The sequence below is a fragment of the Hyperolius riggenbachi genome, chromosome 4, assembly GCF_040937935.1.
Source record: "Hyperolius riggenbachi isolate aHypRig1 chromosome 4, aHypRig1.pri, whole genome shotgun sequence".
In the NCBI taxonomy this organism is placed as follows: domain Eukaryota; kingdom Metazoa; phylum Chordata; class Amphibia; order Anura; family Hyperoliidae; genus Hyperolius; species Hyperolius riggenbachi.
Window position 1 is genome coordinate 418,819,019 of NC_090649.1, and position 59,871 is coordinate 418,878,889.

At 45.4% G+C, this 59,871-nt stretch overlaps 1 protein-coding gene across 1 annotated transcript; it reads left to right on the plus strand.

Moving 5' to 3' along the window:
* The first annotated feature begins 379 nt into the window (after window positions 1-379).
* Window positions 380-33,119, plus strand: LOC137504837 (uncharacterized). The gene is made up of 4 exons (XM_068233428.1): window positions 380-427; window positions 29,733-29,919; window positions 30,670-30,873; window positions 32,923-33,119. The coding sequence occupies exons 1-4, from the start codon at window positions 380-382 to the stop codon at window positions 33,117-33,119; spliced, it is 636 nt and encodes a 211-aa protein (XP_068089529.1).
* Window positions 33,120-59,871: the final 26,752 nt, after the last annotated feature.

Genomic DNA, 59,871 nt, shown 5'->3' on the forward strand with positions numbered 1-59,871 from the left:
GCGGTGCGGCTCCGGCACGGCGATTCCGGAGGGCCACCGCAAGTGTGAACCGGGCCTAACACAGCCTAGTTATATGCAGGAATGGCACTGTGCATACACATGTCCATCTAGGTCTGGATTTATATCACAGGAGCCTATAGGCACAGATGTCCTGGCACCCTACACTTTGCCCTCCATGAACCTACAAACACCCGCTGAACCGCACTGCTAGTGTGATAGCTGTCCCAGCTGTCACCCCCCCCCCCCCACACACACACACACATATACACACTTCCTCTGCATGGCATAGGTAACTATAGGTGCCCCTTACTATTGGGTAACAAGAGGTATCGTCAATATTAAGTAGCCAGAGGTTCCTCCAAGCATTAGGTTGCTAGAGATGCCGCCAGATGAAGAGAGATCTCGACGGTGGAATTCAGAGAACTGGGTGAGTAGCCTACCATTTACGTTCTGCTTAGGGCTCCGTATAGGGGAGTATGGAGGGAGGTAGTAGGGAGGGATAATAGTGAGCTGCTTTTCCATCATTTGTCTACTCATTATTTTACATGTCAGTTCAGGTTCTCTTTTAACATGGTCGCTGTTACTAAGCTACTTTTAATTTTTTCAGCTGTGACTAGGCTGTGGCTAGTACGTTTTTGGCTACAACAGAGCTGTGAAACACACAGGTGAGAATGGGGAAGCGATCTGTCACTTCCTATGCCTGCCCAGTTATTCTCCACTTGTTTAAATGTAGTCTCTCTGTTTCTAAGTGGCTAATGAGTCTCTGCTGAATCACCAGTGAGTGAAATTTATTGACACTCTCTGCTGACGGCGGTTGCTGGAAAGAGACATTGGGCCTAATTTACCATGGCGCCTCTAAAGAACTCCAGGCACTTCCTGTGGGGATATCATAAGTGTTCGTTTAAATCTGCACTGGATTTTTTTTTAAGCAATTGTCCGCAGTTAGGTGGGAAAGGATAGCAACCTTATCTGCATCATCTTACAGAGGAATCGTAGTGAAAATAACATAAACGGGGGCAAACCCAGGATTTTCGGTAGCAGGAAAAAAGGGCGCAGGACGAGGGTGGACGAAAAGGGTGCCGCCATAGACTTTGATGCAATTATTGTTAATACGGTGAAAAAAGCAGAAAAAAGGGCGCTGCAAAAAATATCGTTAGCAACATTAGAACATTATAGTTTTTGAAGTAGTTATCGTTTTAGAAGCTTGCAACGTTATAGTTTTTGTCATATTATTTCGTTTATATGTACAGATTTTACATTTTCAAAGGTATTATCGTTATTATGTGCAAAAGGGTGTTTCTCCAGAGGAAGTGGTTAGGGTTTGGCACCACCAGGAGGGTGGTTAGGGTTAGGCACCACCGGGGGGGGGGTTAGGGTTAGGCACCACCCGGGGAGTGGTTAGGGTTAGGTGCCACCAGGGGAGTGGTTGGTTGTAGGCACCACCAGGGGAGGGTTCTGTGTGAGGGTAGGGTTGGTTAAGCTGTATTGTTGAATTACGTAACGATATTTAACGTTAAAATATTTTTGTTATTATTTCTCGTCTATTTTTACAACTGTATTTATCGTTAACCAAGCTTGACAACAATGTTTATCCTTATCAGATTTCATTAACAACTGGCACCATTTCGTTATGAAGTCGGGCCCTTTTTTCACTGCGCCTTTTTTCATGCACGCAGATTTTCAAGTGGGAGGTGGGTTCCAGAAAGGTCTCTCTCAGCCACGCACAACATAATAATATGATCAGACATCAGAGTATGACTATGGTAGGGATTAAGTTGTGAGCTTCTCTGAGGACAGTCAGTGACATGGCTAGGTGATCTGTAAAGTGCTGCAGAAGATGATGAGACAGAGAGAGGAGAGTGGGAGGAATAGATAGAAGAGAGTAGGGGAAAGGTAGAGAGGTTAAAGCAAGGGAGAAGAGACACGAGTGAGTGTCAGTGTGTCTGTGGGGAAGCAGAGAGTGGGGGAAAGAGAGAGAGGGGAAGATTAAGAGACACTAATAGGGGTGTCAAGTTTCCCAGAGCTGCTCCATGCTCTGTACACAAGCTGCGGCTACATTCAAAGTCAGCTGTAGCTGGGAACGAAAGGGGCGGGGCAGCACATAGTGCACACAGCAGCACGGCGCTGTGAGCTGCAGGATGCCTGCAGACATTCTGGTGTCTCAACGTGTGCCTGTCCCCAGACACTGCAACAACCCTGGTCTGAGGGGGGATTCTAGGCGCCAGTAATCCCCCCCTAAACTTGCCAATGATAATGAATAAAATAGTAAATTTTTTTACAATAGTCATTTATAGATTATTTAGTCAGTGTTTGCCCATTGTAAAATCTTTCCTCTCCCTGATTTACTTTCTGAAATTTATCACAGGCAGCAACATCTTTAGTCCTGTCAGGTGATCTCTGTGGAATGTTTGTTTACGGAGGGTTCCAAAGTATACAAAATATACCTGGTCTCCTGGGGAAGGGAGGGGGGGCATATACAGACAGTATGACAATTTATTAAAATAAAGGGAGACTTTGCGTATAGGTCTCCCATTTTCTACCTTCAGTCTTAACCAGCTGTTTATTGGAAGGGCCTGCCCTGTTTCACATACTTTTTATTTTAATCATATGCATCTTACTGCGTGGTACTAGTTATATAGTGCTCTTACATCATTTATTATGCACTTTATATTCTATGCACGGGGTACCTTATAGAACATATGCAAATTTACTGTATATAATTATTTTTAACAAGCAGGCTACACGACTATGGGCTGAAGAGGTAAGTGTAAAGGGGAACTGAAGAGAGAGGTATATTGAGGCTGCCATGTTTATTTCCTTTTAAGCAATACCAGTTGCCTGGCAGCCCTGCTGATCCTCTGCCTCTAATACTATTAGCCATAGCCCCTGAACAAGCATGCAGCAGATCAGGTGTTTCAGACTTTAAAGTCAGATCTGACAAGACTAGCTGCATGCTTGTTTCTGGTGTAAATCAGATACTACTGCAAAGAAATAGACCAGCAGGGCTGCCAGGCAACCGGTATTGATTAAAAGGAAATAAATATGGCAGCCTCCGTATACCTCTTACTTCAGTTCCCCTTTAATAACAATACACCTAATAACAGTACACCTAATACTGTAGGAGGAGAAGTGCATAGAAAAGAGCTACATTTGAGTGTCTGTTTTTAGCTCCAATCGCAATCTAAAGTGTGTCTGTCCGCCTCTGGGATAAAGATGTTGCAATGGGGAGTCCAGTCTGGGCTAGAGGTCCATCACTCCTGCTTCATAGTCCAAAGCAAGAAACGTGCCCAATTAGGACTCAACCCTCCACGGATGTATATCCAATATTTATTGCATGTCAATAGCAGTAGTACAAAAGCATGACAAACAGCATGATGTTTCGGGTGGAGGCCCTTTCTCAAATGCTGCATTTGAGAAAGGGCCTCCACCCGAAACATCATGCTGTTTGTCATGCTTTTGTACTACTGCTATTGACATGCAATAAATATTGGATATACATCCGTGGAGAGTTGAGTCCTAATTGGGCAAGTTTCTTGTTTTTAGCTCCACCCTCTATTAGGCAACCCCTTTAAAAAATTCACATTTTCATTTGGTTTGGCATGAATCTTTGAACCTAGTTTATTGACTATAGCTTCAAAGCTGTACAAGTAGTAGCAATTTGAGCAGTGGCATAGCAATAGGGGTTGCAGAAGTCTTGGTCACACCGGGGCCCTAGGGGCCCCGCAGGGCCTTCCTTCAACTGCAGTTTTAGCTCTTTATTGGTTCTATGTTGGTAATAATTACTTCTATAGATGCTTTGAATGGTAGTTATCATTAACAAGCTGTCCCCCATACCCTTCTTGCATCTCTAACACTGTGGTTGCCCTAGGCAGGTTTTGGTGTGTGCCGTATACATTTTTATGTATGGAGTGCTTGGAGGTGCCCAGTGTAAAACTCACACCGGGGCCCATGTCACCTTAGCTACGCCACTGAATTTGAACATTTTCCCTGTGAAAGTAAATTGGGCAGCAGCTGGATGGAAGAAATTACAAACACACAGTGGCTGGCTTGGAAATTATTTTTATCGAATATATAAGCCATTGATGGGCAGACTGTGGGTCAATACCTGATGAATGTGTGTTGTTATTTGACTTTACAGTCCCATTATTACTGAGTGTACTAATCATGGTCTTATATTACTAATGTAATATCTGCTATTTACTGACTGTTGTCTATTATTTTAACCTATTCCAGTGCATTCCCTTTTTATGTGAATTAGTTCTTTGTGTCGTGGTGGGCACTATAATAATGTTACAAGCGGCATTTTCGCCCCTGCATATGATATACCCGCTGAAGATGTCTGGAGATGAGTCAGGCAAAAAGGGCTCTGGAAATTTGGGCCCACCATGAGCAGCCATAAGCCATAATATGAATTACTATGGCTATAGCGGCGCACATTTTGGTGCCGTCACAAGATGGAGCCCAAAACAGTGCAATTCGGACACCAAAAAAAGCTGACAGCAGCCCAATTATGTCTTATTTACACCAAGCCGCTCACTCCGCTCCTACAATGAATTTCGCCTGACCGTCCCCCGCATACCCAGTCCCATGCATGCCTCCAAGACTTCTCAAGAGCCGCTCTAACACTATGGAACTCCCTACCTCCACCCATTAGGGCAGCCCCCTCCTTTAACACCTTCAAGAAGGCCCTCAAAACTCACCTTTTCACTCTGGCCTACCACCCCTCACAATTGCTCTAAACCCACAGCTGAACTCTGGTCCACTACCGTTCGTGTCCTTACGTCTCCCTCTAGATTGTAAGCCTTTGGGCAGGGTCCTCCTCCTTTTGTGTCCTACCTGATCATGCATTCTCGCAAATCGCGGCAAATTGCACGCGCAAAAGTCCGTGATCGCGCGAATCGCGGCACTTCGCGCGTGCAAAAGTCTGCGAACGGCACTTCACGTGCTAACTGTTTAGCACACCCGTGCTAAACAGTTTGCACGGCTTTGTGAATCAAGCCCGTAGAGTATAATTACAATTCATATCCCTCCCTTAAAGGGACCTGAAGTGATGGCGGAGAATAAGGAAGCTACAGCTTCATTCTGTAATAAAAAAAATGTAATGTGATGATGCTCTGCTGCTGGTACTTTAAAGGGAAGGTTAAGTGATATTTAAAAAAAAGATTTTAATTTATCTGGGGCTTCTTCCAGCCGTCTGGACTCCTACTGTGCCCACAATGTCCTCCTGATCCCCTCCAGCCAGCAGCAGCGACTCCTGCAAAGCTGTCCTGTTGCCACCAGTCATGTGCACCCTGGTCAGGCTCCTGCTGCTGTGAGCGTTCTGCACATGCGCAGTAGTGATTTCCACGTGCTGCGCATGTGCGGAATCCTCCCGGCAGCGGGAGCGTGACCAGAGTGCGTGCGCAGTAGTTGCCTACTGGCAGAGACAGGCCAGCATGCAGCCAGTGTAGTCAAAGCATGCAGATCAGAAGCTTTGACTACACTGACTACATGCTTGCTGCAGGTGTGTGACTAAAAACAGCTAAAATCCAAAAGCTCAGTCAGGCAACTGGCCTAGTTTATAAGGGAATGAAGATGGCAGCCTCCACATTCTTCTCAATTTTAGTTCAATGTCACACTATTCTGAATTACTTGGTCCTTGACTGATGGCCTTGATATAAAGAACATCCTGATTTTTTTCTAAATATATCCTCGTGTGCAAAATGGAAACATTTACACCTCTGTAGCACTAGGTGGCAAACTTCCATTGGGTATTTCTTGTTCTATTTCTGAACATGTGCAAAACTGCTTCAAATTCATTTTTACATTGATTGAACATATTTTTAGAACTCGTTTGTACAGTTGTCACAAGTCACCTATATAATTATGAACAGTGTTGTTTACACAAGCACTACCTAGATACAATATATAATATAACTGGAAAAGTAAAATTAAATTATGCATCTTAATTCAATAAGGTTTGGCCTGTCACACTTTACAAGCAGAAATACACTGAACTTACTATCACAATGAATGACAGATTATGCATCTGAGAAACTGACATAACATATTTGTTTAACAAAAAAGAAAATAGTGAGCAGAGTAAGGCCAGAAACCCACTAGGAGCAATTTTCTGAGCGCTTTGCGATTTAAAAACTCTTGCTAATATAATGCTATGGGTGTGATCCCACTTGAGCGATGTGATTTTATTAAAAAAAAGCCCATAGCATTGCATTAGCAAGAGCTTTTTCAAATCACTAGTGCTTAGAAATTGCTCCTAATGGGTTTCTGGCCTAAGGAGGCTGACGTATTTTCTTTGTAAAAGCTTGTAATTGGACCAATGACCATAGCCGGCCTTTGACCTGTGCGACCAGAGCGGTTGCTCAGGGCGCCGTCTTCCAAGGGGGCGCCTATAGCTGGCTACCTTTACCGAGGGCACCAACACATGGCTACCTATGAGGGCGATGGAGACCTTCAACTGACTTCCAATACTGGGGGCACCTATATTGAGGACACCTACACATGAGATCCTATACTGGGGGCACCTATACTGAGTCTGAAAGCGTCTTTTTGGGGGGGGGGAGGCGCACTGCGGCTATAACGCGTGGTGCAAATTGTCGTTGCTGTGCTATCATTCTAAATGGCGAGGGGGGGGGGGGCTAACTGTCCCACTAATTGTTTTTATTAATATTCCTGAAAGGTTCTAGCCTTCATTTTTAAGCATATTCAGGATAATGCACTCTTTCCATCCATTCATGGCTATTATTAGTATTTTTCTCTATTATACATATGTGATGTGTCACAGAGATCTGAGCACTTGGCGTGATGTTGGGAACCACTGTCCTAGAAGATATCTCAGGAGAAAAGGTGAATTGCATATGGACCTGTGTGTGTGTGTGTGTGTGTGTGTGTGCGCGCGCGCCGGAAGAGGATGAAGGGGGGGCGGGCACAAGAATCAGGTTTTGCTCAGGGCGCTGTGAAACCTAAGGCTGGCCCTGCCAATGACCACCAGTCTATTAGAGCAGAAGGTGCATTACCCAAAAGTATAGTGACCAGACGTTCCAGTTTACCAGGGGTATTAAGGTCCCCCATTCCAGACACAAATATGTCCCAGGTGGGCTGCCGGATGTCACAGCCGTCAGACTCAGTGGACACTCTCCCCGCGTACTAGTGGTAATTATTAACAAACTGTCCCCATCCTCTTCTTGCACCTCTGACACTGTAGTTGCCATTGGCAGGTTTTGGTGCACCATATCAATTGTTATGTATAGAGTGCTTGGGGGGCCTCATTGTCAAACTTGCATCGTGGGCCCACAGCTCCTTAGCTACGCCGTCCGTGTCCCATCTGCCTCCACACACTGCCTCAGGTTCTCCTTAAGCACTGTTTACCCATCAACACAAAATTTAATTAGACAGAATCTCCCTACAAGTAATTAAGCAGTCTGAGCCCCCCCATCAAAAAATGGAAGTATGCTGCCCAGAAACAGCTAAGTGGGGGACTTAAAAGAAAAAAGACTGATATATAGCGTGGCCCCTTGCCCCTCCCAGCTACGTCTCTGATCTGTGGGCGGGCACACAAGTATCTATAGAAGTCATTAAATATATCCGACAAGTGCTTGTCATATTTGTTCTTGTGGCCCCACTCCTGTCTGTGTACAATCACTGATGTACTGCACAGGAGCGAGTACAGTCCTCACCTATGCAGTAGCATCAAGCTGCTTGTGCTTGTGTTGCTTGTGGCACTGTGCTCTAGCATGTATTTGGAAACAAAAATTATTATAAGACACCACTGTCTTGTTTTCAGGGAAACATGGGCAACAGTAGTTTACCATTAGGAGTAGGTAAGGGGGTTTGGATAGTGGTTGGTCAGTGTTAGGACTAGAAAGAGGGTTGGATTGGTGTGAGATTATTTAGCGCCCAATTGTATAATATTGGCTGCATTGCCGATACTCTACTAGCAGCTTCACCCAGCACCCAAATTTCCCCCGACGCCCTTTTTTGATGTACACCACTGACTTTTATTAGAGTTGCAGCAGACAGTACGCATTTCACACTATACAGCAAACGCGTGGGATTTAACAAGTGGACACCCTGCCTAACTGTGCTACTTAGTAGCAAGAAAGTATCATGAATAAGAAATAGAGTCAAATTTTCTAAAATAAATCGGCCTGGAGCACTTGCAAGCCACTAATTAAATTTCCGGTTAAAAGGTTAATTTCACTCCCAGTGGACGATAATGAAAGAACATTATTTGACTAAGCCGGGTAGAGAAATTCCTTCTGAACATACTTTTGATATCACATCCAACACAAAAATGGATTTATTTCACATTTAAAGGGAATCGAAAGTGCAAATAAACTTATGAGATGATGATTTGTATGAGTAGTACAGCTAAGCAATATCAGTAGCACAGATATGAGTCTCATATTGTTTCCAGTACAGGAAGAGTTAAGAAACTTTACTTGTTGTCTATGCAAAAGAGCTTCTCTGAGCTCTCGACCAAGCTTGGTTGGCTACAGAGCTGTTTTCTGAAGCACTTGTCTCATTCTGTCTCTGAGCGTTTCTTGTTTGTTTAAGGTTTTACTGCAGGAAAGTTCAAGGGTCATTAGCCCTGCTCTGTTTCATAGTTAAAATAGAGTGTGGTTTGTAAACTGCAAATATTACAGAATGATGCAATGTTATAAAAATAAAGCTATATAACTGAAAAAAAATATAAGACTCCATTCTTTGCTACTAATGTTCTATGAATTATCCATACTACTCATAGGATTCCTTATATCTTAAAGAGAATCTGTACTGTAAAATTCTTACAATAAAAAGCATACCATTCTCTTCATTATGTTCTCATGGGCCCCTCTGTGCTGTTTCTGCCTCTCCCTGCTGCAATCCTGGCTTGTAATTGCCATTTTTATGCAATGTTTACAAACAAAAGACATAGCAAGTGATAGGCTGAGAGTAGCTCAGTGTGTGAGTCATACAGAGTGTGCAGGGGGCCTGGAGAGGGTGTGCATAGCTTCTATCCAATCACAAGCAGCACAGCACATTGCAGCCTGACTGCCTCAGCCTGACACAGCCGACAGAGGAGAGAAGATTAGATCATATAACAGAGATAATACAGCCACTGTGCAAATAGGAAAGGCTGCACTAAGGCAGAGCACATTAGAACAGCTATAGGAACATATAGGATAGAAGAAATAAGGTTTAAAATTTTGTTACAGTCTCTTTAAGGTTTTTTTTCGCTTCAGTGTCACTTTAAACACAGGGACAAAGCAATGCAAATCATTCCTTTATACCTTTATTCCTCTGTGCATCCAGAAGTGATGCTGTATCGCACATAGAGCTGTGATTTCTCACTTTAAAGGATACCACAACCGAATGGTTGTGGTAAAATTGATTGCTGCACTGTGTAGGGGGTGATGAGTGCATACCTGCATTTCCTCCCGCCCCCTCCGTCTGCCGCCGTTCATGCTCTATACACTCCGGTGTGCGGCGACTTGCTTGACCTCTGCCCCGGACATACTGCGCCCTGTGTGCGCAGTATGTCCTTCCCCCTTCGCTTCTGGCCGGCGCATAGTGCCAGGCTCAGAAGCACGCTGTCCCCTTTTTGCTGCATGTGCGCTCCATTACACCGAGCGTCACATGATTAGCATGTGACGCTCGGGGTAATGGAGAGCACACGCAGCAAAAAGGGGACAGCGTGCTTCTGAGCCTGGCACTATGCGCCGGCCAGAAGCGAAGGGGGAAGGACATACTGCGCACACAGGGCGCAGTATGTCCGGGGCAGAGGTCAAGCAAGTCGCCGCACACCGGAGTGTATAGAGCATGAACGGCGGCAGACGGAGGGGGCGGGAGGAAATGCAGGTATGCACTCATCACCCCCTACACAGTGCAGCAATCAATTTTACCACAACCATTCGGTTGTGGTATCCTTTAAGTGCAGCTCTGTAAAGGATACAGTATGTTTCCTGTAACCTAAGTAGGAGGTCTGCTTCATTTAGCATAATGATCCTGTATTAACTAAAAATATCCAAAATCTGCAGGAGATTATAATACCAAATGCTGTTTCTTGCAGTTCAGAAATATAAGACTCAGCATTATAGATTATTATGGAATTCTCTGTTTAAGGTAAATGTAAATTAAAATCTAATTACTGTGCAGCAAGAATAGTGACTGTGTCATCTTTGGCCTCAGTTCTTACATTTTCAAGGTGTAAAAAAGTTTACAGTATTCCCAAAATGTGCTTGCTTGCCCTGAGATCTACCCCCTCCCCCTGCATATGCTGCGGCTTGCATTCTGTTTAATGAATTCAATGTAATAATAATAATAATGATAATAATAAAGTTAACATAAAAAGGAATTACAGTATGTGACCGTCTGTTCAAGGAAATGTTATGAAATCCCCAAAAAAGGCCAGTAGTAAAAAAACAAAAAAACCACACAAATAAAGTTCCTATCCAGATGTTTTACATGCAATCAGGGATGGTCGTAGTCAGCCAACGTCGCTACGCTGGAAATACGCGTAGTTTTACGCAATTACGCTTCGTCAAACCACGGCTTCGAAATCAAATATTCACTTTGTATGCATTTCGTAGACTATGCGTTAAAATACGCAATTACGTGTAGTGCGAAGCGTAGTGTATGCGGATGCTTATGGCCGTACTCAGAAAATTTTACGCATTAATTCCTCTGTAAATGCTTATACCAGTAACTCTTCTATGCATACATTCCCTTTTTCAATATGTAAATGTGTAAGCATACAATCGCACGCGGAAAATTAGACGCGAGTAACACATTCATAGTTCACTACGCAATACACATGTTAACTACGTATAGTGGGCGTAAGCTACGCGTAGCGGTGCTTCGCTACGCGTAAATTTGTAAGCGTAGTTTTGAAACTTCACCTACGAACTACGATGTGTAGATGCGAACTACGATGCGTAAATTCTCACTGGCGTAGTTTCTGCTCATCCCTGCATGCAATAAATAGAACATCATATATTAATTATACTTTAAAAAATGCACAATAAAAAACCTCTGCTCTAGCAGTCCAGAGATTCTCATGGATTGGCAGTTGAAAACCAGTCAATCTGAAACACTTCCCCTTCAGTCACTTGGGCATAAACGGAGAGTGATTGGTCTGTCAGTTGAAGCCACGCCCCTCTTCGAACTAATCACTAATCGTGGCTTCAGAGTGACTAGAGGGTGGAGGGAGAACATGAGCAGGCAGCGGGAAGTTGCTGAGGCTGAAATGAAAAGTTCATGTAGCAGGTATTGTCCTATTTTATTTTGTAAAAGCTGTCATTTTCTTTTACAGTTTTAAGGCATAATTTATACAGAGCAATGTTCTATTAAATGCTTATTTTATAAAATGGTGACTGAATTTAGGTTATGCATTATAATGCATAATAATAATAATGCATATTGCATTAATATTCAAACTACTGCCAACTATGACATTCTGAACTGCCTTCATGCAATCATAGTAGCAGCCCACTATTTTGTGAACTAAAGAGCTCCACATTGCTATCAATGCTTCACCATTTTCTCTGTTGAGTGATCCAGTTATATAGGGCCAGATTAACGAATGTGCTCTGACTATTGTGCATTGCGCATGTAGTGCCACCCTAGGTACATGGGTGATACAAGCACTGCTACCGTGACACGTGTTAAGTAAGTGACATAACACGCATTACTATAGAAATGCTCACGTTACGCATGTACCATGAGTCGCCCTAAAGGGGAACATAAACCCAGGGTTAACCTTCATCCCAATCAGTAGCAATACCCCCTCTCCCATGAGAAATCATTATCTTTTCTGTAATAGATCACCAAGGACATCTGTATGGCTGCTAGTTTGGTGAAACCCCTTCCACAGTGTGAAGTCAGGGACATGGCCCTGACAGTTTCCTGTCTGTGAACCTCATTGCATTGTGGGAAATAACTGCTGTTTCCAACATTCCAAGCAAGCAGTAGCTCCCTCTGTGCATATAAATATGTAAATCTCGAACCCTTTGGTCTATAATATTATTAGTGGGTGTGTTTATAGATAATATCAGTTGGTGTTGTCTGTTGTTGTTTTTTATTTTCTTTTTCTTGTCTGCCAACAAATATGATTACTCACAAGCTCAAGATGGATCAAACAACGTAAACAAATTACACAGCGGATATCAATCAATAATTTCTTGATCTATTTTCTATTAGTTAGTTTCTCGCTTTGAAATGTATTGATTTTTTTCATCCTACTTCTGCACATGTGACACCCTGCCAGCGTTAGTACCAGTGCTATGTAAACGAGGCCCATAAATAGAACCATTCTTATTTAGACGTATATTGTAATCCCATATGCCTGTTCAGGGCCCAGGTGCAAACACTTGCTCCAGTTCCCTTTCACTACACCCCTGCTGCCAGATGAGGGAGACAGAGCACAAGCTAAAGCAAGGTCCTAAAGTATTGTTTGCTAGATGGAATGTTTGTAATACATATACTTCACCTGAAGGGAATTTCTGTATTTTTTTCCATATAAATGGAGCTACCCCGAATTTTAATCCAGGCACATGCGCGGGCATCAGTGTTGCCAGGTCTCTTTTATTCATAAGACTGGCTAGAGAGAAATCGAAAGTTTAATTATGTTTTCATCATAATAACCCTTATCTCTAACATTTTTAAAGTTATTTTTCCCCCCTTTGTTATCCTGCAAGTTCCAACAAGCAAAGGTGTGCTTATGTGGGTATAAATGCAATATGAAAAGAAAGAACTGAATGAGCTGCTTTACAAATAGTAAGGCAGCGAACATGGGTATGCTGAAACTATTGAACAGATGTATATAGATGTATATGTATTTGTTAAGGTTGGTACTGGCAGTCTTTTCTGTGTTTCAGGTGCTGTGAGGTAATTCTGCCTCAGAAGAGATGCTGTTGTTAAGCAAAGTTCTGCGCTGTACCAGCTTGATGCGGATTGGTCAGAGCTTCATTCCCTCCAAAGCCCTTAGCCAATCAGGGGGTTGGCTGAGGTGAAACAAAACCAGCCCTGTCAGAGCAGTCAGTGTCACTTGAGGAGAACTCTAGGACAGACCTGAGCTGCTGTCCACCCACTCGTCCCTAATTTCATTGCTTTTGTCGCGGGCTTTCTTATTGGGGGGTATGGTGAAAGAAAATAACTGGTGGTGGAGATCGTGTCGGGTCCACAGACCATCGATCGTGTTTGTGTTGGTCAATTTATGTTTGTGTTCTCATGGAAATAAAGTTATATGGTTATTGAATTATACAATAAAGTTGGTTGTTTGATACATCCCCTTTTTTACCCCCAATAAACAATGGCCGCAGCCTGTTAAATGCCAATGGTAGTGTGTGTCTCATTTATTTAAATAAGTGGTAAATAGTTAATGTTTTGATGTTTAATAATGTTGAATGCATTCCCATGTGCCGCTAGTCACACAGGCAACCAGGGTGTGTACTCTTGCCAATTGCTCCGGTCCATGGGCTCTGTGCTGTCCTCTACAAACACACCTGCACTGTATAGTATTATTTGTAACTACTATTTGCTAGTATCTTCTGGTCACTGAAGATACGGGCCCATATGCAATTCACTTTTTCACCTGAGTTTTCTCCTAGGAGATAATTTTTCATTTTCCATTTAAAATAAGTTTCCAGCACTTTTCAACTAAAAAAATACCAAAAAGTAGTTGAAAAGTACTAGCAAAATTGTTTTGAGTATTTTCTTCCTTTCTGGTGGCTTAACCATTTACCGGCAACCTAGCGTATTAAAACGTCATGCTTTTGCCTGTTAATGGCAACATGACGTTTTAATACGTTGCGTGTTTCCGCCGCCGCTCCGCACGTGTGTGCGCCGCTACCACCGCCGTTTCCGTCGGGTTCCCGTGCTGGGTGATTGGGGAAGAGGACCGAGAGGTCCTCTACCCAATCGCACTGCCTGGAGTGAATGGACGCGACCGCGTCCATTCATAAAACAGGAAACTGTTAAAGTTTAATAAAGAGTAAAAAAAAAAAAGTGATCACTTCCTATATGGGAGAGTGTTCACTAGCGCCATCTTGTGGCCAAAAAGTATATTACACATACAAAGCACATACATATGCAAGTACATACACAATATTTATAAAATTAATACAATTACACTTTCAACCCCCCCCCCCCCCCAAAAAAACACTTGTGAAAAAAAAATCAGCTTAAAATAAATAAATAAATAGTTGCTTTAGGGACTCAGCTTTTTTAATCTATATTTTATGGGGGAAAATGATTTTAATTTATTATATAGGGGCAAAAAAAAAAAAAACAGAAAAATAACACCTATATTACAAAATAATATATTGTCGCCATACATCGTGATAGGGACATAATTTAAACGGTGTAATAAACGGGACAACTGGGCAAATAAAATGTGTTTGTTGTATCCACAGGAGAATGTTTAACTTTAAAACTATAATGGCTGAAAACTGAGAAATAATGATTTTTTTTCATTTTTTTTGTTTTTTTTCCCATTAAAACGCATTTAGAATAAAAAAATTCTTAGCAAAATGTACTACCCACAGAAAGCCTAATTGGTGGCGAAAAAAACGAGGTATAGATCATTTTCTTGTGATAAGTAGTAATAAAGTTATTAGGGAATAAAGGGGAGGAGCACTGACAAGTGAAAATTGCTCTGGTCCGTTAGAGTAAAAACCCTTGGGGGTGAACTGGTTAAAATGCATTTTATTGGCAAGTTTAAAAATATCAACTAGGAGAAAACTAAGGAGGAAAAGTGAATTGCATATGGGCCACTGTGGTTGAAATAAAGAACTGGAGTTTATACAGGAAGCTGTGAGTATTCCTCAGAGAGAAAGTTCCCAGCATCCCCCACCCAGAATGCTCCTGCTACCAAATAGACTTCTTTATCTATATATTGCTGTATAATGGTATGTATCCCCCAACCTTTCAGTGATGCTTAGCCTAGGCTTTTTATCTACGTGGTAGTCCAGAGCATTCTGGGAAACCAAGCATTATTTTCATTTGCTTCGGAATTCTCAATAAGAAAAAAACATTCCGCAAAGCTGCATCTGGCAGGACTAAAGATGTTGCCACCTGTGATAAATTTCAGAACGTAAACGAGGGTGAGAAAAGATTTTACAATGGATATACACTCACTAAATCATTTATAAATGAATATTGTAAAAAACATAAACAATTGTATTCATTATGTTATTTTCGCTACAGGTCCTCTTCAAGTCTAGTGGCACATCAGTGACTACAGCTCAGCTGCCAACCCTTGGTGGAAACAGAAATGTTCTATACCTTCATATTTGCTGGTTATGAGGACACAGTTATAGATTAGATGATTATATATTCAGACCTCTGTGACATCCTGGTCAACATGACACCAAGAAGCTCAGTCTTAGCCCTTAAAGGGAACCTAAAGCGAGGCTGCCATATTCAGAGCTGAGACAAGGTCCTCCAGCACCCAAGGCTGAGACACCAAAGTATGCCCCTCCATCCCTCCCACCCCAGCCGTCACACACTGATTGCTATAAGACTAAGAGGGCCACAGGGCCCACAACCTCCCCAACACCTTAATATCTAGTTATCTGGCTTGCAGTCACTGCCATGTATCCTCTTTTCTTATTTATTTCTGCTTCATACACAATTAGGAATGACAGCTGTATTAATTGTGCGCCCCCTCCTACACTGCGCCCTGAGGCTGGAGCCTCTCCAGCCTATGCCTCTGCCCGGCCCTGGCCATATTTATTTCCTTCATGTCTGTTGCCTGGCTATCCTACTGATCAGGCATGGTCGGAATAGCCGATTTCCGTTTCCGGCACAATTCCGCATTCCGTCATATAGAAATTCCGTTACCGTTCCATTCCGACGGTATACCGGGGCAGTTCCGCGGAATTCCGACTTACACGGAATTCCGTCGGAAAAATTTTAAAATCTCTTTCTCCTCCTCCTCATCCATCCATCCATCCATATCATGCAGTAGGGAATTGCAGATTTTCAAAACAGCTTACATACCATAGCTGGGATTTGAACCCAGGACCTAGTATGTAGTAGGTACCTGTCTTAACCTCTAGACCATGACCCACACTACATGCTAAAGCTGGCGGTAGCATAAGCCATACTTCCATTATGATCAATTCGATAGAAAAAGTAGCATGATTAAGGATTAGTACTTTTTGAAAAGCATGCTTATATACCATAGCTGGGATTTGAACCCAGGACCTAGTGTGTAGTAGGTATCTGTCTTACCCTCTAGACCATGACCCACACTGCATGCTAAAGCTGGCGGTAGCATAAACCATACTTCCATTATGATCAATTCGATAGAAAAAGTAGCATGGTTAAGGATTTGTACTTTTTGAAAAGCATGCTTATATACCATAGCTGGGATTTGAACCCAGGACCTAGTGTGTAGTAGGTATCTGTCTTACCCTCTAAACCATGACCCACACTACATGCTAAAGCTGGCGGTAGCATAAACCATACTTCCATTATGATCAATTCGATAGAAAAAGTAGCATGATTAAGGATTTGTACTTTTTGAAAAGCATGCTTATATACCATAGCTTGGATTTGAACCCAGGACGTAGTGTGTAGTAGGTATCTGTCTTACCCTCTAGACCATGACCCACACTACATGCTAAAGCTGGCGGTAGCATAAACCATACTTCTATTATGATCAATTCGATAGAAAAAGTAGCATGATTAAGGATTTGTACTTTTTGAAAAGCATGCTTATATACCATAGCTGGGATTTGAACCCAGGACCTAGTGTGTAGTAGGTATCTGTCTTAACCTCTAGACCATGACCCACACTACATGCTAAAGCTGGTGGTAGCATAAACCATACTTCCATTATGATCAATTCGATAGAAAAAGTAGCATGATTAAGGATTTGTACTTTTTGAAAAGCATGCTTATATACCATAGCTGGGATTTGAACCCAGGACCTAGTGTGTAGTAGGTATCTGTCTTAACCTCTAGACCATGACCCACACTACATGCTAAAGCACACCCTTGGCGCTGTTTCTCCTAATGTGAATGTGCTCCCTGTCCGTGCATTTACTACTTTACCTGGCCGCTATCTCCTGCTGTGGTCCCCATGCTAGAGGCCTGCATCGGGTCGGGTACCGGTTCTGATTTTAACCAGGTTGCGGGTCGGGTGCGAGTAGTGGGTCTGCGGGTGTGGGTACCAGATTCCCCAGAAAGCAGGTTGCAGGTCAGATGTGGGTAGCGGGGCTGCGGGTTGGGTGCGGGTCTGAAAAATTAGACCCGCACAGGGCATCCTGTCAGGTACCCGCGGGTTACCCGAAATGCAGATCGGGTACCCGTTTTGCTTTTAATCGGGTTGCGGGTCGGGTGCAGGTAACGGGTCTGCGGGTGCGGGTACCAGTTATAAAGGGGACATGCAATAGAGATGCTGATCTATTTGGCTGCAGTAGTGTCTGAATAACAAGCATGTAGCCAATCCACTCAGATCTGACAATAATGTCAGAAACACCTGATCTGATCTGCTGCATGCTTGTTCAGGGTCTATGGCTAAAAGTATTAGAGACAGATTATCAGCAGGATAGCCAGGCAACCGGTATTGCTTAAAAGGAAATAAATATGGCAGCCTCCACATACCTCTTGCTACAGTTGTCCTTTAAAGCAGATACTAAAAAAAACTTGTGGAGCAGTTACTGAGATGCCTTGATTTGTTAAACAGCTTAACCACTTCCGGATCGGGCTAGTTGAAATCTATGCCCTGTTTATGTCTGTTTATTCCTGCCATAGATTTCAATTTCTGCATTTGCTCGTACATGCCACTCATGTGGTCAACGACCCCCCTCCTGCTGCCATAAGTGGCAATAGTAAAAGCCACAATTATCTATCGGGAGACATAATTTAACTTCATTGCCGATAATCACAACTTTTACTATTGCGGTGCCATTTTTATCGGCGCTCATTTTGCTCCATTTTTATCAGTTCTGGTGTTTCTAAAGCTGAAACCTATAATTAACATAAAATTCTTTTTCCTAAATAATTAACTACATTCTACTAAATGTCATTACAGTGCTTCTTTAAATCTGATGCTGCTAAGGGCCATTGCATGGGTTTTCCTCCAGTTTTCTTTGCACCTGTGTTGATAAATATGCTTCACCATGTGGTGCATCAATCGCAACTCCCCAATCAATATTCCAATCAGGGAGCGCTTGTCTGGTCACGCTGCTATTGGCTTGTGTGTAACAAACGTGTTCAGGAACAAAACAGCACTCACAGAGAACATGGGGTGATGTTTTCTATGTAAAATCAACTACCTAAAACAAAAAAGCAGGAGTCAGGTACAGGATAATATAGAGTTTAAAAGCTGCTGTAATTTTAAAACACAGTATAAAAACTCCCAACAGAGTTTCACTTAAAATTTTACCTATATATATAAAAACAGTAAAAACTATATACACTGACTTAAGACTGGATTAGTAATAGTGAAACAGAGATTTATTTGAATAAAGAAAGCCCAGGCAAGATATGCCCATCGAGGTCCAGACAGATGGCTCCTGTCTATTTAGTAATTTCTTTAATTACAGTAGCACTAATCAAACATAGAGAGTCCAGCAAGAACTGGCTGGTGACAAAGGATTAGACTGCGGGGGTCCCATCTAATTTTCAGTGACTTAGCTCATAATTTTCCAGTGGTACATCTGAAACCAACTCCAGTAAAACCGAGCTCGGACGGCAGATGGTAGGGATTTACTTTCTTTACATTGTAATTTAAAATCAAGCTGAATTATAATAAACAAAAATGTACAGAACATATATATATATATCATTTTTTTATTGATTTATTTTTTGGACAGAAGAGGGGCAACACTTAGATCTTATGCATGAGTTTCAGATCTGGCAGAAAATGCATCGAGTTCACAATGTGCTGGCAAATAAAGGCATGAAAGTCACATTCTGCTGTTGGACAGGACACTGACTGGTGTCCTTATCTTGGCAGGCAGTGACTCCAGATAGTCACCCTTCTGGGAGGCAGCAGGGAGTCCCAGTGTACATCTGCAGAAGAGCATGCATCAATACACACATCTGCTTGAGACGAAGACAGTCCCACTGACAGCAATCACAATGTCAAATCTGCATTTAAAAACTTTGTAAATCCAAATTAATGCCATGGCAAATTCAAACTGAACTATGGAACGCTTATTAACTGCTAGGTGACGAAGTATAGCAATTTTTAAACTACAGATCCCTTGAGATATAGATCCTTTCAGGTATAGCGTTCTTAACTGTTGAACACACGAGGGGTAGTCAGTTTGCATGGAAACAGGGGCGTAGCAATAGGGGGTGCAGAGGTAGCGACCGCGTCGGGGCCCTTGGGCCAGAGGGGCCCTTCCTCAACTACAGTATTAGCTCTCTGTTGGTCCTGTGCTCATAATAATCACTTCTATAGATACTTTGAATAGTCGTAATCCTTAACAAGCTATTTCCCATCCCTTTCTTGCACCTCTGACACTGTAGTTGCCATTGGCAGGTTTTGATGCCGTATCAATTGTTCTGTATAGAGTGCTTGGGGGGCCCCAATGTAAAACTTGCATAGGGGCCCACAGTTCCTTAGCTACGCCACTGCATGGAAAACAGTGGGAACTTTAATCATTGGAATTTTTAAGAGTAATCCTAACTTGAGATGTATGACACCTTTAGGTTCAGACCAAAGCTGCTTATTGATATCTTTATCAATCCATCTACTCAGTGCTGGTCGTAATGAAAGAATCTACGCTTACGGGTCGTTACGCGTAATTTTACGCTATTACGCGTTACGCAATTACGGTTACGGCGTAAGAAAGTACCTACGGAGCAGCCCCGTAATTACGCCTTGTTGTTACGCAGTTACGCGTAAGGATACCGTAATTCAGTTGCTTACGTTACGGTATTACGCTTGCAGCCGTAACATTCACGCGTACGTTTTGACGCATGCTTAGCATATGTACGCAATAGCTGTCACTCACTAGGCGCCGCCTACTACGCGTACGTTTTGACGCATGCAACGCTTATATGTACGCAGTAGGCGGCGTCTTCCGAGTGACAGCTATTGCGTACATGCGTCAAAACGTACGCGTTGGCACGCACTCCGGGCACGCTCAGCCTCAAAGCCTGTGATTGGCTAATGCGTACAGAACAACAGGAAGTTCAAAAAAAAAGGCCATACGCGTGGAAGAGACCTGGAGAGAGACACAGAGTCACAGACTTCCTCTGCAGGACTCCACAGCCAGCCAGCCAGCCAGAATGCCTCCAAAAAATTGTCCTGAATTGAAAAGGATGGTGATTGAGGTAAGTGATCTATTGAACAAAATGCATATATGTTTGGTACTGTTTCTGTGCATTTATTGATATTTGACATTAAAAAATGTATCAGGTGTTTGTGAGAGTTTTTTATTTTATTTGTCACTGTAACTTTGCTTGTACCACTACTGTTAAAGGCACTCCGAGCTACGCGTCATGACGGTGGTCGGCGTGACAGTCCTGCGCATATGCGGGTTTACTGCGCATGCGCAGGACTGTCACGCCGGCCGCCGTCATGACGCGTATCGGCCGTCATAATGACGTGCCTCTTCCTATACCAGCAAGTGTCGGGCCGACACTCGTCTGAGTGTCGCGGCTGTGTGCTCGGAGTCCCCTTATTAGTAGAGACACATTCACACTGTATTTTGCTAAATGGTAGCAATTTTTTTTTTTGAGCAGTTTTCAAGCGGTTCTTTAGCGGTTTGTGTTTACCTCTTTTTGCGCGGTTTGCATTTTTTGTATGGGAGTTCCTAGCGTCTACAGCATTTTGCGATTAGTGATTAGTGTTCTGATTGGGTTGTGTTTTTTTTTTTTCTGGACCAAAAATGCAATAGCATAGGGGGCGATATTGTGGCTGGGAACGCGAAGAATCACTTGCGTTCCCAGCCTGACGGACGGTGACGGCGAAACCGGAAGTAAACGCCGGCGGGGACGGGAGTATCGGAGGGACACGGCGAGGGCACCGATCAGCTGTAGGGGGCTGAGGGAAGCCCCAGGTTAGTAAAACTTTTTTTTTTCCGGCTTAACCCCTTGAGGACCACAGTCTTTATACCCCTTAAGGACCAGACCCTTTTTTTCCATTCAGACCACTGCAGCTTTCACGGTTTATTGCTCGGTCATACAACCTACCATCTAAATGAATTTTACCTCCTTTTCTTGTCACTAATACAGCTTTCTTTTGGTGCAATTTGATTTCTGCTGTGATTTTTAGTTTTTATTATATTCATCAAAAAAGACATTAAAGAGACTCTGTAACATGAAAAACATCCCCTGGGGGGTACTCACCTCGGGTGGGGGAAGCCTCCGGATCCTAATGAGGCTTCCCACGCCGTCCTCTGTCCCACGGGGGTCTCGCCGCAGCCCTCCGAACAGCCGGCGACTGTGCCGACTGTCAGTTCAATATTTACCTTTGCTGGCTCCAGCGGGGGCGCTGTGGCGGCTTTCCGGCCCGAACTACACCGAAATACCCGATCTCATTCGGGTCCGCTCTACTGCGCAGGCGCAGGAAACTTGCGCCTGCGCAGTAGAGCAGATCCGACGGCGATCGGGTATTTCCGTGTAGTTCGTAGCCGACAGCCGTCAGAGCGCCTGCGCAGGAGCCAGGAAGGTAAATATTGCGTCACCGCTGTACGGAGGGCTACAGCGAGACCCCCGAGGGACGCAGGACGGCGTGGGAAGCCTCATTAGGATCCTGAGTAGTGTTGGGCGAACATCTAGATGTTCGGGTTCGGGCCGAACAGGCCGAACATGGCCGCGATGTTCGGGTGTTCGACCCGAACTCCGAACATAATGGAAGTCAATGGGGACCCGAACTTTTGTGGTTTGTAAAGCCTCCTTACATGCTACATACCCCAAATTTACAGGGTATGTGCACCTTGGGAGTGGGTACAAGAGGAAAAAAAAATTTAGCAAAAAGAGCTTATAGTTTTTGAGAAAATCGATTTTAAAGTTTCAAAGGGAAAACTGTCTTTTAAATGCGGGAAATGTCTGTTTTCTTTGCACAGGTAACATGCTTTTTGTCGGCATGCAGTCATAAATGTAATACATATAAGAGGTTCCAGGAAAAGGGACCGGTAATGCTAACCCAGCAGCAGCACACGTGATGGAACAGGAGGAGGGTGGCGCAGGAGGAGAAGGCCACGCTTTGAGACACAACAACCCAGGCCTTGCATGAGGACAAGAAGCGTGCGGATAGCATGCTTTGTACCACCATGCAGTCATAAATGTAATAAAGATAAGTGGTTCAATAAACAGGGACCACGCGGCAACGGTAACCCAGCAGCAGCACACGTGATGGAACAGGAGGAGGCGCAGGAGGAGAAGGCCACGCTTTGTGAGACACAACAACCCAGGCCTTGCATGAGGACAAAAAGCGTGCGGATAGCATGCTTTGTACCGCCATGTAGTCATAAATGTAATAAAGATAAGAGGTTCCATAAACAGGGACCGGCAACGGTAACCCAGCAGCAGCAGCAGCAGCAGCAGCACACGTGATGGAACAGGAGGAGGCGCAGGAGGAGAAGGCCACGCTTTGTGAGACACAACAACCCAGGCCTTGCATGAGGACAAAAAGCGTGCGGATAGCATGCTTTGTACCGCCATGTAGTCATAAATGTAATAAAGATAAGAGGTTCCATAAACAGGGACCGGCAACGGTAACCCAGCAGCAGCAGCAGCAGCAGCAGCACACGTGATGGAACAGGAGGAGGCGCAGGAGGAGAAGGCCACGCTTTGTGAGACACAACAACCCAGGCCTTGCATGAGGACAAAAAGCGTGCGGATAGCATGCTTTGTACCGCCATGTAGTCATAAATGTAATAAAGATAAGAGGTTCCATAAACAGGGACCGGCAACGGTAACCCAGCAGCAGCAGCAGCAGCACACGTGATGGAACAGGAGGAGGCGCAGGAGGAGAAGGCCACGCTTTGTGAGACACAACAACCCAGGCCTTGCATGAGGACAAAAAGCGTGCGGATATAGCAGCAATGCTTTTTGCCGCCATGCAGTCATAAATGTAATACAGATGAGAGGTTCAATAAACAGGGACCGGAAACGCTAAACCATCCCAGATGTTCATCGGTCATGTTACTTGGTTGGGGTCCAGGAGTGTTGCGTAGTCGTTTCCAATCCAGGATTGATTCATTTTAATTTGAGTCAGACGGTCTGCATTTTCTGTGGAGAGGCGGATACGCCGATCTGTGATGATGCCTCCGGCAGCACTGAAACAGCGTTCCGACATAACGCTGGCTGCCGGGCAAGCCAGCACCTCTATTGTGTACATTGCCAGTTCGTGCCAGGTGTCTAGCTTCATGCCCGGTTTCAGGTCCAGCGGTGCCAGCCACAAATCCGTCTGTTCCTTTATTCCCCTCCAAATTTCCTCCCCTGTGTGCTGCTTATCCCCAAGGCAGATCAGCTTCAGCAACGCTTGCTGACGCATGCCAACAGCTGTGCTGCACTGCTTCCACGATCCTACTGCTGCTGGTGCTGGGTTAGCATTTCCGGATGAGGTACAGCTTTGAGATGCGTTGGAGGAGAAGGAGTCAGAGAGGTAGGTGCTGCTGTTGTTATCCAGCTGTTTGCGGCGTGGGCAACACCCGCGCCGTAGCAGGTGAGGAATCGCTTCCAGGCTCCACAAGGTTCACCCAGTGCGCGGTAAGGGAGATGTATCGACCCTGGCCGAACGCACTCGTCCAGGTGTCAGTGGTGAGGTGAACCTTGCAGGCAACGGCATTCTTCAAGCTTCGGGTTATTTAGCTGACCACGTGCTCATGCAACTCAGGCACTGCAGAGCGCGCAAAGTGGTAGCGGCTGGGAACCACGTAACGTGGGATGGCCACTGACATCATGCCCTTGAAGCTGTTTGTCTCCACCACTCGATATGGCAGCATTTCGCAGGCCAGAAGCTTGGCTATGCTGGCTGGCTGTTACTGCCACGGCCCGGGGGTCATTTGCTGGCAATTTCCTCTTGTGCTCAAACATCTCAGAGACAGACAACTCAACCGTAGCGCTGCACACCGAAGGGCTGTTGGTTGTTGTGTTTGATGAACACTGGGAGACCTCAAGAGCACTAGTCCGGAAAGTGACAGTGTCAGCATCGTCTGATGTTTGTGAATGTTGTGAACCACGCAATGGCTGGGCTACTGCTGCTGCTGAGGCGGGTCTGGTGGTGAGTCTGGTGAACCCAAGGGAGGCAGTGTTGCTGGTGGTACCCTGTCCTGCCGCGTTTGCCCACAGAGTGGGATGTTTGGATAGAATGTGGCGGCTCATGCTGGTGGTGGAGAGGTTGTTAATACTTTTCCCCCTGCTCAGGCGGGTCTTGCACACCTTGCAAATCGCCATGGTAACATCCTCAGTGCAGTCTTCAAAGAAAGCCCAGACTTTAACTGGCTGAGGACTCGGACCTCGTGCGTGATGTGCTGGTGCTGCTTAACCCACTGCTGGACGCTTGAGAGGTCATCCAAGTAATTATCTGGTCCTGTTCTTTTGGATCTGTGAGGGTTGTTGTCCTGGACAACATGGGCAGTATTGAGTGGGTTTTCTTGGGTGCTCCCCTGTGGCCTGTACGTGAACCGTCAGGGGAAACACCTCTTCCCTTGCCCCTCCCTCTTTCACCGGATTTCTTCCTCATTTCACTTATCCTTAAAGTACACGCTGACTGGCAGCAGTACAGTGGCAGTACAGAAATGCTATACAGTGGTGGGTGAGCGGTGTACCACTATTGTCAGCAGTGACACAGAGCACAATGCTATACAGTGGCGGGTGAGCGGTGTACTACTGTTCCCAGCAGACACAGAGTGGAAGTAAACACAATGCTATATAGTGTGGCTGAGCCGTGTACACAGAGTGGCATTAAACACAATGCTATATAGTCTGCTATATAGTCACCCCGAACAGGGTGATGTTCTGCAGAACCCGAACAGTGGCAAACACTGTTCGCCCAACACTACTGGGAGGGAACGCAGATTTTAGTACCTAAACACACGATACAACATGTTTTCCGGGGTCGGACTCTGAGGCACATACAGATGGTCCCGATCATCATCCTCATCATACAACTCTTCTCCTGAGTCTGACCCACCCACCACCTCTGCCACCCCAACATCCCCAGACACAGACCCCTCATCGTCCTCAACATTAACTTGGGATGCTGGCCTGAGCCAGACCTCCTCCTCCACATCAGGCCCCATCATCTCCTCAATGGCAGCCCTCATTAATCGCTCTGGCGACGGACTGATGGACACAACGTTCTCCTCCGGGGAGGGCTGCTGCTGACCACTGGCTGCTGGGGTGGATGTTATAGCTTGCGTGGGGCGTTGGCTGTTGCTGTTGTTGGGAGTGCTGCTCACAGCGGAGGTCTCTGGGGAACTCATGTTGAGCTCATATAGTGGTTGACGGTGAGTGGAGTATTACTGATCCCAGCAATATACACACTGACTGGCAGAGTACGCAATGCTATATAGTGTGGCTGAGCGGTGTACACAGAGTGGCAGTAAACACAATGCTATATAGTCTGGCTGAGCGAGCGGTGTACTACTGTTCCCAGCAGAATCAGAGTGGCAGTAAACAATGGTATATAGTCTGGCTGAACGGTGTACACAGAGTGTCAGTAAACAATGGTATATAGTCTGGCTGAGCGAGCGGTGTACTACTGTTCCCAGCAGAATCAGAGTGGCAGTAAACAATGGTATATAGTCTGGCTGAGCGGTGTACACAGAGTGTCAGTAAACAATGGTATATAGTCTGGCTGAGCGGTGTACACACAATGCTATATAGTCTGCTATATAGTGTCAGTAAACAATGGTATATAGTCTGGCTGAGCGAGCGGTGTACTACTGTTCCCAGCAGAATCAGAGTGGCAGTAAACAATGGTATATAGTCTGGCTGAGCGGTGTACACAGAGTGTCAGTAAACAATGGTATATAGTCTGGCTGAGCGGTGTACACAGAGTGTCAGTAAACAATGGTATATAGTCTGGCTGAGCGGTGTACACAGAGTGGCAGTAAACACAATGCTATATACTCTGGCTGAGCGAGCGGTGTACTACTGTTCCCAGCAGACACAGAACAGTAAACAGAATGCTATATAGTGTGGCTGAGCGAGCGGTGTACCACTATTCCCAGCAGACACAGAACAGTAAACAGAATGCTATATAGTGTGGCTGAGCGAGCGGTGTACCACTATTCCCAGCAGACACAGAACAGTGAACAGAATGCTATATAGTGTGGCTGAGCGAGCGGTGTACCACTATTCCCAGCAGACACAGAACAGTGAACAGAATGCTATATAGTGTGGCTGAGCGAGCGGTGTACCACTATTCCCAGCAGACACAGAACAGTGAACAGAATGCTATATAGTGTGGCTGAGCGAGCGGTGTACCACTATTCCCAGCAGACACAGAACAGTAAACAGAATGCTATATAGTGTGGCTGAGCGAGCGGTGTACCACTATTCCCAGCAGACACAGAACAGTAAACAGAATGCTATATAGTGTGGCTGAGCGAGCGGTGTACCACTATTCCAAGCAGACACAGAACAGTAAACAGAATGCTATATAGTGTGGCTGAGCGAGCGGTGTACCACTATTCCCAGCAGACACAGAGTGGCAGTAAACAGAATGCTATATAGTGTGGCTGAGCGAGGTACACAGAGTGGCAGTAAACAGAATGCTATATAGTGTGGCTGAGCAAGCGGTGTACTACTATTCCCAGCAGACACAGAGTGGCAGTAAACAGAATGCTATATAGTGTGGCTGAGCGAGGTACACAGAGTGGCAGTAAACAGAATGCTATATAGTGTGGCTGAGCAAGCGGTGTACTACTGTTCCCAGCAGTGACACAATGACAGGGGGGACCCTGGCTAGCGTGGCTGGAGCGCGAACTACCCTGCCTGCCTACCCAAAGCTAAACCCACAGACAAATGGCGGAGATATGACGTGGTTCGGGTATTTATTTACCCGAACCACGTGACAGTTCGGCCAATCAGAGCGCGTTCGGGTCCGAACCACGTGACCCGTTCGGCCAATCACAGCGCTAGCCGAACGTTTGGGGAACGTTCGGCCATGCGCTCTTAGTTCGGCCATATGGCCGAACGGTTTGGCCGAGCACCGTCAGGTGTTCGGCCGAACTCGAACATCACCCGAACAGGGTGATGTTCTGCAGAACCCGAACAGTGGCGAACACTGTTCGCCCAACACTAATCCTGAGGCTTCCCCCACCCGAGGTGAGTACCCCCCAGGGGCCGTTTTGTCGTTACAGTTCCTCTTTAATGTTGTCAAAAGAATGAATTTTTTAACTTTCTGTGCTGACATTTTTCAAATAAAATAAAATTTCAATATACATTTTTGTCCAGATTTATTATGCTACATGTCTTTGATAAAAAAAACAACAACAATAAGTGTATATTTACTGGTTTGGGTAATAGTTATAGCGTTTACAAAGTATGTTGCCAAAATTGTATTTTCCCATTTTGAAGCATCGCTGACTTTACGGAGCACCTGTCAGGTTTTATGAGGTGCCAAAATTCCATGATTAAATACCCCCAAATGACCCTATTGTGGAAAGAAGACATCCCAAAGTATTCACTAGGGCCCGTTCAGATCACAAATGCGGATGGGCATGCGTGCGGAACGCGTGTGGACCACAACGCGTACGAACGCATGGCCATCCGCGTTTGTGTGCGTTGCGTGGCTGATCCCATCACTGAAAAGTGAATGGGACAGCCACGCGTTTTGTCAAAATCTGCATGCAGCATGCGTTCCCGGACCGCACAGGTCCGGAACGCATGCAGTGTGAACATCAGACAGTGCACTCTATGCACTGTCTGATGTCATGCGTGTCGGCCTCCATTCCAAAACGCGGCTGGAAACGCGTGCAGTGTGAACGGGCCCTAAGAGGCATGGTAAGTTCATAGAATTTTTTTTGTCACAAGTTAGCGGAAATTGACACTTTGAAACAAAAATAAAACAAAAAAAAAGTTTCCATTTCTGCTAACTTGTTAAAAAAAAATAAAAAAATCTGCCACGGACTCACCATGCCCCTCTCTGAATACCTTGGGGTGTCTACTTTCCAAAATGGGGTCATTTGTGGGGTGTGTTTACTGTCCTGGCATTTTGGGGGGTGCTAAATTGTAAGCACCCCTGTAAAGCCTAAAGGTGCTCATAGGACGTTGGGCCCCTTAGCGCACCTAGGCTGCAAAAAGGGGTCACACATGTGGTATTGCCGACCGTACTCAGGAGAAGTAGAATAATGTGTTTTGGGGTTTATTTTTAAACATACCCATGCTGGGTGGGTTAAATATCTTTCTAAATGAGATTTTTTAGTTGTTTTTTTTTTTACACATAATTGTCCATTTACATAGAGATTTCTCCCACCCAGCATGGGCATGTGTAAAAATACACCCCAAAACACATTATACTACTTCTCCTGAGTACGGCGATACCACATGTGTAACACTTTTTTCTAGCCTAGGTGCGCTAAGGGGCCCAACGTCCTTTGAGTACCTTTAGGATTTTCATGAATTTAGTTTCTAGACTACTCCTCATGCTTTAGGGCCCCTAAAATGCCAGGGCAGTATAGAAACCCCACAAATGACCCCATTTTAGAAAGAATACACCCCAAGGTATTCTGTTAGGAATATGGTGAGTTCATAGAAGATTTTATTTTTTGTCACAAGTTAGCGGAAATATATATATTTTTCCCCCCCCAAAGTGTCATTTTCCGCTAACGTGACAAAAAATAAAATCTTCTATGAGCTCACCATACTCCTAACAGAATACCTTGGGGTGTATTCTTTCTAAAATGGGGTCATTTGTGGGGTTTCTATACTGCCCTGGCATTTTAGGGGCCCTAAAGCAAGAGGAGTAGTCTAGAAACTAGTAGTCTAGAAAAATGGATGGGTGGCAGTGAAAGGTGGTGACAGGGGATGATTGACGGGTGATTGACAGGTGATTTACAGGGGAGACTAGATGTATACAAGGGGGGTGGGGCTGAGTATGTGGGCGGGTAATTGGCTGCCCAAGGGGCACATTATGGTCTGATCTGATAGGTAGCAGTGACAGGTGGTGACAGGGGGTGATTGATGGGTGATCAGTGGGTGATTTAGAGGGGAGAACAGATGTAAACAATGCACTTTGGTGGTGATCTGACGGTGGGTCTGAGGGCAATCTGAGGGTGTAGGCGGGTGTTTGGGTGCCCGCAGGGGCCAGTTTAGGTTCTGATCTGATGGGTGGCAGTGAGAGGTGTTGACAGGGGGTTATTGATGGGTGATTGACAGGTGATTGATAGGTGACCATTGGGTGCTTATAGGGGAGAATAGATTTGGGGAGCAGATGGTTTTCATAGGCAGTCATATGTTGATTCCAGTGTCTCAAAATATCAGTCAGAAGTATTCATAGCTGGCTAACAATATCTGTGATAGTCATCATAGGTGGCTCCCAATATCTGGCACTAGCCATAGTTGGGCCACAACATCTTTCACTTTATGTAATTATAGATGGCAAGCAATATCTGTCAGAAGTTATAGGTGGCCACTTATATCTTCTTGTAGTCATCATTATTCCATAAGTATCTGCCCGCAGTCATAGTTGGTTGAACTTGTTTCCAAAAATTTTTTGACACTGTCATATAATTTTTATAATGTTGAAACATGATTAAAGTAAAGTTAATCCTAATTAATAAATAATTAATCCATACAATGGTCATGAATACTGTAAAATTGTTTTGCAGGAATTTACTAAAGGCCGATATGACCTGTCGGTGGGCGAGGCCAAGAAGCGGGTGGTCCGGAAGGTCCAGTTCCTGTTGAGGAAAGACTTCAACAGGAACTTGAAGGTGAAGCAGGTCCAGATGATTTGGAGCGACCTGAAGAGGAGGGACAAAGAGCTCGTCAAGAGCATCCAGGAAGCCCTGTCATGTAAGTCAGCCAACTAATAGTTTATGTATGTGTATCTTGGGGTCTTTATACTGTATCTAATTATCCTATAAAAATACCATGTGCAGTGAATATTTTAATAGAGTTGTGTAGTATATACAGTAAAAGTATCCGTTCAATATTCACAGCTCATCACTTTTTCCACCTTTTTTTTTTTTTCTTTTTTTTTTGGACGGATTTATTCCAAAATGGGTTACCTAAACTATTTTTTGTGCTCCTGTGTGGGCATAGTGATGATATTTGTGCAGTATTTGCTGAGTGTTAGTTTTTGATAACCACTGATGATCACCTGGTACTCTTAATGCCCTTGGCAACTGCCAAGGTTTGCCTTGTGGATGATCCGGCTCTGGTGCACAGCCATTTTAAGATCTCTCCAGAGTTATTAAATTTGATTGATGCCTATGTTCATGCTTGGCCTCTCAAGAGCATACGCAGACTTGTCTCAAAGCCACTCCTTTGATATATTTGCTGTGTGTGGAGGGTCTTATTCCTAATAAAGATGAACCATTGCCCCAGGGCCCAGTCTACGTTCAAGAGCGCTCTTTATAGCCTATCCTATTTATATTTTACTATATTTAAGAGTAATATTCTTTCATGTCCAATAAAGAAATAAAAGGTATTAGAATATAACTTTAAAGAAAAAAAAAATACTTTCAGTAAAAACGTAATACTTTTTACCAATTTCATGACATATTTTGTTCTCATTATATTATTTATTATTGTTTATTACAGCTGGATCTGCTTCTCGTCCACCGGCACCACCTGCACAGCAACGCCCAGCCCGCCGACAGGACAGGAGGACCCCCCCGTCTGCGCAGCCCCAGGACCTGCAGGAAGGAGATGCCCCAGGACCCAGCACCTCCCGGTCTTCCTCCCCAGGCCCCTCCTTTCACAGCCAGCGAGTGGCCAGGCGATCTGCCGGATGCCTCCAGACAGGTAAAAATCTTTCAGTCTATAATTAAGAGGTTTTGGATCAGGATCAGGGGTCGAGTCCTGCGTGAACGCGGATGGACGACGTCCACTTACTTTTATTGGAGACTGGACGTCGTCCATCCTTGCACCCTGGAGGGGAGCAGCGCAGTGGAGAGGAGCATTGGGCAGAGCAGTGGGGAAGGGCGGACGTTTCCCACCCCCTTCCCTCACCTTGGCTGTTAGTGGCAGCGGGCCTCAGTGTGCGGGATTTACCTCCTCCTGTTCCGGAGAGTTGACGTTGTGCGTGCAGCTAGTCTGGTCTAGTCAAGACCAGAGCAGCGACACAGCTTCAACTCGCCGGAATGAGGAGGAGGTAAGTCCCGCCCACTGATGCCCGCTGCCACTACCAGCCACCACCGCAATCGTTCTGGAGGGGAGAGCCAGAAATAGTAGCCCAAGGTGAGGGAAGGGGGGGGGAAACGTCCGCCCTTCCCCGCTGCTCTGCCCAATGCTCCTCTCCACTGCGCTGCTTCCCTCCAGCTGTGGGGACACCTGGCTACATATGCTGGGGCCACTATACACCTGGCTACATATACTGGGGCCACTATACACCTGCCTACATATACTGGGGCCACTATACACCTGGCTACATATACTGGGGCCACTATACACCTGGCTACATATACTGGGGCCACTATACACCTGGCTACATATGCTGGGGCCACTATACACCTGGCTACATATACTGGGTCCACTATACACCTGGCTACATATACTGGGGACAACTACATACCTGGCTATACTGGGGCCACTATACAACTGGCTACATATACTGTGGACACCTATACACCTGGCTATACTGTGGACACCTATAGACCTGGCTACCTATTCTGGGGACATCTATACACCTGGCCACCTATTCTGGGAATATCTATACACCTGGCCACCTATTCTGGGAATATCTATACACCTGGCCACCTATTCTGAGGACATCTATACACCTGGCTACCTATTCTGGTTACATCTCTACATCTGGCCACCTATTCTGGGGACAACTATACACATGACTACTTATACTGGGGACACCTATAGACCTGGCTAGCTATACTGGGGGTACCTATTTTGGGGGAACTGCTGTCAGCTCTGTATTTATGGGGAACCGATGATGCCAGATTACGTGTATTTTGGGGAACCTCTGCCAGATTTTGTATGTTCGTGAACCACTGCTGACAGATTACATGTATTTTGGGTGTTACGTGTATTTTGGGTGATCCACTGACAGGTTTTGCGTATTTTGAGGAACTGCTTCCAGATTATGTGTATGTTGGGGGAACTGCTGCTGCCAGATTGTCTATTTTGGGGTAACCACTGCCATAGTATCTGTATTTTGGAGGAACCTCTGCCAGATTATGTGTATTTTTGGTGAAATGCTGTCAGACTACATCTACTTTTTGGGGATACACTACGACAGAGCTCAAACTTCTCCTGGCAGACCTTTTATACCACTGCTAAGGACATGTATATTTGGCCCCACCCATGACCATGCCCACGCTATGCTTAACCAAACCCATTTTTTGGCGCGGCGCAGAGATTTTTAGGGTGAGTCCACTCCCCTCTTTTTCAAGGACTACACCCCTGATCAGGATGATACCATTTATTGGCTAACTTAAACGAATAGAAGCCTGCAAGCTTTACACTGTAGAGACTTCGTCGAGGTACATTTCCATTACATGCGTTACGATGCGGCACACCACGGGTGTCCTGAAACCATTGCACGGCAGTGGTATAGTTTGTATTGCGTTCAGGTTATGCGGAGCGGTGTACACTGATCCAATAATCTGCAGCATGCTTCATATTCTCGCAGGGCTGCATCTGCGTCCCATCTCCTCTAATCACTTCTGCATTGGGAGATGCGGAACTGATGCGGCGAGGTGGCCGCCTTCGCATCACTTCTATGGTGGAACAGGGCCCTAAATGTTGTTGTATAAGCTTTACATTAATTTTTTTTTTCCTTGATATAATGATTATACATTTTACAATCAGGGTAACCGATTTTCCCTATTCTTTCCACAGTTCCACTGTCTACTCACCTAAAATTGAGGAGGGACCATAGGAGGCTGAAGGCAACGGTGAGGCGGCATCAGAGAGGAGTGCCGGTCCGGGACTTCCGTATCCTGAAGCAGCAGGTCCTGGAGCTGCGCGAAAAATCGGCCAAGCAGGACGAGCTTATTGCCAATTTAATGGGCACCGGGGGCAGGCGTGATGCCTAACTATTATTTTTTTTGTGGTTTTTTTTGTGGGGGTGGGGGGGGGGGATATTTTTGTTGGACCATTGTAGCCCCTGACACACTATAATGAGTTGTGGTTCACCATGAGCTTGCTGGTTAATTTGTACCTACGGTAGCTGTACTGCAGCAACTACCTACCTACCTGCCTAATCTATACTGCAGCACCTACCAACCTACCTACCTAATCTATACTGCAGTGCCTACCTACCTACCTAATCTATACTGCAGCACCTACCTATCTACCTAATCTATACTGCAGCACCTACCTATCTACCTAATCTATACTGCAGCACCTACCTACGGTAGCTGTACTGCAGCAACTACCTACCTACCTGCCTAATCTATACTGCAGCACCTACCTACCTAATCTTTACTGCAGCACCTACCTACCTAATCTACAGTAGTGTGAAAAACTATTTGCCCCCTTCCTGATTTCTTATTCTTTTGCATGTTTGTCACACTTAAATGTTTCTGCTAATTGAAAACCGTTAACTATTAGTCAAAGATAACATAATTGAACACAAAATGCAGTTTAAAATGATGGTTTTTATGATTTATTGAGAAAAAAAACTCAAAACCTACATGGCCCTGTGTGAAAAAGAAATTGCCCCCTGAACCTAATAGCTGGTTGTGCCACCCTTAGCAGCAATAACTGCAATCAAGCGTTTGCGATAACTTGCAACGAGTCTTTTACAGCGCTCTGGAGGAATTTTGGCCCACTCATCTTTGCAGAATTGTTGTAATTCAGCTTTATTTGAGGGTTTACTAGCATGAACCGCCTTTTTAAGGTCATGCCACAACATCTCAATAGGATTCAGGTCAGGACTTTGACTAGGCAACTCCAAAGTCTTCATTATGTTTTTCTTCAGCCATTCAGAGGTGGATTTGATGGTGTGTTTTGGGTCATTGTCCTGCTGCAGCACCCAAGATCGCTTCAGCTTGAGTTGACAAACAGATGGCCGGACATTCTCCTTCATGATTTTTTGGTAGACAGTAGAATTCATGGTTCCATCTAGCACAGCAAGCCTTCCAGGTCCTCAAGCAGCAAAACAACCCCAGACCATCACACTACTACCACCATATTTCACTGTTGGTATGATGTTATTTTACTGAAATGCTGTGTTACTTCTACGCCAGATGTAAAGGGACACCCAGCTTCCAAAAAGTTCAACTTTTGTCTCGTCGGTCCACAAGGTATTTTCCCAAAAGTCTTGACAATCATTGAGATGTTTTTTTTAGCAAAATTGAGACGAGCCCTAATGTTCTTTTTGCTTAAAAGTGGTTTGCTCCTTGGATATCTGCCATGCAGGCCATTTTTGCCCAGTCTCTTTCTTATGGTGGACTCATGAACACTGACCTAATAGTTAACGGTTTTTGATGAGCAGAACCATTTAAGTGTGACAAACATGCAAAATAATAAGAAATCAGGAAGGGGGCAAATAGTTTTTCACACCACTGTATACTGCAGCACCTACCTATGGTAGCTGTACTGCAGCACCTACCTACCTAATGTATACTGCTGCACCTACCTACCTAATCTATACTGCAGCTCCTACCTACCATACCCTACTCCATAGAGCCAAATTAATCCATGCCATGCACTGAGGATCAAACAATCTGAAACAGTATGTATGCATGTTGGATTATTCTGGCTCTGTACAAATTAACATGCTGACACATCATTGCATTCCAGCGGTTCTAGAGGTGTGTTTATCTCCTAAGGGTGACAATGGATAATTTGCATATATTCAGCAGTGATGCACTGGGAGACATCTCAAGCTCACTCCAACCTGAATCATCGCAAATTATTTCTGTTTTAAGAAAGCAAACTGTTGTTTTTTGTTATATAATGTTTATATACACAGCACATGTAGCTGCAAACAGCTATTTACCTTAAAAAATGTTTTTATTTTTTGAAAAAAAAAAAAAAAATTTGCACCTTGCAAAACAAAAAAATAAATATTTTTTTTGATTTAAAACAGTATACGTTTCTGTTTTTTGGTTATATTATCTCTCATACTGACACAATGCGTTGGAGTGGACTAAATAATTGCAACAGAAATGCAGTGACATTGTTAGAACAATGCATTTCTGAAACATATTTTATCGCTTATTTAGGGCCCGTTCAGATTGCACGCGTTTCCAGCCGCGTTTTGGAAACACGTGCGGGAGGCCGACACGCACGACATCATACAGTGCATAGAGTTCACTGTCTGATGTTCACACTGCATGCGTTCCGGACCTGTGCGGTCCGGGAACGCATGCTGCATGCAGATTTTGTAAAAACGCGCGGCTGTCCCATTTGCTTTTCAGTGATGGGATCAGCCACGCAACGCACACAAACACGTATGGCGTGCGTTCGTACGCGTTTTGTTCCGCACGCATGGCCATCCGCATTTGTGATCTGAACGGGCCCTTAGTTGTAGGTGTTACATTGCTTGTGATGCAATCCCAACATTTTTTTAAATCAACAATGTCCGAGACAAAGCACCAGTGTAAAAAAAATAAAAAAATAAAACATGTATGAACAATATATGTAGCAATAATTTATTGCTCCCCCCAGTAGTTCATAGGTAGCCAGACCTCTCCCCTTCCCCCCAGTAAATCATAGGTAACCAGACCTGAACCCCTTCCACCCTCCCCCCAGAAATTCATAGGTAACCAGACCTGAACCCCTTCCACCCTCCCCCCAGAAATTCATAGGTAACCAGACCTGAACCCCTACCACCCTCCCCCCAGAAATTCATAGGTAACCAGACCTGAACCCCTTCCACCCTCCCCCCTGTAAATCATAGGTAACCAGACCTGAACCCCTTCCACCCTCCCCCCAGAAATTCATAGGTAACCAGACCTGAACCCCTTCCACCCTCCCCCCAGAAATTCATAGGTAACCAGACCTGAACCCCTTCCACCCTCCCCCCAGAAATTCATAGGTAACCAGACCTGAACCCCTTCCACCCTCCCCCCTGTAAATCATAGGTAACCAGACCTGAACCCCTTCCACCCTCCCCCCAGAAATTCATAGGTAACCAGACCTGAACCCCTTCCACCCTCCCCCCTGTAAATCATAGGTAACCAGACCTGAACCCCTTCCACCCTCCCCCCAGAAATTCATAGGTAACCAGACCTGAACCCCTTCCACCCTCCCCCCAGAAATTCATAGGTAACCAGACCTGAACCCCTACCACCCTCCCCCCAGAAATTCATAGGTAACCAGACCTGAACCCCTTCCACCCTCCCCCCAGAAATTCATAGGTAACCAGACCTGAACCCCTTCCACCCTCCCCCCTGTAAATCATAGGTAACCAGACCTGAACCCCTTCCACCCTCCCCCCAGAAATTCATAGGTAACCAGACCTGAACCCCTTCCACCCTCCCCCCGGAAATTCATAGGTAACCAGACCTGAACCCCTACCACCCTCCCCCCAGAAATTCATAGGTAACCAGACCTGAACCCCTTCCACCCTCCCCCCAGAAATTCATAGGTAACCAGACCTGAACCCCTTCCACCCTCCCCCCAGAAATTCATAGGTAACCAGACCTGAACCCCTTCCACCCTCCCCCCAGAAATTCATAGGTAACCAGACCTGAACCCCTTCCACCCTCCCCCCTGTAAATCATAGGTAACCAGACCTGAACCCCTTCCACCCTCCCCCCAGAAATTCATAGGTAACCAGACCTGAACCCCTTCCACCCTCCCCCCTGTAAATCATAGGTAACCAGACCTGAACCCCTTCCACCCTCCCCCCAGAAATTCATAGGTAACCAGACCTGAACCCCTTCCACCCTCCCCCCAGAAATTCATAGGTAACCAGACCTGAACCCCTTCCACCCTCCCCCCTGTAAATCATAGGTAACCAGACCTGAACCCCTTCCACCCTCCCCCCAGAAATTCATAGGTAACCAGACCTGAACCCCTTCCACCCTCCCCCCAGAAATTCATAGGTAACCAGACCTGAACCCCTTCCACCCTCCCCCCAGAAATTCATAGGTAACCAGACCTGAACCCCTACCACCCTCCCCCCAGAAATTCATAGGTAACCAGACCTGAACCCCTTCCACCCTCCCCCCAGAAATTCATAGGTAACCAGACCTGAACCCCTTCCACCCTCCCCCCTGTAAATCATAGGTAACCAGACCTGAACCCCTTCCACCCTCCCCCCAGAAATTCATAGGTAACCAGACCTGAACCCCTTCCACCCTCCCCCCTGTAAATCATAGGTAACCAGACCTGAACCCCTTCCACCCTCCCCCCAGAAATTCATAGGTAACCAGACCTGAACCCCTTCCACCCTCCCCCCAGAAATTCATAGGTAACCAGACCTGAACCCCTTCCACCCTCCCCCCTGTAAATCATAGGTAACCAGACATGAACCCCTTCCACCCTCCCCCCAGAAATTCATAGGTAACCAGACCTGAACCCCTTCCACCCTCCCCCCTGTAAATCATAGGTAACCAGACCTGAACCCCTTCCACCCTCCCCCCAGAAATTCTGTTTCAGTTTATTTTATTTTTTTTGGGAGTGCTCCCTGACAGTGGGAACACTGCTATCTATAATCTAAAGAAGGTGGTAAATTCTAATAAAAAGTGTGGAGTACCCTAACGGTGGGGACACCCAAACAAATTAAACAGGAACAGGTGAGTATTTTTTTTTTTTTTGAGGAGTGCTCCCTGACAGTGGGAACACTGCTATCTATAATCAAAAGAAGGTGGTAAATTCTAATAAAAAGTGTGGAGTACCCTAACGGTGGGGACACCCAAACAAATTAAACAGGAACAGGTGAGTATTTTTTTTATTTTTTTTTGAGGAGTGCTCCCTGACAGTGGGAACACTGCTATCTATAATCAAAAGAAGGTGGTAAATTCTAATAAAAAGTGTGGAGTACCCTAACGGTGGGGACACCCAAACAAATTGAACAGGAACCGGTGATTTTTTTTTTTTTTTTTGAGGAGTGCTCCCTGACAGTGGGAACACAGCTATCTATAATTAAAAGAAGGTGGTAAATTATTTTAAAAAGTGCGATGCACCCTAACGTTGGGGACACCAAGAAACTGAACAAGAAAAGGTGATTTTTTTTTTACGTCAGCAGAAGCCATTTTGGTGGCAGGTAGTAGGCAAAGTCCTAGCTTGTGGCCCTGAGAGGAGCAGCGGCTCAGTCATATAGTAAGTTGACCATCACCCTCAGTAAGCCCAAGCCATTTTGGTGGCAGGTAGTAGGCAAAGTCCTAGCTTGTGGCCCTGAGAGGAGCAGCGGCTCAGTCATATAGTAAGTTGACCATCACCCTCAGTAAGCCCAAGCCATTTTGGTGGCAGGTAGTAGGCAAAGTCCTAGCTTGTGGCCCTGAGAGGAGCAGCGGCTCAGTCATATAGTAAGTTGACCATCACCCTCAGTAAGCCCAAGCCATTTTGGTGGCAGGTAGTAGGCAAAGTCCTAGCTTGTGGCCCTGAGAGGAGCAGCGGCTCAGTCATATAGTAAGTTGACCATCACCCTCAGTAAGCCCAAGCCATTTTGGTGGCAGGTAGTAGGCAAAGTCCTAGCTTGTGGCCCTGAGAGGAGCAGTGGCTCAGTCACACAGAAAGTTGACCATCACCCTCAGTCAGCCCAAGACATTTTGGTGGCAGGTAGTAGGCAAAGTCACCGGAAAGGTGGAAGAACAAAAAACAAAACAGCAGCAACATCAGGGACACCAGTAAACATAGCAGGACATAGCAGTGCTCCATGAGGGTAGGAACACTGAAATACTTTTGCAGCAGGAGCAGAAAAAAATGAAATTGTGCAGTGCACTGTAACGGTGTGAGCAACGATATCAATAAAAGGTTTTTTTTTTTGGGGGGGGGTTTAACCATAGAGCTCCATAAAAGTGGGAAGACTGCTGTACCTTTGAATCAAATTGTGCAGTGCACAATAATGTTGGGAACACAACTGAACATTAAATATTTAATGTTATCTTATAGACACATAGGTATATCAGAGGGAGTTGAAAGCGATCTCATTCAGTTTCTGTCTCTGAGGGCAGGGGCTGAGTATTCACCATCAATCCAGGACTGATTCATTTTTAAGAAGGTCAGTCTGTTCACTGAATCTGTAGACAAACAGGATCGCTTTTCAGTAACCACCCCACCTGCCGCACTGAATGCACGCTCAGAAATGACACTGGAAGCCGGGCATGCCAGAAGTTGAAGCGCATACTGCGCCAGCTTGGGACAGGTTTCCAGTCTGGCGGACCAAAATTCCATAGGGTCCTCTGTGCGCATACTGTCAGATGCACCAAGTGACCTCATGTAATCACTGACCATGCGGCTCACCCGCTGGTGAAAACTTCCTTCTACTGTTCTTGTTGTTATTGTTGGGCGCTCAGAGAAGTAAAAGTTTCTCATTGCTCCAAAAAGGTCTCCAGGAAGAATGGGTCTGCTAGGCTCAGCTACTTGCTGGGTGCGATGAGTGGGGATAGCTGTGATCTCAGACTGTGGAAAGGCCTCCTGCACATGACGTATTAGGGCCTGCTGCAGCTCACGCATCCTCTCCTCCTGCCGGCTTGCTGGAATGAACTGACCCAGTTTCCCCTTGCATCGAGGGTCTAAAAGGGCGGCCAACCAGTAGTCATCCCTCTCCTTAATGTTTTGGATCCGGGGATCTCTGCGTAAGCATTTCAACATATGAACAGCCATGGGGAAGAGATGAGCCTGCGCCTCCAAATCATCCGGTCTGCTCAACACATCAAAATCCTCTGACTGCTGCTGCTGCTCGTCCTGCCTTCCAATGTCTACCCACCCATGAACCACAGATGCCGCACTGGCCTGCTCTCCCTCCTCACAATGGTCAGGCACCTCAAGTAAGTCCCGCGTGAAAGTAAGCTCCTCCTCCTCCTCCTCATGTGCCTGAGTCTGGGTGGCTTGGAGCAAGCTTTGTTGTTCAAGCTCATCAAGCGCATCCTCCCCAGCTGCCATCAGGCTACTCAGACTCTCGTCCAGCATGTACACGAGAGGGATCACTTCGCTGATACAGACTTGTGCCCCACTTACGAATGTTGTAGCCTGATCGAATGGGGACAAGACACGGCAGACTTGATACATCAGCCGCCACTCTTCCTGGGTGAATCGGGCAGGTGCGCCCTGGGTGCCATGTCCTCCTCGGAGGTACTCTGCAACCGCCTTTTTCTGCTCGCACAACCTATTCAGCATGCGAAGTGTGGAGTTCCACCGTGTTGCACTGTCTGCAATGAGCCTATGGGGGGGCAGGCCATGTTTCTCCTGCAATTTAGACAGCGAATCTTTGGCATTTGAAGAATAATGTAACTTCGATACAACTCTTCTTGCATGCTGCACCACATCACTCAAACCTGGGTAGGTGCGTAAAAAGCGCTGCACCACCAGGTTGAGTATGTGGGCAAAACATGGCACATGGGGGATGTTGCCCTGATTCAGGGCGGCAATCAGATTTGCTGCGTTGTCACATACAACATGACCAGCCTGGAGTCTTCTTGGGGTCAGCCACTTCTGCACATGTCCGTTGATAATGGCCAGGACATTTGGTGCAGTAAGTCTCTGCTGCTCAACGCTGACTAAACCCAGAACCGCCTGACAGCGTTGATGTACCACTCTGCTGTGGCCAGTCCCACGGGCACGCTTACTGGGGGCCTCAGCTGTAGCGGTTGCGACATGACTAGAGGCAAGTGTGGAACTGTTCCCCTTGACACCACGGGGCGGCGCAACCAGCTCATTGGCCGCCCCAGGACTGGAACCCTCCTGTTGACATTGGAGGGTGACCCAATGTGCCGTAAAGGACATAAAACGTCCCTGGCCATGACTGCTGATCCAGCAATCCGTCGTGAGATGTACCCTGTTGCCTACAGAATAGTCAAGGGACAGGGTCACATTATCCACAGTGTGGCGATACAGATCAGGTATTGCTGTCCTAGCAAAAAAATGGCGGCTGGGGATCCACCATTCTGGTATGCCAAACCTCAGCAGCTCGCGAATGGCTGTACCCTCCTCTACAAGACTGTAGGGCAATAACTGCTGGACCATAGCCTGTGACAGCAGCCCATTCAACCTCCGGATCCTGCTGTGATGGGAAGGCAGTGGCTTTGTCGACCTTATCGACTCAGTAATTAAGGGCTGGGTGCTGTGAGCCACTGACGAGAAACGTGCAATTGAGGTAGCTGACATGTGGCCTCTACTGCCAGACTGTGTTGCGGAGTGAAGGCAGGGGGAAGGGGTGCCGATGTCAGAACCTGAATGGGAAGAAGGATGGGGCACTGTGCGGGGTATTTTACCCATTGCTTCCTGAACAAGCTGATTTTCTCTCTTATGCTTTTTTATGTGGGAGAGTGGTCCACCTGTGCCCGCTCTTGACAAGTCCTTCCCTAAACGCACTTTATGACCACAAATGTTGCATATGACAATGTGGGGATCAGATTCATCAACGGTAAAGTACTTCCAAACTGGGGCTTTCTTAGATGATTTTTTAACTGTTTTTTCAGTCTCAGGCACAACAATTTGGGAGAGGGTGCTTTCAGATGCAGGCTCAGGCTGTGGCTGCTGCCTCGTTTGAAAAAGCCTACCAGAGGAGCCACTGCTTCCACTAGGTCTCACGGTATGCTGATGCAGCCTCTGCGGCTCTGAATCATCTGAGCTGGCATCATCATGATGTTCAGGCGGGTCATAGTCCCTATCCAGATCATCGTCACTACATCCCTTATAAGAACCCAGCTCATCATCATCAGGATAATTGGGAGAAAGAAGGTTGGGAGAGCACTCATCCTGGATGTTATGTTCTCCCATTGAGGACTGAGACTGATCGCGGGCATGGTACAAGTTGTCATCATGATCATCACCCGCCATCCCTCATCGATAACATTCTGAGGTTCATTAAAAAAATTCTGGGCATCAGACTCTAGGTTTAGGTCGGACTGCGAAAGAGCTTTGTCCACAAGGTCTGCAATATGTGCAGTATATGGAAGTGAAGGCTCATTTTGGATGTTGGTGGCAGATTTTTGAGCAGGCATGGGTGTGCTGCTGGTACTGCTGCTACTCTCCAGGGCCTGAAGATTGGGGGACTGAGAACCGCTATCTCTCGTCACAAACTCCACAATATCAGCAGCCTGGCTCTCCATAATGGGGCGTCGTGGGCCCTTCATCATCCTTGAATCGCGAATAAGGTTGTAGACTTTTTTTGGAGTTACATCTTCACTCCTCACTGTGCCTGTTGAGGATTGGCCACTACCTCGCACTGATTGTCCACTACCAACTGACTGTCCCCTGCCAGTTTTGGACTGACCCCTGCCGGGTACAGTGCATCCCCTGCTTGGTGCAGAGCGTCCCCTTCCTGCTGTGAAATAGGGATGTACTTTTTGGGCTGCTGGTTCTTGATCACTGCCTGTCAAGGTGTCAAACAAACATCTTTTTGCAGTGGGTTCAATTCCTCGGCCACGGGCACGGCCTGCTCCACCTCTGCCAGACATTGTAGGGAATATGTTCAGCAAGTGCCAAACGTTATTGTTTTATTGAAATGTAGGGGAAAGTGACAAATGATAAACGTATAAAATAAAATAAAAATAAATCAAATTAAAATTTCAATGTAATGAGGGAGGAGAGGACTGGAGAGCTAGTCCAAATTATATATCAATTGCTTTTGGACAACGCACTTGAAATAAATCCCCCCACAAAAAAAATGAAAATAAAATTCAATCAAATCAAATAATCAAAATGATAAAAAAAAAAAAACAACAATTCACTCTCAGCACACGATCCCTGAATCTAACTGATTTCACTCTATTACATATCACAGGCCCTCTCTTGTCTCTACAATCTACGCTTTCACTGTAAAATCACAAGCCCTATAATCAGTTTTCCCTGCCTCTAACACTAAACAACAGAATTCTAACCCTAAACAAAGCCCTAACTACAATAATCAACTTCCTAACACAGGCTTACAATCACACAGATCAAAGATCTAAGAAAATGCAATAGAATTGCACTTAATATGGATGTGTAAAACTGTATCACTCTCTGTCTCACTCCTTCTCCTCAGAAAGTGAAAGCAACCCACAAAGAACACAGATCATGGCTGACAGCTTATATACTAAAGGGCGGGAGAAGATACTATTGGTTGCTTAGGATGTAGCTCCCAAACAAACTTGATAACTGATTGGCTACTCTTGGAGAAGGGGAGTTGTGCCTACGAAATTACGCGTAAAATTACGCGTAATTTACCGTAAAATTACGCATCCCTACGCTATTACGGTAGGCGGCGTAATTACAATCCCGCTTTACGGCTTACGCGTACATACTTACGCGTAAGCCGTAAATTACGCGTAGCACTTACGCGTAAAATAACGGTAAATTACGGTGCGTAATTACGCGCATGCGTAATTTCGGCCCAGCACTGCATCTACTGCTATTTCGACAAAGGTGTTTAATTATTCTGACATTTGATCGCTTGTTGTATATTTTAAGATCTGTATCTACATGAGAGTTAGAGTATATATAATTGTTAGTAAACCGGGACCAATTCTGTTTCTGTTTTTAGTCCTTTGCCTCTTTTTTCTTTCTTTCTTCTCTTCTCTTCTTTTTCCCCTTTCTCTTTATTAATCCTGCTCCCTTTTCTCTTTCTTCTAGCTGGTTATAAGCCAACTACACTGCTATCAGAGGTCTTTTTAGCCTCTTGCTCCAGTGTAAGATAAAAATGTCTAATGACTTCTATTATGACTGTTTTGTTTGTATTGAAATATGAAGAACTACTAATAAGAATGTTGGAGTTGTTATACCAGTGTTGTTAAACATTTTTCTTCAATAAAAATTTACTGAAATAAAAAAAACTTAAAGTTTTCAAGCCATTTGCATCTATTAGTGAGTTTAACTGTTGGATTTTTGACATGGCGTATGTGAAGGACTGCGGAAAAGCCGCCGCGTGCTCTGACGGCGCGGCGGCTAGTTCCGCGTTCAGCCTGGCGGTTTCTGCGCGGCGACATGTGTCTGATGTGGTTCAGCCTTCCTGTGCACATAGGCCGAGGAATACGCGCGCGCGCGCCCAGAGGCAGAAGCTTTATGGGAAGCAGAAAGGGGTCATCTGACTCTTCTGGTCAGCTGATCCCAGAACGAACGGCAGTTGGCTGAAGGGGACTGGGCGGAGCTGATCTGCGCTGCACTATATAGCTGCATCTCCTTCAGTCTCACGTTGTTTGCCATTGCGAATGCTTATGTGTTGGCACACAGACCACAGTCAGATCCTACAGTGTGTTAAGAGCCAGGTGGACCTGGGGATTCACACTGAGCTAGATTACTCTTGTGGCTTTACTGTTATGCTTTAGACCAGTTCCAGGGTGTTGTGACTACGGACCTCACACCCAAGACTAGGATACTGTGTCAGTTCTATGTTATGCTTTAGACCAGTTCCAGGGTGTTGTGACTACGGACCTCACACCCAAGACTAGGATACTGTGTCAGTTCTATGTTATGCTTTAGACCAGTTCCAGGGTGTTGTGACTACGGACCTCACACCCAAGACTAGGATACTGTGTCAGTTCTATGTTATGCTTTAGACCAGTTCCAGGGTGTTGTGACTACGGACCTCACACCCAAGACTAGGTTACTGTGTCAGTTCTATGTTATGCTTTAGACCAGTTCCAGGGTGTTGTGACTACGGACCTCACACCCAAGACTAGGATACTGTGTCAGTTCTATGTTATGCTCTAGACTAGTTCCGGGGTGTTGTGTCTACGGACCTCACACCCAAGACTAGGATACTGTGTCAGTTCTATGTTATGCTTTAGACCAGTTCCAGGGTGTTGTGACTATGGACCTCACACCCAAGACTTGGATACTGTGTCAGTTCTATGTTATGCTCTAGACCAGTTCCAGGGTGTTGTGACTACGGACCTCACATCCAAGACTAGGATACTGTGTCATTTCTATGTTATGCTCTAGACTAGTTCCGGGGTGTTGTGATCACGGACCTCACACCCAAGACTAGGGTATTCGGTAGGCTAGTTCCAGGGTGTTGTGATCATGGACCTCACACCCAGAGCTAGGATTGTATTGTATGTGTACTTGCCTTAACCTGGTTCCAGGGCATAGAGAATAGGCCCTCACACCTAGTTAGGGCAAGTCTGTTCATATTAGCAGCAGGGCTTCCTGCAACCCAGCCTGGGTCCCTCTCCTAGGGAGTCCTCAGGCTACAGGAATATTCCCCACAGTCAGGGGAGTATTCCTCAAGTCACTCAGGCCACCGGGGTCTCTGGTGGTCTATGCTCAGAGTTGTACTGTTACACCAAACACTCACATTATACCGGTGTCCAGAGGTTAGACATACCCGGATTATTGGTGATACTGTAGATCATCCATAATCTGGTGTATATCTGCATTACGGGTGATTCTGCAGATCACCAGTAATCAGATTCTCTCTGCGTGTTGACACCCATCGTTACAGCGTACAAGGAAAAAAAACGTTTATCATATGCATTTCATTTTAATGGGATATTATCATAAAAATAAAAATCTCCGACCCAGCAGGGTTGCAGCTACGGTGCATGATTGGTCTGTCCGTGTGCCTCTTCGATTGCGCTCCATGGCCAGGAGTGTTCTGCACATATGAATCAGAATCATCTTTAGTTCACCAAGTACGCCGAATGACCTACCCGGTATTGTGTGTGGTACACATGGCAACGACAATACATAGAAGGACAAGGCATAGTAACATGAGTATTGTACGTGGTACAGACAACAGAACCGTGCATAAATCAGAGCATCAGTTAGGGAGCAGGACAATGTCTGCATAAGAGTTCAGGGTTCAGAGTTCAAGGTGTGCAACAGGTACAGTCCAGAAGACAACAGGTGAAATGATGTTTCTTAAGGGCTAGAGTGTTGCACCCTCGGGGAGATGGAGTTCAGTGGGAGGACAGCCTCCTGCACCTGGTGGTCCTGGAGGTAACGGCTCTGAAATGGTTGCCTGATGATAGGAGCCCGAAGAAGCGGTGTGAGATCAAGGAAGCATTGGGACAGAATCGTGTATGCATCGTAGCTGAGACCCAGGGTCAAAGATGCTCCAGGTAAGTAAAATAACTTTTTTTTATCTGGTATAAGTATGCTTTAAGTGTGCTTATTTTAATGCAATCAAGACAATTCCATTTACAGGGCCGGTTCTGAACTATTTGCTGCCTGAAGCAAACATTGTCAGGATGCCCCCCCAATTCAAGCTTCCAACCGATCCTTCCTCTCCCCAACTTGGACTTGCAAGCAAGTGGCAGTTGCAGAGAGAACTGTGCCTGTGCAGAAAGGTCTTTCACAGTAAGGCCCGGTTCACATCTGCTAAATGAGCCAAAAGGATCCGGTAAGCGGATCCGGTCTCCGCTTCACCGGATCCGGATGGCTCAGTCCATGGCTCGGTTCACATATGAAAACGGATCTGATCAATGATTGATCGGATCCATTTTCACTCAGCAAATACATACCTAATCTTCTGCAGCAGCCGGCGGTAGAGGGTTCCTCTTCTTCTGCTGTGACTACACACATGACGCGTCATGTAGTCACATGACGCGGAGGAAGACAGAAGCCTCTACCGCCAGCTGCTACGGAAGATTAGGTATGTATAAACCCTCCCTAGCCCACCCACCCGGCTGCTGCACCCTCCCCTCACCCTACCGTTGCTAGATTTGCATCGGCCCATGCATCAATTCCCCATTGAACGGTCTGTTTCTTCATTAGTGTAAAGAAACGTTCCATTTCCCATTGCCCCAATGCTACTGCATTTTGTCCGGATCCGTTCCGCTAAGCACAACAGTCTGGAAAATTAGGGCCTGCAGCAATTCTTAGGTCCGGGGACCGGAACGTACGGATCCGTACTAACGGACGCATGTGAATGGATCCATAGGTTAACATTGGATACATTCACATCTGTTCCGTTTGTACAGTATACGTTCTGGTTATGTTCCGGAAAAAATGCTAATGTGAACCGGGCCTAAGATGCTGACATTTGTGAGGCGGGCTGGCTGGCGGCTGCAGTGCACATGCCAATTATCTACCTCAGACACTGCAGCACCACCTGGCTGGACTGGCTTGCTTGCTTAGAGCTGTATGATTCTGGGCCACTCTCCCGATGGCCGCGGGTCTCCTCCCTCCGGCGGAAGTGGTGGCTCCTCCTCATTGCTTCTGCTTGGCCAACTGCTGTGCTGAATGTCTGTGTGTCACAGACACAGTCCTTCTCTTTCTCCATGAATGGCGGGCAGGCGATAAGAGAGGCGGATATAAGTCTCCTCACTCCCTTGCTCACCATACAGCACAGCTGCACAGCACTTCCGGTTTAAGCCTGATGCCGCCTCTAGAAAAAGTCGCCTAAATCATGTCATTCAGGCGGCTTCATACAAGATCCATTTAATACACTTTGGACTAAACAAATGTTTTCACAAGTGTTAAACCAATTTCAATGTAATTATGTAAACTTAAAAAGCTAAAAAAACAAACAAACCAACCAGTCAGGATTGGTCTGCAGCCCCGCGTCTATGGGAGGGCAAGGCAGGTGTCTGCCTTGGGTGAAGTGAGGGAAGGGGGCACAGTTACCAAAGTGAAGGAAGGGGAGCAGCGAGCACACAAGGATTTAGCCATGGGGATAGCGGGCCAACTCCTCCCTCCCTCCCTTAGGCCCCTTCCTGTGCTCCCCCCACCATTGAAAAGATATGCACTGCGAGGAGCCTCGTACTGCAAACTCACCTTCCGGGCTCCACGCGATGTTCACTGCCGCTGGGCTGCTCTGTCTCCAGCACTTCACTAATACTTCCTGTTTAGCAGAAATAATCAGGAAGTAGTGAAGCCCTGGATTATTTTCAAATGATAATATGAAAGAAAATGAACACAGATAGAAAGGACCAATGTGGTTTGAATGATCAAACTACATATTTTTCTTATACATTTTTGATGGTATGCATAACTAGGGGTGTGGTAGTAGCATCAATAGGGGCGTGGCAGGGGGATGGCTAGAGGTGCGGCAGGAGCATGATTTACTTGTCCTTCTTTCTTATTTCAAAAAGTTGGGAACTATGCACTTCTGTTACCTAGAATTGACATCATCTGTTCCGTTTGTACAGTATACGTTCTGGTTATGTTCCGGAAAAAATGCTAATGTGAACCGGGCCTAAGATGCTGACATTTGTGAGGCGGGCTGGCTGGCGGCTGCAGTGCAAATGCCAATTATCTACCTCAGACACTGCAGCACCACCTGGCTGGACTGGCTTGCTTGCTTAGAGCTGTATGATTCTGGGCCACTTTCCCGATGGCCGCGGGTCTCCTCCCTCCGGCGGAAGTGGTGGCTCCTCCTCATTGCTTCTGCTTGGCCAACTGCTGTGCTGAATGTCTGTGTGTCACAGACACAGTCCTTCTCTTTCTCCATGAATGGCGGGCAGGCGATAAGAGAGGCGGATACAAGTCTCCTCACTCCCTTGCTCACCATACAGCACAGCTGCACAGCACTTCCGGTTTAAGCCTGATGCCGCCCCTAGAAAAAGTCGCCTAAATCATGTCATTCAGGCGGCTTCATACAAGATCCATTTAATACACTTTGGACTAAACAAATGTTTTCACAAGTGTTAAACCAATTTCAATGTAATTATGTAAACTTAAAAAGCTAAAAAAACAAACAAACCAACCAGTCAGGATTGGTCTGCAGCCCCGCTTCTATGGGAGGGCAAGGCAGGTGTCTGCCTTGGGCGAAGTGAGGGAAGGGGGCACAGTTACCACAGTGAAGGAAGGGGAGCAGCGAGCACACAAGGATTCAGCCATGGGGATAGCGGGCCAACTCCTCCCTCCCTCCCCTAGGCCCCTTCCCGTGCTCCCCCCACCATTGAAAAGATATGCACTGCGAGGAGCCTCGTACTGCAAACTCACCTTCCGGGCTCCACGCGATGTTCACTGCCGCTGGGCTGCTCTGTCTCCAGCACTTCACTAATACTTCCTGTTTAGCATAAATAAACAGGAAGTAGTGAAGCCCTGGATTATTTTCAAATGATAATATGAAAAAAAAAGGAACACAGATAGAAAGGACCAATGTGGTTTGAATGATCAAACTACATATTTTTCTTATACATTTTTGATGGTATGCATAACTAGGGGTGTGGTAGTAGCATCAATAGGGGCATGGCAGGGGGATGGCTAGAGGTGCGGCAGGAGCATGATTTACTTGTCCCTCTTTCTTATTTCAAAAAGTTGGGAACTATGCACTTCTGTTACCTAGAATTGACATCATCTGTTCCGTTTGTACAGTATACGTTCTGGTTATGTTCCGGAAAAAATGCTAATGTGAACCGGGCCTAAGATGCTGACATTTGTGAGGCGGGCTGGCTGGCGGCTGCAGTGCAAATGCCAATTATCTACCTCAGACACTGCAGCACCACCTGGCTGGACTGGCTTGCTTGCTTAGAGCTGTATGATTCTGGGCCACTCTCCCGATGGCCGCGGGTCTCCTCCCTCCGGCGGAAGTGGTGGCTCCTCCTCATTGCTTCTGCTTGGCCAACTGCTGTGCTGAATGTCTGTGTGTCACAGACACAGTCCTTCTCTTTCTCCATGAATGGCGGGCAGGCGATAAGAGAGGCGGATACAAGTCTCCTCACTCCCTTGCTCACCATACAGCACAGCTGCACAGCACTTCCGGTTTAAGCCTGATGCCGCCCCTAGAAAAAGTCGCCTAAATCATGTCATTCAGGCGGCTTCATACAAGATCCATTTAATACACTTTGGACTAAACAAATGTTTTCACAAGTGTTAAACCAATTTCAATGTAATTATGTAAACTTAAAAAGCTAAAAAAACAAACAAACCAACCAGTCAGGATTGGTCTGCAGCCCCGCTTCTATGGGAGGGCAAGGCAGGTGTCTGCCTTGGGCGAAGTGAGGGAAGGGGGCACAGTTACCACAGTGAAGGAAGGGAAGCAGCGAGCACACAAGGATTCAGCCATGGGGATAGCGGGCCAACTCCTCCCTCCCTCCCCTAGGCCCCTTCCCGTGCTCCCCCCACCATTGAAAAGATATGCACTGCGAGGAGCCTCGTACTGCAAACTCACCTTCCGGGCTCCACGCGATGTTCACTGCCGCTGGGCTGCTCTGTCTCCAGCACTTCACTAATACTTCCTGTTTAGCAGAAATAAACAGGAAGTAGTGAAGCCCTGGATTATTTTCAAATGATAATATGAAAGAAAATGAACACAGATAGAAAGGACCAATGTGGTTTGAATGATCAAACTACATATTTTTCTTATACATTTTTGATGGTATGCATAACTAGGGGTGTGGTAGTAGCATCAATAGGGGCGTGGCAGGGGGATGGCTAGCGGTGTGGCAGGAGCATGATTTACTTGTCCCTCTTTCTTATTTCAAAAAGTTGGGAACTATGCACTTCTGTTACCTAGAATTGACATCATCAGTAAAACAGACAGGATAAATCTGCAACGGGAAACAAGTAACAACACAAGCATACTGTGATAGTGATGTCTGCTACAGAATGTTTTTCATTTTTTTTTATGAGCCTTCAGCTCTAAGCAAAGTTCTACAAAATACATTTTTAACCTTTAGAAATTACATTTGCCAGTCAGTTAATAACAGCAGCATACATTTCTGGCAGGCAAAAATACAGGCTTCTCACAGAAGAAAAAGTACTGCGTACATTTCTGTGACAGGAAATGCATTCCAATTAGTTGCCTTTACTTATTACCCAGGTTTGTTAGAAGCCTTCATAATCTCCTAGGACCAACCGCCACATGTGTTGGGTAGTTACCCCCGCGTACGTTAAAAAGGGGCGCTGGGAAAAAAGGGCGCAGGGTTTTAAACGATAAGCATGGATAACGTTTAAAAATGTATTGTACTGTATTTCGTTTAAAATTAATGTTTTATAAAGTTATAAATCATTTAATAATGTGCGTTAAATCGGCAATTGTAAAAACGTTAATCTTCCGTTTAAAAAAAAATTACTAAGTAACCCTCCCTGTACTTACCCCTAACCCCTAGACCCCCCTGTTAGTGCCTAAACCTAAGACCCCCCTGTTGGTGCCTAAACCTAAGACCCCCCTGTTAGTGCCTAAACCTAAGACCCCCCTGTTGGTGCCTAAACCTAAGACCCCCCTGTTGGTGCCTAAACCTAAGACCCTCCTTAGTGCTCACTGTATTGTGTGTAGAATAATGTTTTAAAAACAGTAAGGGATAAAATATATTACAATTTACATTACGTACTGATCGCTTTCTTTCGTGAATAATAATGTTTTACAAACAGTAAGGGATAACATTTAAAATAATGTTTTATTGAAATAAGAAACCTAAATCATCACAAGCAGTTATAAAACATGAAAAATCTTCGGGCGCCGTTGGAAAACGTTATTATTCTCGGGCGCCCTTTTTTCCTGTTCGGCGCCCATTAAACGATATTTATTATAGGCGTGAATGGCGGCGCCCGATTTGTCCACTAGCCTCCTGCGCCCTTTTTTACTGTTACCAGTTACCCCCACCTCCAGGAGCAGGAAATGGAGATAAGCCTATTGTCCTTGACTTGGTCAAAGGGTTTTTGCCTAAAGAGAGAAAGGTTGACCTCAATGCTTTTTCTCATAGAATATTTCCCATCACAATGCATCAGTGAAAGTTGGAAGCAGAGTAAACACGTTCCTGGGTAGGAGAGCGGGCATGAGAAGTCACATCTGCACAGCAGTAAAAGCCACAAAGACACGCATCCAGCTGGCAAGTGGTTGCACCGCGACATACTCTTGCCTGGCAAGCAGCGCATCACACATCTGCCTGGAAGGCATGGAACGTTCACGTCCAATGCTTGCTCAGAAAATACCATCAGAGATACGTTCTTGGAAGGCATGAGGCTGCTACACACGTCTCCCCGGAATTCCCCAATGATATTTTTGGTTTCTTTTTATTCCTGCCGTTTAACAGAAAAGTAGCACAAGCTCTAGGGGCGTAATGATGCTCTGCAAACTAGATAATTTAGCTCTGCTGTTACAGAATGGCTCTCACATGATGAATCATTATACAAAGATCAGGTAGCGGGAATATTTTAGAAAGGTCTATATGTGAATTACTGTACTTTGCTGAGCTTTGAAAAGAAAACCCTTGAGCCTGGGGCACAGTTACTGCTCACTAAAGAGGACAGAAAAGGGAATGGCGCTAGCCTATAAATACAGTTAGCTTTAAATAGTCTAACCGCTGTCATTTGGAGATTGCAAGGTAAATAATACAGGGGTTGATTCACTATCGCTCCCCTTACTGCATGTTTAGCGTGCCTTATCAGAGTCGATGTGCCTTATCAGAGTTAGTGTGCCTTATCAGAGTAGCGCAGCGAGCGCTACAAACTTATGCCTGCTAACTGGCAATGACAAGAGCTCCACTCGTCCTGCCCTGAGCCCCTGCAGGTCCAATCACTTTAAAGGACATTATCCCGTGCACTTTGATTGGCCCAATAGGCTGCTTGTCAAGTTTCCTGTCAAGTGACAGGCAGTCTATTGGGCCAATCAAAGTGCGGGGATAATGTCCTTTAACTACCTAAAGACCGTGTGACTGCGGCGGCAGCCCCAGGACCGCCTAACGCCAATTGGTGACAAGTCCTGGGGCCGGCTACTGCAGAAGATCGTGCGCAGGCTGCGTGCGCAACTCCTGCTTGGTAGGCTCCGCTCCACCTTCAGTCTCCCAGCGGCGATCGCCGTTCGGGAGACTGTTAGACGCCGTATAACTACCTCGTACAGCGCTGCTATCTAAGGTACTGGGGACAGTCATGTAACACGTCTGTCCCCTCTGTTGCTATGAAAATGATCAGTTGAAGCCTATGACAGCCGATTACGCTGATTGGCTGGCAGGGGAAGGAGGGAGGGGAAATTATGAAATTAAATTTTTTTTAAAAAAAATATTATTAAAATAAAGAAATAAATTATTTATATATATATAAAAAACCACCTGGGGGGCGATCAGACCCCACCAACAGAGCTCTCTGTTGGTGGGGTCTGATCGCCCCCCAGGTGGTTTTTTTTATATATATAAATAATTTATTTCTTTATTTTAATAATATTTTTTTTTAAAAAAATTTAATTTCATAATTTCCCCTCCCTCCTTCCCCTGCCAGCCAATCAGCGTAATCGGCTGTCATAGGCTTCAACTGAAAAGGGGGGATCACTTGTGTGCTGAGTTGTGTGGCCCTGCTGCTTGGCCTTAAATCTGCAGTGGCCAGTTTCTCAAAACATGGCCTGGTCTTTAGGGGGGTTGAACACTGAGGTCCTCAAGTGGTTAAAGTGATTGGACCCACAGGAGCTCAGGGCAGGATGAGTGGAGCTCTCGTCATTGCTATTTAGCAGGCATCAGTTCATAGTGCTCGCTATGCTACTCTAATAAGGTGTGTTACGTTAACTCTGATAAGGCACGTTACCTTTGATAAGGCATGCTAAGCGTGCAGTAAGGGGAGCTATAGTGATAGTGAATCAACCCCACAGACATAAAGAACTTGATGCTTCCACCAGTTAGCTGTTTACAACAGGTAAATACATGTTTAAAAGTAAAAACAAAACAAACAAGTTTTATTTTGTTTTTTCAGGGTAGTCTTCAGGGAAGTCTTATAATGCTTAAGATTCTTGATTCCTAGTTCCTAATTTCCAATGCACAACATTTTGTGCATTGCACATTAATCATTTTTGCATTTTGTTTTATTACCTAGCTGGCTGGCTACACAATGCCGAACTCAGGCAGCCAGAAGTCTCAACTAACCGCCATGTCTGAGGTGGACAATGCGGACAGTACTTTTGCCATTTGCAGAGCTTTAGGCACAGCAGAAGCAATTAATCAATCCTCTCATCTTATACACTTCTGCAGCTTCCAGTGGCTTTCCAGCGTCCATGCACAGCTCTTGTGTATGGCTCCCGATGCAGGTCACATGACACACTGGGAGCCATGCACAGAAGACGCCGGAAAGCCACTGGGAACTACAGGAAGTGTAAAAGACGGCGCCCATCAGTAAATACTGCAGTTTCTGCTGCACCGGGAGAGGGCTGTGCTATTTTCGTCCGGTTGCTCAAGCAACTGGCAAGCACACATATCCGACATCAGGCAATCCCTGCCAGTGCCAGATATCAGGGACTTTGTTGTAATAATAATAATACTCCCTCCTTCAGTTTTTAGAAGGAGGTAGCATCAGAGTCACGTAATTTGCAAGTAAGTGAACTCTCACTGATACTGTCCACTTGTATGGTACTGAAACCATACTTAAAGAGAAACCATAATCAAGAATTGAACTTCATCACAATCAGTGGCTGATACCCCCTTTTACATGAGAAATCTATTCCTTTTCTCAATCGGATCATCAGGGGTTCTGTATGGCTGATATTGTGGTGAAACTCCTCCCACAAATGATGTCAGCGCCTCACAGCACTGAGGTACTGACATCGCATTGTGGGAGCCTTGTTGCACTGTGGGAAATAAGAGCTGTTTACAACTGCCAAAAAAACAAGCAGCATCTTCTTCCAGTGACATCACCTGCTAGCAGTAAAAATGTCACCATGTCATAAATGTCAGAATGTAAATTGGGGAGAGGAAAGATTTTACAGTGAGCAAACACTGACTAAATCATTTATACATAATTATTGTAAAAAGTAAGCACTTTTTTATTACATTATTTTCACTGGAGTTCCTCTTTAAAGGGGCACTATGGCGAAAAATTGTAAAATTTAAAATATGTGCAAACATAAACAAATAAGAAGTACGTTTTTTCCAGAGTAAAATAAGTCATAAATTACTTTTCTCCTATGTTGCTGTCACTTACAGTAGGTAGTAGAAATCTGACAGAAATGAGATTTTGGACTAGTCCATCTCTTTATAGGGGATTATCTGCAAGGCTTTAATTACTTATAAAGATATTCCCTAAAAAGGATTTAAACAATGATGCTGGACAGCTTCCCTGCTACCTACACAGTTTTTTGGCAGTTGGACAGAGCAACTGCCATTCACTAAGTGCTTGAAAATAAATATATCCCTGAGAATCCCCTATAAAGAGATGGACTAGTCTAAAACCTGTCGGTTCTGTCAGATTTCTATAAAGTACTGTAAGTGACAGCAACATAGGAGAAAAGTAATTTATGACTCATTTTACTTTGGAAAAATTGTACTTCTTATTTGTATATGTTTGCACATATTTTAAATTTTACACTTTTTCGCTGTAGTGCCCCTTTAAGTGTGGTGTTTAGCAGTATCAGGTCAGGGGCATAAGTACAAATCATGCCCTTCCCCCAGCAAAACTTTGATAAGGCCCCCTTAATGTTCACAACCCATCCTTTGCCTCCTCTTGGTACACCTCATAGCCCAGGGGACCATCTTACATGGGCCATAAATCATGTGCGGCCAGCAGGATCTTCACACCCATAACAAATGTAGCCACAAAAACACCTGATCTGAGGGAGGGAAGTATCAGAGGGAGGGAAGTATCAGAGGGAGGGAAGTATCAGAGGGAGGGAAGTATCAGAGAGAGGGAAGTATCAGAGGGAGGGAAGTATCAGAGGGAGGGAAGTATCAGAGGGAGGGAAGAATCAGAGGGAGGGAAGTATCAGAGGGAGGGAAACTAAAGGTTGAAGAGAAATCGAGAGCCCAATATGGTGTAGTATGTCAAAATTGATTGGATAAATGAAACAGTGAGATGGTAATACTCACAAACACGGGTTACCACCTAGGTAACCACTCATTAGGCAGGTGAGGAGATTAGACCTGTCCTCACTCAGGATTAAGAAGTCGCTCTCTATAGATAGGAAGAAAGGGGGTAGATCACCCCTCCACCTGGGGTGGACTCAAATATATTGGTAGGTGAACAGAGGCGCCAGAAGGATAAAAGTACCGTATATGCTGGCGTATAAGGCGACTGGGCGTATAAGACGACCCCCCAACTTTGCCAGTTAAAATGTAGAGGTTGGGGTATACTCGCCGTATAAGACTACCCCATAGTAGGAGTCAGGGTGCCGGGTATCAGGCAGAGCTGTAATTACCTTATGCTGCAGTCATCCGGTAATAAGAAAGATAGATCGTGTTCTCAGTTTAAAAAATAACTTGTTGTAACAGCTTCTTGCGAGCAGCCGCTCGCACGGGTAGCAGTGCAGCTTCCTGCGTCCCTTGACTGGTGACGTGTGCGCTCCAGTGATGAGGCTCACGCCGGAAGAGATTGCCGGGTTGTATTGTGGAGCGCACACGTCACAAGTCAGGTGATGCCGGAAGCTTCATTGCTACCCGTGCGAGCGGCTGCTCGCAAGAAGCTGTTATAACAAGTTATTTTTTAAATGGAGAACGCGATCTATCTTTCTTATTACCGGATGACTGCAGCATAAGGTAATTACAGTTCTGCCTGACACACGGCACCCTGACCAGACCTGACATTCTGGCACTCGGCGTATAAGACGACCCCCGACTTTTCAGTTGATTTTTCAGGGTTAAAAAGTCGTCTTATACGCCAGTATATACGGTACATAAAATTTTTAAAAAATTGCTGCTCTGCGAGGTGCTCTGCTTGCTATAACTGAATTGCTGTTGTTTATCCCCTGCTTATTGCCTGAAGAAGTGGGCTGTGCCCTCGAAATGCGTTGCATCTTTGGGGTATTTTCAATAAATGTGTATATCTATATATTTACAGTCCTTGGTGTCTGCTTTAACGGAGGCGAGTCCACCACTTCCTCCCAGCAATTTTTTAAAAGTTTTATGTACTTTTATCCTTCTGGCTCCTCTGTTCACCTACCAATATATAGAAGGAGGGAAGTATCAGAGGGAGGGAAGTATCAGAGGGAGGGAAGTATCATAGGGAGGGAAGTATAAGAGAGAGGGAAGTATCAGAGGGAGGGAAGTATCAGAGGGAGGGAAGTATAAGAGAGAGGGAAGTATCAGAGGGAGTGAAGTATCAGAGGGAGGGAAGTATAAGAGAGAGGGAAGTATCAGAGGGAGTGAAGTATCAGAGGGAGGGAAGTATCAGAGGGAGGGAAGTATCAGAGGGAGGGAAGTATAAGAGAGAGGGAAGTATCAGAGGGAGGGAAGTATCAGAGGGAGGGAAGTATAAGAGAGAGGGAAGTATCAGAGGGAGGGAAGTATCAGAGGGAGGGAAGTATCAGAGGGAGGGGAGGTTAGTGGTTGCGCCTCAAACCCCCCCCCCCCCCCCCCCAACCTAAGGACCCTCTTGCAGTCGCAGGACTGCTCCTTTGTAGATATGTCCTTGTTTCATTTGTTCTAAATTCGATATGTCAAATTCAAACACCAACACTTATAATTACCACCTCCAAACTATAGTAAGACAAGGGTTTGTTTGTTTTTTACTTTTTTAAATGGGTATGACATGTATGTACAGTATACTGATAAAGCTATCTTTCTTTCTATAAAAAGAATTTGTATAAAAATCTGCAGGTGAAATATATGAACACTTGAGTCTATTTACAGTGTTATATAAACTCAGTTGTGATGTAGAGAATGAGACATAACATATTATAATTTCTCTAAGATTAAAAAAAAAAATCCTTCCCGTTTCAATAAACCACTACCAAGTGCCTCTTGCAAGTGCAAGGTGTTTCTCAGCTACTGGGGATATTTATGATGTTTCTGAGAACTGTAGGCTGTACCAGAAATTAAACAATTACCTTATCGTTTATAAAATTATATGGCACCAGCATAATTGAGATTTATAATTCCTACCACAATAACCCTCTTCAGATAGCGACTTAAATATAGAGATTTATTCTTAGCATCTTTGTGTCATTTAGTGTGCGCATCCCTCATCAGCCCAGTGCTAATGGGCACATGGATTTGTGGACTCTCTCAGTGGTAATTGTCGCAGGCAGTTACTTGGAAACTAGAAGAAAAATAATTATGGGAGATAGAATATTGGTTGCTAGGCAATCATTCGAATACATCAGAATTAAAGAGCTTTGTTTTGAGTTTGTTGCGATGCAAAAGCAAGGTTGATTTTGAATTTATAAAAATATAAAGTAAGAAAGAGATAGTTAACTATTGTATAATTGTTGTAAGCTATACTGTTGGTGACCTTCTTCTGTTCACTAATATTTATGACTGCATTAAAATACGTTTGCGACCTCTGAAGTGCTTGTTATTGCAATGTAATATGTCAGCGCTGCGTAATATGTCAGCGCTGCGTAATATGTCAGGGCTGCGTAATATGTCAGCGCTGCGTAATATGTCAGGGCTGCGTAATATGTCAGTGTTGCGTAATATGTCAGCGCTGCGTAATATGTCAGGGCTGCGTAATATGTCAGCGCTGCGTAATATGTCAGCGCTGCGTAATATGTCAGCGCTGCGTAATATGTCAGCGCTGCGTAATATGTCAGGGCTGCGTAATATGTCAGTGTTGCGTAATATGTCAGCGCTGCGTAATATGTCAGGGCTGCGTAATATGTCAGCGCTGCGTAATATGTCAGCGCTGCGTAATATGTCAGGGCTGCGTAATATGTCAGTGTTGCGTAATATGTCAGCGCTGCGTAATATGTCAGGGCTGCGTAATATGTCAGCGCTGCGTAATATGTCAGCGCTGCGTAATATGTCAGCGCTGCGTAATATGTCAGCGCTGCGTAATATGTCAGGGCTGCGTAATATGTCAGTGTTGCGTAATATGTCAGCGCTGCGTAATATGTCAGGGCTGCGTAATATGTCAGTGTTGCGTAATATGTCAGCGCTGCGTAATATGTTGGCGCTTTATAAACACGATAAATAAATAAATAATTGCAATCACCATCCACATAGCATGAAGGTGAATATCCCTTTTTTTGCGAAGATTTGTTTGCAGTCATAGTAGAGCAACTTTTGATTTATGTAGAGTAGTTCACTAAGTGTGCAGAAAGGTTCTTTACATTTATTTACCATTTAAAAAGGAACTGTATTGAAGATAGCATAATCAAATTGCTTAATTTTTACAATATTTATTTGGCGATTATTTAGTGAGTGATTGCCCATTGTAAAATCTTTCCTCTCCCTGATTTACATTCTACATCACTGGTGATGACATCTTTAGTTCTGCCAGGTGATCTGTGCAGAATGTTTGTTACTGAGAGTTCTATGCACAGAGGGAGATAAGGCTTGCTTGGCAGGTAGAAAAAGCTGTTATTTCCCCACAATGCAATGAGGTTCACAGACAGCATTAAGTCATGACATCACACTGTGGGAGGGGTTTCACCAAATATCAGCCATACAGACACCCCTGATGATCTGTTTGAGAAAAGGTAACGTTTCTTGTGGGAAAGGGGATATCAGCTACTGATTGGGATTAAGTTCAATCCTTGGTTACAGTTCCTTACCTCTTCCCGACCACATCACGGCAATGGGCGTGGACGCTGCGGCAGCCCCAGGACCGCCTAACGCCGATCAGCGGAAGGTCCTTGGGGCATAGCTTGCGGGTGATCGTTCATGCCAACTCATGCACATCCCCGCTCTGATTTCACTCTCCGAGTGGCGACAGTGAAATGGGAGACTGGGAGACTGTTAGACGGCGAAACCTCCGTCTTTTATTGCTGTACAGCGCTGCCATCGAAGGCAGCGCTGTACTGAGGACAGCCGTGTCCCCTCCAGAAGCAGGTAAGTGATTGGCTGTCATAGGCTGAAGCCTATGCAGGGGCGGCGCCAGGGGGGTGCAAGGGGGTGCTCGAGCACCCCCTAGAATTGTCCAAGCACCCCCAAAGCACCCCCTGGAGTGAACTGACTTCAGGCGTCTAAAAGACGCCAAGTCAGTTCACACAGCGGCAGCACGGAG

Coding starts and splice junctions, on each gene's coding strand:
- LOC137504837 (XM_068233428.1), top strand. CDS start 380: ATGCCGCCAGATGAAGAGAGATCTCGACGGTGGAATTCAGAGAACTGG. Junction 29,920..30,669: donor CATCCAGGAAGCCCTGTCAT/GTAAGTCAGCCA, acceptor TGTTTATTACAG/CTGGATCTGCTTCTCGTCCA. Junction 30,874..32,922: donor TGCCGGATGCCTCCAGACAG/GTAAAAATCTTT, acceptor TTCTTTCCACAG/TTCCACTGTCTACTCACCTA.